Source organism: Nomascus leucogenys, unplaced genomic scaffold (assembly GCF_006542625.1).
Source record: "Nomascus leucogenys isolate Asia unplaced genomic scaffold, Asia_NLE_v1 Super-Scaffold_3068, whole genome shotgun sequence".
NCBI classification, from domain to species: Eukaryota; Metazoa; Chordata; class Mammalia; order Primates; family Hylobatidae; genus Nomascus; species Nomascus leucogenys.
In genome coordinates, this window is record NW_022095790.1 from 391,851 (window position 1) to 463,421 (window position 71,571).

The 71,571-nt window shown below is 47.1% G+C and overlaps 1 long non-coding RNA gene, 3 other non-coding genes and 1 pseudogene across 5 annotated transcripts; all 5 read right to left on the minus strand.

The window, feature by feature from the left end:
* Nucleotides 1-19,864: 19,864 nt before the first annotated feature.
* LOC105737554 lies at nucleotides 19,865-21,096 on the minus strand. Its single transcript, XR_001115125.2, has 2 exons — nucleotides 20,519-21,096; nucleotides 19,865-20,256 (listed from the first exon to the last, which is right to left on the minus strand). It is a non-coding gene; the product is annotated as an uncharacterized LOC105737554 (long non-coding RNA).
* Nucleotides 21,097-23,296: 2,200 nt separating this feature from the next.
* LOC100594589 lies at nucleotides 23,297-33,007 on the minus strand (annotated as a pseudogene). The gene is made up of 10 exons (XR_004029048.1): nucleotides 32,870-33,007; nucleotides 31,939-31,984; nucleotides 28,951-29,084; nucleotides 27,940-28,120; nucleotides 27,665-27,838; nucleotides 27,053-27,158; nucleotides 25,515-25,671; nucleotides 25,334-25,416; nucleotides 24,367-24,463; nucleotides 23,297-23,779 (listed from the first exon to the last, which is right to left on the minus strand). The product of XR_004029048.1 is annotated as a T-complex protein 1 subunit zeta-like (transcript).
* Nucleotides 23,453-23,587, minus strand: LOC115833712. The gene has a single exon (XR_004029052.1). It is a non-coding gene; the product is annotated as a small nucleolar RNA SNORA15 (small nucleolar RNA).
* Nucleotides 27,959-28,092, minus strand: LOC115833713. The gene has a single exon (XR_004029053.1). It is a non-coding gene; the product is annotated as a small nucleolar RNA SNORA22 (small nucleolar RNA).
* Nucleotides 33,008-40,885: 7,878 nt separating the features above from the next.
* Nucleotides 40,886-40,992, minus strand: LOC115833709. Its single transcript, XR_004029049.1, has one exon. It is a non-coding gene; the product is annotated as a U6 spliceosomal RNA (small nuclear RNA).
* Between the last annotated feature and the right edge of the window lie 30,579 nt (nucleotides 40,993-71,571).

Genomic DNA, 71,571 nt, shown 5'->3' on the forward strand with positions numbered 1-71,571 from the left:
TCACAAGGTCAAGAGATCAAGACCATCTTGGCTAACATGGTGAAACCCCGTCTCTACTAAAAATACAAAAAAAAATTAGCTGGGCATGGTGGTGGGCACCTGTAGTCCCAGCTACTTGGGAGGCTGAGGCAGGAGAATGGCATGAACCTGGGAGGCGGAACTTGCAGTGAGCCGAGATCACACCACTGCACTCCAGCCTGGGTGACAGAGCGAGACTCCATCTCAAAAACAAAACAAACAAACAAACAAAATCCAAAATGGTATCTATTGCCAGATCTTTCTCATTACTTCCAGACTTATTTATCCAACTGTCTCCTTCACCTCCACACCTCAACTTAAATGTCAACTTGAAATTTATTAATAATTTAATTATTTATTAATAATTAATGTCTTTGTTCTTAGATTGCCTTTCCTCTAACATCTCTCAAGCTTTGTCTTAAATTCTTACTTCATGATATTAGCACCAAATCTGAAGGGCTCTAGTATAGGAACTCTCTGAGATCAGAAACATATGTATTTTTGAGAAACCACACAAAATGAAATAATTATCATAGCTGTAAAAAGAAATATGCCCATAAACAAATAACAGTAAAGGATTAGAGGCTTTCAGTCACACTAGAGAGTGATGTTAAATAAAATTATTCTGTTAATTCAACAAGGAAATATATAAACCTAATTCTAACAAAGTTTTTATAAAATAAAAAAGAACCAATTGGAGTTGAGAGTGAAAAGTGGAAGTTTAGAAAGAGGCAAGGCCAACAACAGAACGTGCTCATCACATACCATCAAGGCTGCCCCAATCACACCCCCTGCCTCCCCATTCCCCTTATTCCACTTAATTCTTTCCCAGACCTCATACCTTCTTACAGAGTAAATATCTCCTACTTACTACATGTTTCCTCACCAGATTGAATGCTCCAGAATGCACGGGGCAGGGCACTGTCTTCTGCACTGCCCAGTTCCTGGTACCTGACTCACAGGTGCCAAATGACTGCAGGATTATGAGGTTGGAAGTAGTGAATATTTCCTGAATACTTGCAATGGTTCCCAGCAATGACAAATCTAAGATTTCCTCTCTCCCTTTCAGGAACCTTAAAGAAAGCAGCAATACTGTCAGAGGTGTTTGAACGAGAGCAACTCGATCTTAAATAGAAGCTGGGTAAAATGAGGCTGAGACCTACTGAGCTACATTCCTAAATGGTTAAGGCATTCTAAGTCACAGGGTGAGAGAGGAGATCAGCACAAGATACAGGTCATAAAGACCTTGTTGATAAAATGGGTTGCAGTAAAGAATCCAGCCAAAACCCACCGAAACCAAGATGGTGATGAGAGTGACCTCTGGTCATCCTCAATGCTACACTCCCACCAACACCGTGACAGTTTACAAATGCCATGGCAACATCAGGAAGTTACCCTATATGGTCTAAAAAGGGGAACCATAAAAATAATTCACTCCTGGCCAGGTGCGGTGGCTACCTGTAATCTCAGCATTCTGGGATGCCAAGGTAGGTGGATCACCTGAGGTCAGGAGTTTGAGACCAGCCTGGCGACATGGTAAAACCCTGTCTCTGCTAAAAATACAAAAACAAATTAGTTGGGTGTGGTGGTACGCACCTGTGATCCCAGCTACTAGGGAGGCTGAGGCAGGAGAATTGCTTGAACCCAGGAGGCAGAGGTTGCAGTGAGCCAAGATCACACCACTGCACTCCAGCCTGGACTCCATCTCAAAAAAAAAAAAAAAAAAAATAGTAAGAGAGGCTGGGCGTGGTGGCTCACAACTGTAATCCCAGCATGTTGGGAGGCTGAGGTGGGTGGATCACCTGAGGTCAGCAATTCGAGACCAGCCTGGCCCACAAGGTGAAACTACTAAAAATACAAAAATTAGCTGGGCATGGTGGCAGGTGCCAGTAATCCCAGCTACTTGGGAGACTGAGGCAGGAGAATCGCTTCAATCTGGGAGGCGGAGGTTGCAGGGACCCGAGACTGCGCCACTGCACTCCAGCCTGGGTAACATGAGCGAAACTCTGTCTCAAAAACAAAACAGTAAGAAAAAACTGGAGCTGAGTCCTGCTCATTATATTTACTTTCCTAAAATAAAACAACATTATAAAAAACATTACTCAGGAATATACTTTAGTTGAAAGGGGAAAAAAGAGACTTACCAAATTTTTTTGCAGAAAAGCTGATCCACCGTCTTTCTTCATTTAGTGATTCTGGCATACCATTCTTCCTTTACTGTTGAAATCACAGGAATACAAGTTTTCTCAATTTAATGAGTTTAATAGCTTGGGTTATTAAATATTATTATTATAAAATAGGCAGTATTATTTTTTCTTTTCCTGTGACTAAAATTATTTCTAAGATCCAGAATGTATTTATTACTGAAACAATGCTGACACACACTGCACAAAAAAGGAAGAACCAGACATTCACTAAAGCTGGGAAAAAGCAGAACTCAGTGTGCTCAAGAACCACTAGCAGGCCGGGTGCAGTGGCTCACACCTGTAATCCCAGCACTTTGGGAGGCTGAGGCGGGCAGATCACCTGAGGTTGGGAGTTCAAGAACAGCTTGGCCAACATGGTGACACCCCAGCTCTACTACGAATACAAAAATTAGGCAGGCGTGGTGGCAGGTGCCTGTAATCCCAGCTACTTGGGAGCCTGAGGTAGGGAGAATTGCTTGAACCTGGGAGGTGGAGGGTGCAATGAGTTGAGATCACACCACTGCACTCCAGCGTGGGCGACAAAGCAAAACTCCATCGCAAACAAACAAACAAACAAAAAAAAAACAAAACAGCTAGCAGGTGCCATTTGCTATGGGGAGACTAGGGATATAATCTCGCTGCAATCCTTCCATTTTAGTAAATCTAAACAGTGTGATTCCATTCTGTTTTGTCCCCACTCTACTCCAGAGCCAAAACAAATAAGAAAATCAGTTATATTTCTATTTCTTTCAAAACACATCTAACAATTAAGAGATGATATGCGTGGCTCCATACTCTAAAAGGAAGCCTCTTATGTCCTGGGTATCATGGACATTTGATGAATGTTTGTTCAGTTGTCTGGTGCAAGCTTCAATAATAATCTGTCAATGCATTATGCCAGATAAATTTTGCATCTCAAAAGTAGGAAAAATATTGTTCTTTTAGTTCTGTCTACCCATAAATGCAACATTTACATGTATTTATAATGGGTTAATAAAAATGAGTTTACTGTTCTAGAGAGTATTAGAATTTTGACAACATGAATTCTCCTGTCCTGGCATGTAATTAAATGTTGGAGGAATATTATTTCATGTGGAAGATACCATTAAAAAGTCAATGTTAAGCATTAAATAATTATTTCACATAACCTTCTAATCTGACTTAAGACTGAAGACCTACCTCCTGAAGCTGGTTTATCAAGTTGTAAATCTTCACATGTTGAATTCACAAGTTCATGTCTGCAAGGTGAGAATAAATACTTAATATTCACTAGGCAATATTCAGCAAAGTAATATCCACTAGTACATATTTAACATTTAATCACCAAGGTGGCTTCGGAAAGAAAAGACAGGCTGGGCACGGTGGCTCACAACTGTAATCCCAACACTTTGAAAGGCTGAGACAGGCAGATCACGAGGTCAGGAGTTCAAGACCAGCCTGGCCAACACGGTGAAACCCATCTCTACTAAAAATACAAAAATTAGCCAGGCATTGTGGCAGGTGCTTGTAATCCCAGCTACTCAAGAGGCTAAGCTAGGAGAATCACTTGAACTTGGGAGGCAGGGCTTACAGTGAGCCGAGATCACACCATTGCACTCCAGCATGGGCGACAAGAGTGAAACTCTAGCTGAAGAAAAAAAGAAAAAAAGAAAAAAAGAAATATCCCATTACTTTAAGGCAATGTAGATACAGCCAGAATTTCTATAGAAATCTGAACCACATTATAAAGCCAAAAAAAATACCAGCTAATATCATTTAAAACATATAGTACTAAATGGAATAGGTAATATTTTCTTTTTTTTTTTTTTGAGACAGAGTATTAGAGTGCAATGGCACGATCTTGGCTCACTGCAACCTCTGCCTCCTGGGTTCAAGCAATTCTCCTGTTTCAGCCTCCCGAGTAGCTGGGACTACAGGCGCCCACCACCATGCCCGACTAGTTTCTTTTATTTTTAGTAGAGATGGGGTTTCACCATATTGGTCAGGCTGGTCTTGAACTCCTGACCTCAGGTGATCCACCCACCTCAGCTTCCCAAAGTGCTGGGATTACAGGTGTGGGCTACCGCACCCGGCTGGAAAAGGTAATATTTTCCACACATAAACATTAGTGTAACTTTATTGGACTTAAAAAAATATTTTTTTTTAGTAAGAGAAGCAGAAGATTCTCCTGAACTGCATCATTTCAACTGCATTTATTTACTCACGATTAAAATAATACAACAGCTATAAAAAGTCAAGAGGTGGCCAGGTGTGGTGACTCATGCCTGTAACCCCAACACTTTGGGAGGCCAAGGCAGGTGGAGCACCTGAGGTCAGGAGTTTGAGACCAGCCTGGCCAACATGGCGAAACCCCGTCTCTACTAAAAATACAAAAATTAGCTGGGCATGGTGACTCTCACCTGTAGTCCCAGCTACTAGGGAGGCTGAGGTGGGAGGATAGCTTGAACCTGAGAGGTGGAGGTTGCAGTGAGCCGTGATCATGCTGCTGCACTCCAGCCTGGGTGACAGAGCAAGACTCTGTCTCAAAGGAAAAAAAGAAAAAGTCAAGAGCATAGGGAGTATTAAAATCAGACATAACCAGTGGTCTCTCATCTGAACAGCTCCATTTTTTTGCTATCATTATATGTTAAGGTCTATTTGCTAAACATTAATATATGTACTAAAGTTTCAAGTGTATCATATAACACATTAGTGCTGACTTAGGTTTAATGTCCTTTGCTGTACACTATACTTGAATATCATACTTATATATCACAACAAAAGTATCTTTCTCTAAGGCAATTACCATTAATACTGCTTTAAAGTTATAAAATGTGGGCCAGGCGCGGTGGCCTGCGCCTGTAATCCCAGCACTTTGGGAGGTTGAGGCAGGTAGATCACGAGGTCAAGAGATCAAGACCATCCTGGCCAACATGGTGAAACCCTGTCTCTACTAAAAGTACAAAAATTACCCGCACGTGGTGGTGCACACCTGTAGTCCCAGCTACTCTGGAGGTTGAGGCAGGAGAATCGCTTGAACCTGGGAGGCAGAGGTTGCCGTGAGCCGAGATTGCGCCATTGCACTCCAGCCAGAACAACAAAAGAAAAACTCTCTCTCAAAAAAAAAAAAAAAATATATATATATATATATACACATATAAAATGTGAAGATTGTTTTTATAATTTCACAACTGAATATTACTGTCTTTAAATAATAAATCACCATCACAACAAAAGCCCCACAACATAATCTGTTTCACTTTATAAAAAGCACTGACATTTATAAAATTGTCATAGTGAATTTATAAAACTGTAATTACAGCAAATTATTTTTACTCAGAATAGTACTAAATTAACAATATAATAAAAATATAGGCCGGGTGTGGTGGCTTACGCCTGTAATCCCAGCACTTTGGGAGGCCGAGGAGAGTGGATCACTTGAGGTCAGGAGTTCAAGACCAGCCTGGCCAACATGGTGAAACCCTGTCTCTACAAAAATACAAAAATTCGCTGGGCGTGTTGACACATCCCTGTAATCCCAGCTACTTGGGAGGATGAGGCAGCAGAATTGCCTGTAATCCCAACTATTCAGGAGGCTGAGGCAGGAGAATCGCTTGAACTCGGGAGGTGGAGGTTTTAGTGAGCTGAGATTGCACCTTACACTGCAGTCTGGGCAACAGTGTGAGACTCTATCTCAAAAAAAAAAAAAAGATAAAAGTAGAGACAATAGGGGCATTTTGGTGAATACCGAATTTAACAAAGCAGATTAAGAGAAACAATTAGTTTCAAAAAATAATATTCAATTAAATCTCTAAGATCCAGGGCTTTGCAATAAATATGTAAATAAATCCCCAATATCCATGCTGAAAGTTTAAAAGAAATGCTAAAGAAATAAAACTTTTCCTTAGTTTTGCAGTAATCTAGAAACAAAGAATGTTTCTAATATTTAGACAGAAACTACAAAGCACCTTAAAAGGAGAGACGTGTAAGGATGGCATGACTCACCAGCAGCCCTGGGCTTGTCCACAGTACCCCCACGATGAACAATAACCCCATTGTGTAAATGCTTATGAACAAAGTATTACAGGACTTTTCCAATTTAAACATACTGTATTTTCTGTCAGGCAATTCTTCAATTTGTTTACACACATTAGTGATATGATTATTCCATTTCTCTGAAAACTGAGCAAAAGCTGATTCTCAATAATATGTCCCTATGTCAGAGCAGCACTAATATATAATGACTTATTTCCTATATTTTACATACTAACAGTCCATATCATTTTACTGCTTTCGAAAACATTTTTCCCTTTTTCGGTGGTTCTTAGAATTAGTTTAATGGGAGACTATAAGAGGAGTTTTAAAGTTTAATACCTCTTTTTAGCCTTTTAATTTCTGAAAAGCAGGAGGGCAGAAGATCAATCAAATTAAACACGACAACAGGGAGGCCACAATGAGGAGGTCTCCAGAGGTCTTTTGGCAAACTTCCTAAAACATGTCTCAGCTGTGTGGGAATAAGGCTTTACAGTGGCTGGGTGCAGTCCTGCAGGCCTGTTATCCTAGCACTTTGGGAGCAGAGGTGGGCGGATCACTTTGAGCTCCGGGCAACAAAGCAAAATCCCCCCTCCCCTCCCCAACCCCCTGCCTCCGCCCCCGTCTCTACCAAAAATACAAAACTTAGCCAGACATGGTGGCAGGTGCCTGTAGTCCCAGCTACTCAGGAGGCTGAGGCAGGAGAATCACTTGAACCCAGGAGGCGGACGTTGCAGTGAGCCAAGGCTGCGCCACTGCCAGCCTGGGTGACAGAGCAAGACTCCATCTCAAAAAAAGAAAAAAAAAAAAAAAGATTAAGTAAGAGGGACCCTAGACCTTAAAAATACAAGTTTAAGAGGGACCCTGACTTAGCATGGTGGCTCATGCCTGGGACTTTGGGAGGCCGAGGCGGGCGGATCACGAAGTCAAGAGATCTAGACCATCCTGGCCAACATGGTGAAACCCCATCTCTACTAAAAATACAAAAAATTAGCTAAGAGTGGTAGGCGCACACCTGTAGTCCCACCTACTCAGGAGGCTGAGGCAGGAGAATTGCATGAACCTGGCAGGCGAAGGTTGCAGTGAGCTGAGGTTGTGCCACTGCACTCCAGCCTGGGCAACACAGAAAGACTCTATTGAGGCAAAGTTTCTCATTCTCAGGTCCGAGGGGTTCAATAACTGGGCACTTAGGGAGGTGTGAGCCCCCTGAAACAATGCAAGGTTTTGTGTGGAGAGCAGGCACATGCGTTTCTGGGAAAACAGCCCACAGCTCTCATTCTCAGCAGGCTCCACACTCAAAAAAGGTTAGACTCTTGCTACAGAGCTGTGGGAGCAGCTAGGTGAGGGGCCTGCCAAGGGCACTCTGGGGACTACCTGGGCAGTCTTGAGTCCACCTGGGCAGTCCTGAGCCCACTGTCCCCTAGGCAGGCTGCGCTGCTTGGTATTTGCAGAGCTGAGGGGGTGGGGCATGCGGTGACTGTGAAATCGCCCTGAGATGGCCCACAGTCCTCAGCTGGGAAGTGAGGGGTGTGTATCCTGCAGCATCCTGCATCCCTAGGGCCATGGGGCCAGGAGAACTGGCCCTTGCAGCAAGTGAAAAGCCTATCGTTGACTCCCTCCCTGGCCATGTAGACAATGAACTAAAGGCACTCATATCAAGTAAATGCCTTGGTCTCTGTGACCGAGGTGACCAGTAGGCATTCCCAGGTGCAGGGAAGGTCCTGACACCAAGATATGCACCTGGTCGCCTGAGGAAAGAGAAAGGACTATCCAAGGGGATGGGGCTGAGCTGGGTGTGGAGTGGTCCTTGTGGGTCATGGTGAGTGGGAGGGGGAGCAGCATGAGCCAGGACTCGGGGCAGGAGGACAACCAGGAGACGGCCTGGAAAAAGTGCTGGACCCACGAGGATTCAAGGCTGGCCAGAGAGGGAGGTGGGATAGGCTGGGAAGTCCCGAAGTCTGAAGATTGGCCCTGGCAGGCAGAAACCAGGTAAGGTGGGCAGTTACCTGCACCCTGGGGGCCAGATGCATCCTTAGCCCAGAGAAGGTGTCAAGATTTCTGGCTCTGGGTGTGACCTAAGTCTGGGGAAAAGCCCCAACCCCCACCAGGACCACCTGCCCCCCAAACTACTTCAGATGCTGAGCCCAAGCCAGGAGCAGGAAGCTGGACTGATGCCTAGGGTAATCCCGACAAAGTCCCTGACTCCCCCCAGCTATGGGGCTGAAGGGGAATTACAGCCCAAACCCCAGATGCTGGCTCTCAAACTAACACTGAGACCTCAGTGCCCAAAGGGAGACTCAATCAGCACATTTTCTAGATGGGGAAACGGGCTCAGAGAAGTGCAAGAGCCTTGCCCAGTGCCCCAGACCAGGGCTCTAGGCCCAGAGTGTTCTTTCGTCACTGTGTCCAGAGGGTAGCAGCTGCTCTGATATAGCCACCTGAGCCTGGCAACTTTTTCCAACTTTGGAAGCCCAGGAGCATGGCCCGTGTCCACAGATGCACCTGGCATGAGGCGCACCCAGAGGGACAGAGGCAGATGAGTTTCGCCTCCTCCACTGGATTGTGAAGGCCTCCGAGGAGACAAGGATCTGCTTGAGAAGGCAGCAGATAGTGAGCAACCTGGGGTGGTTTAACTCTGGAGGGATCCACAGTGCCTGGATGGAACCTGGCTCAGACAGAGCTCAGTTCTGCAGGTCACCGAGGCATGGAAAGGTCACAGCTACCAAGTGTAGGAGTCTGGATTCAAAGCCAACAGCGTGACTCCAAAGTCCCTGCCCTAGCCCCTGGACCACCCACCTCTCGGAGTCACTCTTGCAAGCTCATCAGATGCTCAGGGCAGCAGCACAACCAGCCAGGGCCAGGGAAACTTGGGGAGCCTCATTCCAACCTAATCCTGGCACCCTTGCCCCTCACCATCCTTCTTCCTGCGTTAACCTCACCCCCCTACACAGAGCCTGGGCCACTTAACTTGGCATCAAATAGATGCCTCAATAAATCAGAGTCTGATCTTCTTGGAAAAAAAAAAAAAGACTTAACAGATATACAGTTGCAAGTTAGAATGCTAAAGAACATAAACATACAACAACTTAATGTACATATAAATTCAATATGTAGCCAATCATTGTGACTATGACACAATAGAATATTAACATACTATTTTCAAAATGTGTACAAGCTTAATGATCTATTTATATTCAAAATATGAATCATCAACATAATTTGCCATTAATATCTCATTCAGTCCCTTCACAGGACACATGATCCACTGGGAGTTAACACATTAGCAGCTGGCAGGCAGTGACACACAGCAAAAACGAAAACCAAGAGGTGAAATAGTTCTGAAATAAAGAAGGTTTTAAAGCTAAGAGAAACCATTGAATTACTAAGTCATTAACACTAATTTTGAGCCAACTAATTAATATGAGATGAAACAATGTCCTATGCTTTGGTGAATTCAAACCACGTTTAAACAATGTCTATAATGTGACTTTCAAAAAGCTCCTGGCTTTACAAAGGTGAGAGTATAACATAGTAATACATGCTAAAGCATTTCCCCCTGTAGATGAGCATGTTGTAACTTTCATCAGCCACCTTGAGAGTCCAGAAGATGAAGGAAAAGGTTGTGGATTTCACTGAGAACTTACCAGAGTTGAACTCCCTCACTTTCCGTTGCCCATCATTGGCAGGTTCCGGAACTGGTGGCTGTGGTGGTTGGTTGGTCTTTGGTCTCTTAGAAGGTGGAGAATCATCATCATGTTGAAAAAGAGAATGGTCATTACTGAAGGAACCATCTTAGGTTACAGCCACCTCCTGGTCAATTCCCAACATTCAAAAGGTGAGCGGCTTTAAAGCTATTTTGAATATTAATAATTATTCCTGTATTACGATCTTCAGCATACCTTTTTCTAGTTACATTTGAAATTTTATTTTTTTGGGATGTGCTCAAGTGAATACTGCTTTATCCTCTGTCTTGCTTCATTACTTTTTAGTTTGCTTCATTTGAATCATCATTATAAATCTCCACTTGCCCTCAAATAACTCTGAAATTGCTGCCAATAACTATATTCTGTTTTAAGGCTTTTCAGAAAAAACTTTCAACAAAGACAGCCACCTAAAATTATATAAATATAGAAGAAAGGGGATATAATAAAGCTTAGATTGGAAAAAATATTTAAGCTTATACAAAATTCAAACATACATAAACAAGGGAAGCTGGATAATTGTATGTTCAAATACTTTTAACAAGTGCAAAACGTATATGCTTAAAGAAATAGGGCTGGCCAGGCATGTTGGCTTATGCCTGTAATTCCAACACTTTGGGAGGCCAAGGCAGGCCGATCACTTGAGGTCAGGAATTCAAGACCATCCTGGCCAACATGGTGAAACCCCATCTCTACTAAAAATACAAAAATTAGGCCGGGCGCAGTGGCTCACACCTGTCACTTTGGGAAGCTGAGGTAAGCGGATCACCTGAGGTTGGGAGTTCAAGACCAGCCTGACCAACATGGAGAAACCCTGTCTCTACTAAAAATACAAAATTAGCCAGGCATGGTGGCGCATGCCTGCAATCCCAGCTACTTGGGAGGCTGAGGCAGGAGAATCGCTTGAACCCGGGAGGTGGAGGTTGCAGTAAGCCGAGATGGCGACATTGCACTTTAGCCTGGGCAACAAGAGCGAACTCCGTCTCAAAAATAAAAACAAAAAGATACTAGCCAGATGTGATGGCACCTGTAATCCCAGTTATTCAGGAAGCTGAGGCAGGAGAATCGCTTGAACCCAGGAGGCGGTAGTTAACAGTGAGCAGAGATCACACCACTGCACTCCAGCCCGGGTAACAGAGCAAGACCCTGTCTCAAAAAAAAATAGGGCTACATTATTTATGAAACAGATACTGTTGACTCAGTCATCAGAAAGCAAAGGTCGCCAACATCAGACAAATTCACTGGAGGACCTATGTGCTTTGAAAGACAAAACTGCTTTTGTAAAGAATACTGTATTTCAGAAAAACATAATCATATTAACAACTAATAACACTGTAAAATGCTGATGTGTTGAATGCTACTTTAGAAAAACATGTTCAAGTCTAGGAAAAAAATTTCCGATAGAAAACTACGTACCAATTACCTAGCTAGCTAGCTATGTAGAGACATGGCTTCATTCTATTGCTCAGGATGGAGAGCTGTGGGATGATCATAGCTCACTGCAGGCTTCAGCTCCTGGCCTCAAGTTATCCTCCTGCCTCAGCCTCTTAAGTAGCGGGGCCACAGGTGGACACAGGTACACTTGGCTTTTTTTGTTTGTTTTGTATAAACAGGGTTTCACTACATGGCCCAGGCTGGTCTCAAGCTCTGGAGTCTCGCTGTGTCACCCAGACTGGGGTGTAGTGATGCTTCTTGGCTCACTGCAACCTCTGCCTCCTGTGTTCAAGAGCTTCTCCTGTCTTAGCCTCCTGAGTAGCTGGGACTACAGGCATGCGCCACCACGCCTGGCTAATTTTGTATTTTTAGTAGAGATGGGGTTTCTCCATGTTGGTCAGGCTGGTCTTGAATTCCCAACCTCAGATGATCGGCCCGCCTCAGCTTCCCAAAGTGCTGAGATTACAGGTGTGAACCACCGCGCCCAGCCTAATTTTTGTATTTTTTGTAGAGACTGGGTTTCATCATATTGGCAAGGATAGTCTCAAACTCCTGACCTCAGGTGATCCACCCGCCTTGGCCTCCCAAAGTGTTGGGATTACAGGCGTGAGCCACCGCACTTTCTTATCTTATTAAATAGCCTAGCCCAGGAGGGTGCGGTGGCTCATGCCTGTAATCCCAACAACTCTAAAGGCCAAGGTGAGATCACTTGAACCCAGGAGTTCGAGACCAGCCCGGGCAACATAGCAAGACACCCCGTCTCTACGAAAGATACAAAAATTAGGCCAAGCGTGCACCGTGCCTGGCTAATCTTTGTGTCTTTCGTAGAGGCGAGGTTGCGTCATGTTGCCCAGGCGCGTCTCGAACTCCTGAACCCAAGCCATCCTCCTGCCTCGGCCTCCCAAAGTGCTGGGATAGCAGGGTCCAGGCAGCCTCATGTTTTCCTTAAGCAGTCCCTCCCGGTTGTACACTTGGATAGTTTTCCTTTTTATTTTTTTATACAGGGTTTACCTCAGTCTCGCAGGCAGGAGTGCTGTGGTAAGATCATAGCTCATTGGAGCCTTGAATCTTGGGGTTCAAGTAGCTGGGAGACTGAGGTTGGACTACAGAGATGGGGTTGCACCATATTGCTAGGCTGCTCTTGGCCTGAAGGGATCCTCCCACCTCGGCCGCGCCCGGACATAGTTTTCCATTTTTGACCGACATAAATACTGTGCTGGGTGGGAGTTTGTTAACTATCCCTTTCCAGCCAGCAACACACAGGAGCTGGCGGGGAGGTCGCGGTTACCAGGCTCCACTCTGAGGAGACTGCCCAGCTCCAGGCTCTGTACAGCCCCTGTGACGTGGCAGAAGACCCCCCTGTGACGTCACCGAAGGCGCCCCCCCCAAGATGTCGCAAAGGCCCGCCCCTCACGCAGAGCCAATCGGAACTCGAGGTTCTGGTCTTCCAGGAGCGCGCCTGCGCGGGAGGGTGACCACAGGCGGCCCGGCGAGACGTCCTGTCCGCAGTCTTCAGCCCAGCCGCCGCCACCCATAAGCTATGAGGAGGAGCTTTACGACCACCTGGACTACTACTACCTGCGTGACTTCCTGGCCTGCGGGGTCCGCGCAGCAAAGGCCTGACGCTGCTCGAGCAGGCGCTGCGCACCTACCGGCTGGCGCCTGGTAGGCATGAGCCCAGGGTCGCCCAGAAGCTCCTCAGTGGCCAGCGCAAGTGCCAGCCAGCGCCAGCTGCAGCCCTGGCCGCGCACTCGCCTCAGTTGAGCCTGGGTGTGTGCACCCCCCAGTACTTCCCCCAGCCATGTTCCGGGGACCTCGGGAGCGTCCCCCACCGCCCGGTGCCATTCGTGCTGGGCTGGGTCGGCCCCCTTTGAGGCTGCCCCGCATTAGGGTTCTGCACCGCACCCCCGCCAGCTTGACCTCTGACTGCCGTTGCAATAGCATTAAAGCTTTTGGAACTTTGTAAGTGGGTAGAAGGGGCTAGGAAACGAAGAAAACATCTTTTTAAAAATTTATATAAGAGATTGGCCGGGCGCGGTGGCTCACACCTGTAATCCCAGCACTTTGGGAGGCCGAGGTGGGTGGATCACCAGGTCAGGAATTGAAGACCAGCCTGGCCAGCATGGTGAAACCCCGTCTCTACTAAAAATACAAAAATTAGCTGGGCTTGGTGGCGGGCGCCTGTAATCCCAGCTACTCGGGAGGCTGAGGCAGAGAATTGCTTGAACCCGGGAGGTGGAGGTTGCAGTGAGCCGACATCGCGCCATTGCACTCCAGCCTGGGCAACAAGAGCAAAACTCTGTCTCTAAATAAATAAATAAGATTTTCAAGGCGAGGCATGGTGGGTCACACCTAAATAAGTAAATAAATAAAATGGATTTTCGGCTGGGCACGGTGGCTCACGCCTGTAATGCCAGCACTTTGGGAGGCCGAGGCGGGCGGATCACGAGGTCAGGAGATTGAGACCATCCTGGCTAACACAGTGAAACCCCGTCTCTACTAAAAATACAAAAAAAAAAAAAAGCCGGGCGTGGTGGCGCGCGCCTGTAGTCCCAGCTACTGGGAAGGCTGAGGCAGGAGAATGGCGTGAACCCGGGAGGCAGAGTTTGCAGTGAGCCGAGACCGTGCCACTGCACTCCAGCCTGGGTGACAGTGAGACTCCGTCTCAAAAAAAATAAAAAATAAAATAAAATGGATTTTCAAGGCCAGGCATAGTGGGTCACACCTATAATCCCAGCACTTTGGGAAGCCAAGGCAGAAGGATTGCTTGAGCCCACGAGTTCGAGATCAGCCTGGGCAACAGGGCAAAACCCTGTCTCTATCAAAAGCACAAAATAAGCTGGGCATTGTAGTGCGCACCTGTAGTCTGAGCTACTCAGGAGGCTGAGATGGGAGGATGGTTTGAGCCCGGGAGGCAGAGGCTGTATTGAGCTGAGATCATACCACTGAACTTCAGCCTGGGTGACAAGCCAGACCCTGTCTCAAATAATAACAATAATAATAAAAATAAATTCATATAGTTTGGTATGGTTTAGTAAGTTTCAGCAGGCAGATTGTCAGGGTAAGATGGATTGTTATATATACATTTATATATATAATATGCATATTTATATACTTATTTATTTTAGCAGAGATAGGGTCTCCCTATGTTGCCAGGCTGGTCTTAGACTCCTGAGCTCAAGCAATCCTGCTGCCTTGGCTTCCTAAAGTGCTCACGTTGCAGGTGTGAGCCACCACACCTGTCCTATAAGGGGAATTTAAGGGACTCTCTACTATGATGTCCCTTCTCCCAATCCCTTTCCGCATGTAGAATAGGGTTCTGTTGAGTGACTGGCATTTGCTTATATTTCTCAGTGCTATGCCCAGTGTAATGGAAAATGCACAGACTGACTCAAGAGCCCAGGGATTTCAGTTCCAGGCCAAGCTCATCCACTGCCTGACAGACCCAGTCAAACTTGTTTGGATTTCAGATTCTTCATCTGAATAACATAGATAACACTTATCCCATAGTACACTGCAAAGATGACATGTGACAGTGAACAAGTTAGTTTCCCTTTAAATATTAAGAATTAGGCCAGGCGCAGTGGCTCACACCTGTAACCCCAACACTTTGGGAGGCCGAGGCGAGTGGATCACAAGGTTGGGAGTTCGAGACCAGCCTGGCCAATATGGTGAAACCCTGTCTCTACTAAAAATACAAAAATTAGGTGGGTCCGGTGGTGGGCACCTGTAATCCCAGCTATTTGGGAGGCTGAGGCAAGAGAGTCGCTTGAACCCGGGAGGTGGAGGTTGCAGTGAGCGAAATTGCGCCACTGCACTCCAGCGCCCAGGTGACAGAGTGAGACTCAGTCTAAAAAAAAGAAAGAAAAAAGAATGAGATTAGAGAGGGCCTTCATTCCTCCTGAAAGAACACCTGATGTACCTGAAATCTTTGTTGGTGACAGGAAATATGTCGATAGCATAGGGTTTCACTGTCGCCTCCCACACAGGGCCTTCACCATCTCTGTCATCTGGAGAATTTGTTCCCATCAGGAATCTCCCACCTGGCAGTTGGACCATGCTAGTAGCCTGTCCATTTCCTGCAGATAAAAAAGAGAGTTATCGCTAATACATGCATATATATAAAACAAGTGGTCATATTTGGATCATATGCAATACTCATGATGGTATAACAAAACGAAAAATGTGGAAGTTTAAAAATCTGGCTTTAAATTCCTTTTGCGTTTTGTTTGCCTTCACATTCTTGTTCTGCCACTTAGTTTGATGGGAAACCTTAGGCAAATTTCTTAATCTGATATTCCATTTCTTTTCTTTTTTCTTTTTTTTTTTTTTTTGTGACAGGATCTCACTGTGTCACCCAGGCTGGAGTGCAGTCATGCAGTCTTGGCTCACTGCAGCCTCTGCCCCCATGGGCTCAAGCAATCCTCCCACCTCAGCCTCCTGAGTAGCTGGGACCACAAGTGTGCACCACCATGCCTGGCTAATTTTTGTATTTTTTGTAGAGATGGAGTTTTGTTATGTTGCTCAGGCTGGTCTCAAACTCCTGAGATCAAGTGATCCTTCCACCTCAGCCTCCCAAAGTGCTGGGATTACAGGTGTGAGCCAACACGCCCGGCTGAGATTCAATTTCTTCATCTGAAAAATGGGGATACCTATGGACAACTGTAGCTTGTTCATAAAAGAAAAAAAAATAAGTATGAAAAATGGGGATAGTATCTCACTATCTCTTAGGTAGTAGCTGTATCAATTAAAGTAACACGGAACTGGGTGCAATGGCTCAGAGACAGGGTGCAGAGGCTAAGGCAGGAGGATTGCTTGAGCCCAGGAGTTCAAGGTTGCAGTAAGCTATGATCATGTCACTGCACTCCAGCCTGGGTGACAGAGTGAGACCCTGTCTCAAAAAATAAAAAATAAAAAGATAGTAATAAAATAGCATGGGTGAAATGTTGAGCACATGATAGATTTGCACTTACCTCTTTCTTCCTCTACACAAACCCTTGCCCCACCTAGGCAAATTGAGACACTCTACCCTAAAATACATCTAGCATTTTCTACCCATCCTTCTGCTCATGCTGTTTCTCTGCCTCTTCCTCTCCACTTACTGAACTCTTATCAGTTCTTAGTGATTCTCACCATTACATGCTCCAGAAGGGAAGTATATAATACATATATATTTTTGACAGTGTATCCCTGGCTCCTGCCATAAATGCGCAATGGTTATCGCCAAATAGTTAAATGAGCACCTTTAGACTTGTTTGAATGCCTCAGAAAAATCATAGAATTAAAAAGGACCGGCCAGGCGTGGTGGCTCACGTCTGGAATCCCAGCACTTTGGGAGGCAGAGGCGGGCAGATCACCTGAGGTCAAGAGTTAGAGACCAGCCTGGCCAACATGGCAAAACCCTGTCTCTATTAAAAATACAAAAATTAGGCTGGGTGTGGTGGCTCATGCCTGTAATCCCAGCACTTTGGGAGGCCAAGGCGGGCGGATCACAAGGTCAGGAGATTGAGACTATACTGGCTAACAAGGTGAAACCCCGTCTCTACTAAAACTACAAAAAAATTAGCCGGGCGTGGTAGCGGGCACCCGTAGTCCCAGCTACTCGGGAGGCTGAGGCAGGAGAATGGCGTGAACCTGGGAGGCGAAGCTTGCAATGAGCCAAGATTATGCCACTGCACTCCAGCCTGGGCAACAGAGTGAGACTCCATCTCAAAAAAAAAAAAAAAAATTAGCCAGGCATGTTGGTGCACACCAGTACTCCCAGCTACTTGGGAGGCTGAGGCAGGAGAATCACTTGAATCTGGGAGGCAGAGGTTGTAGTGAGCCAAGATCTTGCCACTGCACTCCAGCTTGGGCGACAGAGTGAGACTCTGTCTCAAAATAAATAAAAAAGGGTCTTTGCTTCAAACTCCTTATTCCACAGGAGGAAACCAAGACCCAAAAAAGAAATATGACTTAAAGAGCTGGTTAGCAGGTGACAGGACTAGATTTGGGTCTCTTTGCGGTGCTGTTTCCAATAGGCCACACTTCTTCAGCTTCATGCACCACTTTAGTGTCTTTCCAAGAAAGGATGTCTAAGCACTGTAACTTCTTTCAAGGCAGAGTCCTGGTCTTTTGATGTTCCTCAAGATCCTATCTTTGGTTCTCTTATTCTGACACATTCACACTGATTTCATCCATTTTCTTTTTCTTTTTCTTTTTTGAGGCAGAGCCTTGCCCTGTTGCCCAGGCTGGAGTGCAGTGGTGCGACCTCGGCTCACTGCAACCTCTGCCTCCCGGGTTCAAGCGATTCTCCTGCCTCAGCCTCCTGAGTAGCTAAGACTACAGGTGCGTGCCACCATGCTCAGCTAATTTTTTGTATTTTTAGTAGAGACGGGGTTTCATCATATTGGCCAGGCTGGTCTTGAACTCCTGACCTTGTGATCCACCTGCCTTGGCCTCTCAAAGTGCTGGGATGACAGGCGTGAGCCACCGCGCCCGGACTATTTTCAGTTTCTTCAACAAATATATCGCCAAGGGGAAAAAACGGATCATCCTGGCGTGGTGTCTCAGGCCTGTAATCCCAGCACTTTGGGAAGCTGAGGCAGGGATTGCTTGAGGCCACAGTGAGCTATGATGGCACCACTGCACTCCAGCCTGGGCAACACGGTGAGACCTTGCCCCCCGGCCCCACCAAAAAAACAAAAGGAGTAAGTAGGGAAATAATCAGATTGAGTCGGAGTTAAGAAATAGCATACAATTGCAATGTATGAGCTTTATTTTGTCCCTAATTCAGCCAGCAAACGTTAAAAACCCTTTATGAGATAATAGATGAATTTGAACAGACTGGATGTATTATTAAGCAGCACTGTCAGTTTTTTAGGTGAGAGAGGGTAATTATTTTTTCGTGACTTCTTTTGACTATTCCAGCTGAAGGTTTAGAATAAAATGGGATATGTCTGGACCCACTTCAAAATGGTTCCAGGAGACGGGGAGAGTGCGATTCCACAGGAGCAGGACTGGCCACAAACTGGCAGCTCTTTAAGCTGGCCCACGAGTACGTGGGGGCAGGGGTCGTTCCTCGTTACATTCTCCTCTTTCCCTTTTTTTTTTTTTTTTTTTTTGAGATGAAGTCTCGCTCTATCGCCCAGGCTGGAGTGCAATGGCACAATCTTGGCTCACTGCAACCTCCGCCCCCTGGCTTCAAGCGATTCTCCTGCCTCAGCCTCCTGAGTAGCTGGGATTACAGGACTACGCCACCACGTCCGGCTAATTTTTTGTATTTTTGTGGAGACGGGGTTTCACCATGTTGGCCAGGCTGGTCTCCAACTCCTAACCTCAAGTGATCCACCCGCCTCGGCCTCCCAAAGTGCTGGGATTACGGGTGTGAGCCACCGCGCCGGGCCTCTTTCCCTTTTATAAGTTTGAAAGATTCCAGACCAAAAAGTTGAAAGCACAAGGCGGTGAGGCACCATGCGCACGGAGAGCGACCTCCCCAGCCGGCGGCTGCAGGCGCATCACGGAAGCGGGCAGAGGGGTCTCAGGCTCTCTCCCGCCAGGGCAGAGGGCCCCATCCCCTTTCCCAGTGCCCCCGGGGTGGCCGGCGGTTCAGTGACCTAGCTTGAGCCATGCACCAACCAGGAGCGACAGCAGGGACAGCAGCGGTGAACAACCCATGCTGGCATCAGGACTGGCACGCCACGCCGCGCACAACCACGGCCCCGCTGCTCATCCGCCCTCACGCACCACGGTGGCAGTCGCCTCCTCCACACATGCGCATGCTGCTCCACCACCGCCCCTCACCCAACAGTTCGGCGGGGGAAACCGACGGACGCGAGGGGTAGGACTGGCCATACCACCTGCAGGGCCGCCCAGAGAAGTAAGGAAAAGCACGTGGAGGGTCCCTAGAGGCCCCTTCACTACTTTTTGAACCGTTGGACAGTTTTCATTCCCTTTAAGATTGCTTCTGTGTGTCAAACCATTGCAAGACCACAAAGGTGGTTTCAACTTAACATTTATTTGCACACTCCAGGTCACTGCTGAGCCCCCAAAACACACGGCCTAGTAACACCAATTTCACCTTCAAGGACCACAGAGATAGACCAACTATATAAATCTTGTGGAAACAGTAATTTGGGTGAGAAAACTATGATGCTAGAGGCTTTGGGATATTTTGCATAAGCAAAAGTTCAGAAGCTTGAAAATATAGTCAGCCTACAAATCTCAAATTTCTCCTGATAACCGTAGCCCTTAGCCACCATGCCTTCCAGCTCTCTCAACTCCCTTGCCTCTAGTTTACTCCTCTTCCCATTTCCTACAACTTTGTAGGGGGAGCATTTTAGCAAAGCTATTTCTAAAGTGTGAAAAGTCCAACTGATCAATAAATTTACTCAGAAATTTAACAGGGGATGCTTCCAAAATTTTAAATTACTTAAGCGTTATTTATATTAGCATAAAAATTTTAAAACCAAATGCTTAACAATAGGGTACTGTTGAATAACACATGTCCACATAAAATTAAACCATTAAAATCTACTTTTTCAAGGAATATTTAATAAGGTAGGTAATATATGCTTATCTAACATGGAATTCTATGTCACTGCTGCTAAGCAAAACATCCTGTTCACTGGGTGGAAGACCTGCTTTACGTGTTTACATTTCAGTGCAATTTTTAAAAACATACTGTAATTATAATTTCAGAACTTCTGAATTTCAACAGATGCCAGTGTTCTCTCTTTTTTCATATGGGAAAATTCCCTTGAAACTCATTTGAAGCTTGGACAAAAATTCCACAGCTGTATTCTTCAGGATCACTTTGCACAGTCTTCAAGACTCAGATACAGAGGAAGCTTCAATTCAACCTTTTAGAGAAGACATTCCAGCTTACATGATCTCATCAACCAAGAGAATGTTGGTGGCAATCAGTGCTGAAAGGGGGACAAAAATTAGACGGCTCAGATGATTAGGAGCCCTAATTCGACTCAACTTCCCACTTCCAACTAAGCTGCACACGTTAACATCCAATTAAATTTCCCCCTTCCCCTCTACACATCAGAGGGCTAGTTCAGTTTCCATACTTTCAGCTGATTACATTATTCATGGGGGAAAATGAGCAACTAAACAGAAAACACCAAATGAAAAGAGTATGATGATTCTCTAACAGTTTAGTTTTCATTTTCCCAAACTTACCAGGAGTGAAGAAGCTGTTTCTTACACAATGGTTATCCCATAATGCCTGCTTCTGCTACCATGGGCTCACCTAAAAGGCAACCAAAGTAAGTTCAGTCAATGAGAACCAACAATATTGTGTGTGGCTTTATCACTGATGACTCATTTCCGCCAGTATTAACTATGAGAATTCAAAGCTTCCCTGTTAGCCCAATTTTCTACTCTAAACCATGACCCCTGTCCACAATATTTGAGGAGTGTCTGACTTCTACTTAGAAGACCTGAACACCCCTCTCTTCTTCTGGATACATTTCTGTTTACCCATACTAAAGTACACACTGCAACTATAATCTGGCTAAAATGGACTGATCATTTCCCTCATTCCAGAAACCTTTTTTATTAAATAATAATGTTGACAACAATAGGTCTTACACATACTGCATGGATGTACCTGTTATCTGTCTCCTACTTTGTACTTAATTTGTGTTGTTTTGTTACAGGGGCCTAAGATCAGGGCTGTCACCATTTCATTAGATTTCTAGATCCCCTTTTCTGGCATTATTTGCTATCTTTAGCTGTTTTTCACCCATGAATATAATCACCCAATTTATTTTCTTATCATAGTACTCGATTAAAAACTGAGTAAGGTGGCTGGGTGCGGTGCCTCACACCTGTAATCCTGGCACTTTGGGAGGCTGAGGCGGGTGGATCACGAGGTCAGGAGATCGAGACCATCCTGGCTAAGACGGTGAAACCCCATCTCAACTAAAAATACAAAAAATTAGCCAGGCGTGGTGGCGGATGCCTGTAGTCCCACCTACTCGGGAGGCTGAGGCAGGAGAATGGCGTGAACCTGGGAGGCGGCGCTTGCAGTGAGCCAAGATCTTGCCACTGCACTCCAGCCTGGGCAACACAGCAAGACTCTGTCTCAAAAAAAGAAAAAAAAGAAAGAACCGAGTAAGGCAAATGCAATATGAAAATCCTTCAACATTAATTTGAACCATCTACCACCACTCAGCATCTCCAACGAAACTATACCAAAATTACTCAGTCTACTCTACTCCCTTAATTATTATACCTAGTCATTCCATTTTTATTAATATCCTATTTTATCCCATTTTAGAATCCAGAGTTCCCTAATAGTACTGGTGTCAAATTGCAAAGCAAAAGATTTTTTTTTTGGTCCCCGTTTTGAATCTTTCCTGGCTTCAACTCACATGTACTACATCTAGTTTTCCCTCTACAAACAGTTGCATTCTCTTACCTGTGTTCAGGTCCACACCCACGAGCTGACCTGATTCTGAATGTTCTGCTTAAATTTTAACTAATGTTTCCTGAAGGTCAAAACCAGAATTCTGAGCAAGAACCTAAAGTAAACAAATTTAATTCTTGAGAAAACAGGAAGAGTTGATATTAAAAATATATATATAAAAAAAACAAAGGCCAGGCACAGTGGCTCACACCTGTAATCCCAGCACTCTGGGAGACCGAGGCAGGTGGATCACGAGGTCAAGAGATCAAGACTATCCTGGCCAACATGGTGAAACCCTGTTTCTACTACAAATACAAAAAATTAACTGGGCATTGTGGCACATGCCTGTAGTCCCAGCTACTCAGGAGGCTCAGGCAGGAGAATTGCTTGAACCTGGGAGGTGGAGGTTGCCATGAGCCAAGATCACGCCACTGCACTCCAGCCTGGGCGACAGAGACTCTATCTCAAAACAAAACAAAACAAAAAGCAAAAGAAAATCTCGGCCGGATGCAGTGGCTCACGCCTATAATCCCAGCACTTTGGGAGGCCAAGGCAGGTGGATCACCTGAGGCCAGGAGTACAAGACCAGTCTGGCCAACATGGTGAAACCCCATCTCTACTAAAAATACAAAAGAAACCTAGCCGGGTGTAGTGGCAGGCACCTGTAATCCCAGCTACTGGGGAGGCTGAGGTTGCAGTGGGCCAAGATCACACCACTGCACTCCAGCCTGGACAACAAGAGCAAAACTCTCAAAATTCTTAAAAACAAAACAAAAAAAAGAAAAAAAAAAAAAAAGAAAATCTCATTGCATGAAGACAGAACATTTATGTTCCCTTCAGAGAATAACCAGACACAAGTTAGTGATCAACTTTCTCATCTACCCCAAACCCAGCAGCAATACACCAGTCATAAACTATACTTCAAAATTAGTATATAATCAAAAACAATGATATCAGTTTAACTAAAACCAAAACAAAAAGCAAGTGTGTACTCAAGTATAACCCCTAATACTGCAAATATTAAGCTACAGGTTCTCTCTTGCCTTTTTTTATAATGTAGGCTTTATTCATAATACGGATTTTGGATAAACAGGTTTGATCAGTTTTCTTCCTGACTGTAGAACATCCAAATGTATTTGGTTTCTCTGGGAGGCCTGAAACATCAGCTATTCAGGCCTCCCAGAGAAACCAAATACATTTGGATGTTCTACAGTCAGGAAGAAAACTGATCAAACCTGTTTATCCAAAATCCGTATTATGAATAAAGCCTACATTATCAAAAAAGTTTGATCAGCTGAATCTTTTGGAAGATTGACTGTTTAAGGCATACACACCTTGGGAATAATGAGCAACGCATCAGCAAATGCCTGGACTCCAAGCTGTGCCTTGTCCTTTACACTGAGCTTATATTTAATCAGGGCTTCTGCCATTGCCACTTCCACGGCACCAGCACCTGGAACAACACAGCCTGTTGGATGGGGGAAAAAGCAAAATGCTAAGAAAACTGTAGAACTAATTATGAATAACAAAATATACATATGAAAGCCATTAATTCCTTACAAATTCACTATGACCACATCAATTTAAGTACTGCATTTGAAAGCCACAATACAAGCGACTAACATCAAATAGGAGAATGGTCCAACCAGAATGGCTTCACTGGCCACTGGCAGCTCTTTCAACAGATCAGTATTAGTTCATTTATTTGTATTCACCTTTAATAATGATATGCTATGAAAAACCTTAGCATACCATCAGTCATTCTAAAGGGAAGACTGCTTTTGCATGGTGTCTGGCTGTGTAAACTACTGATAAAAGAACACAGTATTCAGCCATGCTTTTCAGACCAGCAAAACAATTTAATAGAATTGAAATATGGTGAGGATCTTACCATCATCAATAGCATTTTTGACAGCCCTCAAGCCATCCCCTACTGCATCTTTGATCTAAGTGTGGGCTTATTTGGTCCTTTGATCAATAATGTGACAGAACGAGGGTTGTTACACTTCTCAATAAAGGTGAACTTCTCCCTTTGTGTAGAAGAAACATGATTTTCAAAAACAGGATTTGTGCAAAGAGAGAAGAGGGACTTACAGAGAATGACAAGCAGCATATTAATAAGGAACAAACTCGATCACATCAAATTATCTTTTTGAAAAATCACATATAAATGGCTTCCCATTACTACACATAAACCTTCAAAATGTATATAAACAAAAATCTGATCCTGAATTTCAACTAATTTTTCTGCTAAAGACTTCATGAACCAGGCACAGTGACTCATGCCTATAATCTCAGCACTTTGGGAGGCTGAGGGTGAAGGACAGCCTGAGCCCAAGAGTTTAAGACCAGCCTGGGCAACACAATATGACCCTGTTTCTATAAAAATTACAAAAAAAAATTAGCCAGGCATGGTAGCACATGTCTGTGGCCCCATTTGCTCAGGAGCCTGAAGCAGGAGGATCACTTGAGCCCAGGAAGATGAGGCTGCAGTGAGCTGTGATCACACCACTGCACTCCAGCCCGGGCAGGAGTGAGAACCCATCTCAAACAAACAAAACAAAAATAATTCATGAGCTAAAAAGTTCTATTACCCTCAAGAAGAAAATACACTTACCAATGTATACTCATATACAAGTCCTGCATGTCCCAAGCAATCAGGACTTAGGTCCTCAAAAGAATTCAGGGCCACCCCACCACAAGCAAGAGTCAGCCTGAAATAGCATTTTAAGGGAAATGAATAAGCAATGTTACCAGTGAAGTTCAAAGAGAAGACCGGTAATTTCTAGAAAGGAATTTTTCAGAATTACACACAAAATTACATTTTAAAATGTACTTTAACCTAAGCCTTTTCATTTGCCATCAGCCAGCTGAAAACCAGTCTTTTAACCCTCCATTTAAACCACTCTCCCCAAGTCAGCAAATGAAATCTAAAGATGGACAAGAGCTGTTTATTGGCCAGGCATGGTGGCTCACGCCTGTAATCCCAACACTTTGGGGAGGCTGAGGTGGGTGGATCACTTGAGGCCAGAAGTTTGAGACCAGCCTAGCCAACATGGCAAAACCCCATCTCTACCAAAAAAGCAAAACGAAAACGAAACAATTCAACGGGCATGGTGGCAGACACCCATAATCCTAGCTACTTGGGAGGCTGAGGCACGAGAATCCTAAGAACCCAGGAAGTGGAAGTTGCAATGAACCACGATCATGCCACTGTACAACAGAGCAAGACTGTCTCAAAAAAATAATAAAGTATTTTTAAAAAAACTTTTATTGTGGTGACCTCTTTGGGAGAAAGTATACTGAATTCAGAGACAAAAAGTTAAATAATGTTTACAAGGGCATAGGGGGAATGAGAAACGGGGAGTAACTATTTCATGGGTATACAGTTTCAGTTTGTGATGATAAAAAAAATCCTAGAGATGGACAGTGCTGACGGGTGCAAAATAATGTGAATATAGTTAATGCCAATTAATTGTACAGTTGAAAAACCCAAAGATAAAGTATAAGGAAAAACAAGTAATCCCAATTCATTTGCAAAATAAGTAAAAGTCAAATTACTCGGATAAATCTGCTACTCATACCTCTCCATATTCCTCCTTTTAGCTCTGTGAAGAGCGACTATGCCTTCTTTTGAAAGAGCATCTAAGGAAAAGGGGTCAATTCCCTATAATAAAAATAAAAATTAGTTTCAACATCTTTCACCTTAAAAGTAAAAAGGATGATACATACTATTTAGTTTATACACTGGATTTTCATTCTCACCTTTTGATTAATAAATCCTTTATCTGAATCACCACAGACTTTCCTTTTCAGTTCTATTATTTGTTTTAACTCTATCTTCAATGAATTTTCTTTCAGCTTTTATGAGTTTTTCTCTCTTCTGCACTCTTGTAAAAAAAAAAAGCCAGAATTCACTTCTCTATTAAGAAGAAAAAAAAAAAAAGTTACAGAAAGCAGGGAAACATTTATTTTTTGAGAAAATAGCTTCTGAAACTGGATTAGTCCTAAGATTTAACAAACAGCTCACTGAGCTCCAATCCTGCCCCTTGCACATCTTTAGAGGCTGTTTCCTATAACTCTCCCAAACCAATTTGAGGATTATTGTCCTTACAGTGGGGAACGAAGTTTCACAAAAAAGTAATTCACCTAAAACACGAAGCTCCTCCATTTCACCGTTAAGGGGCTATAAACTTAAGTTTTTTCATATTCTAATGACACGTTACAAGTGAGGATGTATGCATCCTCCACCCTTTCCTTCCTGTCAAGATGCTATGCTCTGTGGTCCAAAACAAGCCCGTTGATTAAGCTGTTGAAACACACACAAAATTATGGTTATTGATTTCCCGATGGGTATATGTTAAACACTGAACTGAGAAGGCATTGATAATTTTCATGCAGTCAGCGTTGTTCCTTGAATTACTTGAAGATCCTATGCTGTACAGAAAAGTCTGCAGAGATAATCTCCCTGGTAGGCTGTCAAACTATGATGACATCTTTTAAAAACATGTTTTCTGCCAAGTGCCTGTAATGCCAGCACTTGGGGAGGCAGAGGTGAGAGGACACCTTAATCCCAGGAATTCAAAACCAGGCTAGGCAACGTAAGGAGACTCCATTCTCCACAAAAAGAAAGGAAAAATGAACATATACATGTTTTCTAACTAAGTCTTTGGAAAAAAAAATTTTTTTAATTCCTCTACTGCTTCTCATTATGCTTTGTACCTAGCAATTCAATAAACGCCAAATGACTGATGTTGTTCACTTTTCAGAATAATTCTACCCATAAATACAACATAACATTCACCTTATTTCAGGAAAAAATATTACTAAAAGTAAAAACAATCTTCACCTAGCAATTTATCCAACTTATATCTTCAGGTAAATATACAATATTCTATATCCAAATATATTAAAAATTTTGCCAACAATATATATTGTACAAAGCACCCCTAAATTTCAAAACACACTTTATTAGTATTTTTGGTTTTTTGAGATGGAGTTTTGCTCTTATCACCCAGGCTGGAGTGCAATGGTGTGGTCTTGGCTCACTGCAACCTCCACCTCCCAGTTCCAAGCGATTCTCCTGCCTCAGCCTCCCAAGTAGCTGGGATTACATGTACCCGCCACCATGCCTGGCTAATTTTTGTAATTTTAGTAGAGACGGGGTTTCCCCATGTTGGCCAGGCTGGTCTCGAACTCCTAACCTCAGGTGATCTACCCACCTTGGCTTCCCCAAGTGCTGGGATTACATGCCTGAGCCACCATGCCCAACCATTAGTATTTCATAGTCTTCTACCACCTACCTTGTATCAGTTTCAAATTTATGTTTCTTGTCAATGATCACAAAATCATGAAGAGATCAGTAGGTTCATCTTTTCTTTTAATGGCCAAAATGGAGCCCACTACAGCCTGCAACAGGAGAAGGATAACCATTAAGTAAATTCAATTTGCAGTAGCAGAAACATGTTGCTTTTCAGAAGGCTAAAGTGAACAGTTTCTTCATTTTACAATTTCTACACTGATTTAAGTCTTTTTCTATAAGCAGATAGAATACATTATATATGAACAGCTGTTACATTTCTGAAATCTCAATCTGTAATTCCCAAACATTAACATTCCTTAACATTAACATTCCTCCTGGTGTTTCATTAACTGGAAGCTTTCTAATAACAAAATCTTCACTTTATAAACCTTTTAATGAAAGCTCCAATTTTACTTTCAAAACCTGGTTAGGTATACTATTATTTAAATTTCCTCATTTTACTTTTTAGAGACACAGATTGGGTATCACTACTACAAAAATGAACCTACATAGCACCTTGTGATTGAACTTGGTAATTATATTCATGTTTCTACTATCAGAGATTTTCTATATAGGTGTACCATACCAGACACAGACAAAATTTAATACATACCTCTGTTAAGACATCTGCAAGTTCAGCATGAACTTTACTACAAAGAGATGCCCTGGCCACATCTTTAAGTGTTTCCTTGTCCATCTCTCTGCTTACTTTGACTTCTTCCAAAAAATGAAGGGCCTTTTCCTTCACAGCTTCAAATCCTTCAGTGATTATTCTGGGATGAAGGCCCTACAATAAACACACAATAACACTTGCATCTTCAGTTAGGTGCAACGATAGTTCATGATAAAGTTCAGATAATTCTTGGAGAGATATTCTGATCATCATACCTTTGAACACGAGGTAATATAATGTGCTGGCTTTCTGAATACATTTAAAAGGATAAATATTCCTTTCAATGCAGAGGAGAAGAGCAGGCAATGCTCTAGCACAGGGTCAAAGCCAAGGGAACTATAAAGCACACTTGGGTGTTCACTGCGCAAACCACTCTGAATCATGTCAAAACCGACACTGTGTCCCAACAACTCACAGATGGTAGCATTATTCTATCTTTTCTATAGGTAATCTCAAACTAATTCACATCATTTACTAATAAAAATAAATAAAGACTGTCTGCTCTCTTTTACCAGAAAATTCTGACAATAGATTCGTACTCACTGAGGTTTGTTTTAAACCTTGGAACTAGTCAGGGCTAATAAAGTGGAATTTATCCAAATGTAAGCTTTTGGTTGTCTTTTTCCTAAGAAATAAATATGCCTAGTCCTAAACATCCCATTTTAAAATCTCAATTATTAATCTAAAAACAGATACAAATCACATAGGCAATTCAACTTGATTACAAAATTATTTTCAGGCCAAAAAAGGTTCCATAACCTGTCCAAGGTCACAATTATTTGTTTTAGACCAGGACAAAGACCCAGATTTAAGCCCCCTAATTCTACTGTATGGCCTCCGCTAGTATTAACACATCAATTTGTATAAATAAGTATCTGACACGTCCTATATACAATAAAATATTACAGAAACAAAAGTGTGCCGGGCGTGGTGGCTCACGCCTTTAATCACAGCACTTTGGGAGGCCAAAACGGATGGATCACCTGAGGTCAGGAATTTGAGACCAGCCTGACCAACGTGGAGAAACCCCGTCTCTACGAAAAATACAAAATTAGCCGGGCGTGGTGGCGCATGCCTGTAATCCCAGCTACTCAGGAGGCTGAGGCTGGGAATTGCTTGAACCCAGGAGACGGACGTTGCAGTGAGCCAAGATGCCATTGCACTCTAGCCTGGACAAGAGTGAAACCCCATCTCAAAAAAACAAAACAAAAAAAAGTTGTGCATACTTCAGAAATGTAGAGATCCACCTGTTTCGCAGCTCTCCAATGATTAGGACATTGGAAGTCGTACCATCATCAATTATATCATCCTGGGCTGTTGCTACCTTTGCTATTAAGGAAGCTGTTAGGTGTTGAATTTGCTGAAAGTAGAAAAAGAATGAATCACTTAAAACAATATGAAGCAGTCTAAATATACCACAAACAGAATGCATGAAGGGCCTCTTTAAGTGCTATCTACTTGAAAAAGCTACCCAAGTGTTTGGCTACAAATTATTAAGATTAAAAAGTCGTGGCGGTGGCTCAGCTGTAATCCAGCACTTAGGCGAGGCGGGGATAGGGTCAGGATGAGACATCTGGCTAACAGTGAAACGTCTTACTAAAATACAAAAATTAGCCGGGTGTTGGGGTGCTGTAGTCAGCTATCGGGAGGTGGGCGGGATGGGTGAAGGGGGGGTGCAGTGGCGGACGGCATGATCCAGTGGGACAGAGCAAATGTCTCAAAAAAAAAAAAAAAAAAAAAAAAAAAAAAAAAAAAAAAAAATAAATAATTAAAAAGTCACAATTAGCTGTCATGCGCATGCAATTATAATGATCGAAACATTTTCATGTGTAATTTATTTCCCAGGTTATCTCTACTTTACAGATGAGGAAGCTTGAGGCTCAGTAAAAGTTTACTCAAGATGACAGCTAACAGTTAACAGTAACAGATAATTTTACACCCTTGCCTCTTTAGGCAAGTGTAGGGCTCTAGTGAGAATAAGCCAGGTATCTCCTAAAATGAAAGCTCAGCAGCCTCCACTGTTACTCTGCAATGGCCAAATAATTTAAAAGGAAAGGTCAGGTGCGTTAGCTCATGCCTGTAATCCCAGCACTTTGGGAGGCCACAGCAGATGGATCCCTTGAACTCAGGAATTTGAAACCAGCCTGGGCTACATGGCAAAATCCTGTCTCTTAAAAAAAAAAAGGCAGAAAAAAATTGTATTTTAGAGGTAAAATGACATGTCTGCAGCTTACCTTCAAATGATTCAGAGGAAAAATAGAAAAGAAATGGAGCAACATGTAAACAATTGGTGAATCTAGGTAAAGGGCACATCCAATATAATTATTATTTTCATAGGTTTGTAAATTTTTCAAAGAAAACTGAAAAACAGACTTCTGGAGACTGGAAAGAGGTTCCAGTGGGAGGGGACTTCTGAGGTGGTAGCAACAATTTATTTCTTAACTACAATGGTGGTTGTGTGTGTCCACTTTATAATTATTTCCTAAATTGTAAATGTTCTATGTGCTTCTCTCTACTTATGCTGTATTTCTCACACACTAAAACCCAAATAATTTTTTTTTTTTTTTGGTGACAGTCTCACTCTGTTGCCTAGGCTGGAGAGTGCAGTAGCACAATCTTGGCTCACTGAAACCTCAGCCTCCCAGGTTCAAGTGATCGATTCTCCTGCCTCAGCCTCAGGAGTAGCTAGGACTACAGGTGTACAGAACCATGCCTGGCTAATTTTTGTATTTTCAGTAGAGACGGAGTTTCACCATGTTGGCCAGGGCTGATCGTGAACTCCTGGCCTCAAGTGATCCACCTACCTCGGCCTTCCAAAGTGCTGAGATTACAAGAATGAGCCACCGCACTCGGCTCCCAAACAATTCTGACGTCAAGTTTAACTATGGCTCCACTTTTCTGCTAACGCGGGCCACCACTGAACCCACTAAAAACAAAAACAACACCTCCTAGATTAGCAAGTCTTTACTAAAGATATTTCATCTGGATGTTGATAGCATGGTATACTACTAGCAAAATCCTGATTATTCTGAACTCAAATCAGCAGGAAATCATTTCCTTTTCTTGGATTTGAACTGCTAAGTTTTGGGAATTTAGGGATGAGTAAAACGCACACTCCCTTCAATAATTTCACATTCTCCATCCCTAAGACTTTAAAAATGTTAAAGCAAAGAGATTTCTCTCCCCTCCAGTTGGAGATGGAGATGAGACATAACAGAGAAATTGCTGTTTTAAAAAGAGAAAAACTGGCCGGATGCGGTGGCTCACACCTGGTAATCCCAGAACTTTAGGAGGCTGACTCAGGCGGATCACCTGAAGTCATGAGTTCAAGACCAGCCTGGCCAACATGGTGAAATACCATCTCTACACAAAACACAAAAATTAGCTGGGCATGGTGGAGCAAGTCTGTAATCCCAGCTACTTGGGAGGCTGAGACAGGAGAATCACCTGAACCCAGGAGGCAGAGGTTGCAGTGAACCACTGGACTCCAGGCTAGGCAACAGAGTGAGACTCTTGACTTTAAAAAAAAAAAAAAAAAAAAAACCATAAAGAGAAAAACCATCTTCATGCATTTTGCCCATGTGATTGTGTCAACCACCCTTAATTTTTCAAATTTTATTATAATTAATGTACAATTACAGTCCTTTAGCCCAGACTGTGAATGGCAAAAAAGCAGGGATTCAAAGACAGGGTTGTCAGACTCCAGGCACAGTCAGTAGTATTACTGTCACTTTACATTTTTTTTTTTTTTTTTTTTTTTTGACAGTCTCGCTGTCTCCAGGCTGGAGTGCAGTGGCGGTCTCGGTCACTGCAGCTCGCCCGGGGTTCCGCATTCCTGCTCAGCTCAGTAGCTGGACTACAGGCTCGCCGTCGCCCGGCTAATTTTTTTTTTTTAGTAGAGGGGTTTCACTGTGTTGCAGGATGGTTCGATCTCCTACCTCGTGATCCGCCCGCCTCGCCTCCAGAGTGCTGGATACAGGTGAGCCACCGCCCGGCCTTACATGTCACTTCTGAATGTTCTCCTACCTTGAGAATGGACATTGCAAATCTTTCTACAAAGCAAAAGTTCTACAGAAAATCAAGACATTTCTGACCTAGCAGAGCACCTCTCACCATTTCGTGAAGCAGCACACTGTGCAGGACCATGCCCGGCTAATTTTTTTATTTTTAGTAGAGATCGAGTTTCACCATGTTGGCCAGGGCTGATCGTCAACTCCTGTGTCTTTAGTAAGCTTGATGTCTTCAGCGCCAGAAACAAGGCTGTTTAAGAGACAGAAATGAATCAGATTGTGACAAAAACGAAATTAAATTAAAACGAAAACTAAATTAAAAAGTCCCATTAGAAAATGGGCTTTTCCAGCTGGGTGCGGTGGCTCACGCCTGTAATCCCAGCACTTTGGGAGGCCGAGGCGGGTGGATCACGAGGTCAGGATATCGAGACCATCCTGGCTAACATGGTGAAACCCCGTCTCTACTAAAAATAAATAAGTAAATAAATAAATAAAGCAAGCAAGCAAGCTGGGCGTGGTGGCGGGCGCCTGTAGTCCCAGCTACTCGGGAGACTGAGGCAGGAGAAAGACATGAACCCCGGAGGCGGAGTCTGCAGTGAGCCGAGATCGCGCCACTGCACTCCAGCCTGCGTGACAGAGCGAGACTCCGTCTCAAAAAAAAAAAAAAAAAAAAAAGCAAAACAAAAAAAGGACTTTTCCCAGATCTTAGGGAGCCGGGGATATGGCGCTAGTTATCAACGACAACTAAATTAAAAAGTCCCATTAGAAAACGGGCTTTTCCCCGATCTTAGGGAGCCGAGAATATGGAGCTAGTTATCTCCTGCAGGCTGGAGGACAGGTGTAGTGCCCACCCCGTCCCCGCAGAGATTGTGCAGAGCCCTCAGGGTGTCTGGAAGCCCAAGAAGGCGGGGAACGCCGCACACTAGAGCCGCTTTTTTCTCCATGGAGACGGCACGACGCAGGAAAAAATGGCCGCGACGGCGGGGCTTAGCAGGGAACAGGACCGGCCCGGGAGGACGCGAGGAAGGGTGGCTGCGGAGCCCCGAGGCAGCGGGCTCCCGTCCGCGGTCCTGGGCCCGCCAGGTGCGCAGCGGCGCGCGGTGCCAGCCCAGCCCTCCCGCCAGCCCCGCCTTACATCTTTATGGTCCCTTTGGGCCCCAGGTTGGTCCTCAGCACGTCCTGCAGACCCCGCGCCGCGCTGATGTTGAACGCCAGCGCCGCCTGCGCTCGGGCCACCTTGGCCTTGGGGTTCACGGTCTTCGCCGCCGCCATAGCTGCTCCAGAGGAGAAAGAGCGATGCAGCGTGCGGAGAGCCCAGAGCCGGCGCGCCACGGCCGGGAGGCACTATCCGGATCTTCTGGAAAAGTCGGCGCGCCCGGCCCCCCCCCAGCGTGCCCGCGCCGCAGCCATTGGGCCACGGGCTGTTCGGCGCCCGCTTACTGGGCCGCGGCTGCACGGTGCCTGCGGTTCCACTCCTCGCGCCGCGGCCGCGACGTTATCGCGCACGGGAGTTGCCTGTTCCTGGCAGCAAGTGCTTCTGGGTTCTGGCGTTGGAGCTCGGTGGGGCCCAACTTTGCGGACCCGGGAGCTCAGGATGTGGGCAGGGCTTATGCTCCGCGCGGGACAGGGCGTAGGGTGGGCCTCCTACCGCCCCTACTCGCGCGATTTGCTCCTCAGTCTCGTTCCCTTGCTGCTTTCATGCCTTTCATTGGAGCTTTCTGGACCCTGTGCTTGACGGTGCTGTAGGTGCCGTGGGGACACACAAGCTAGTCTGATAAGCACTCTCCGCCGGGATCATGCGGTGCTGTAAGGACTAGCGAAGATGAAGATAGAATGCAAGGTAGAAAGTGCTGGATGCCTTTAGAAAGCTGCAGGACTGGTGCGATGGGAGTTGAGTCATAAGAACCTGTCCGTCAGTGGGACTCAGGATGCTGCTGAGGCCCTGGGCTTCCATGGTAGATTTGAAAACTCACCCTTGTAGAGTCATGGTGTCCAGCCTTTGAGAGGACTCCCTTTTAAGGTAAATTTCCAAAGAGCTCCACAATTGTTTACAGTATGCAGTGCCCGCCAAATACCAGGGATTCAGTAACACGTGATATTTTACTTTATTTTTTCTTTTTGTAGACACACGGCCTCACCATGTTGCCCAGGGTGGTCTCAAATTCCTGAGCTCAAGTGATACTGCTGAGCTCAAGTGATCCTCCCGTCTCTGCCTCCCAAAGTGCTGGGATTACAGGCGTGAGCCACCGTGCCCGGCCGGTATTTTATTTTTAATAGATAACGGAAATTGTTCTGAATTCAAAAGGCACCAAAGGGCATGTGGTGGAAATTAAATCTTCCTCCCGCCACTAGTTAAACACTAGAGACAAGCACAGTTACCCCTGGATACTCGATGAATTTTCGGCATGCTTTCTGAATTTATAAACTTATATATGAATATAATCATTTCCCCACACAAATGGCAATTCCTAATACACACTGTAGGGTATGTTATACTTTAAATATCTTGGAGAGTGTGCCATATCAAGACTAATGGGAAGTCCTCGTTAACAGCTGCGTAATGTTCTTTGTAAGAATTACACAACTAGGAGCCGGGGTGCAGTGGCTCACGACTGTAATCCCGAAACTTTGGGAGGCTGAGGCGGGCAGATCACTTGTGTCTGGGAGTTCAAGACCAGCCTGGGCAATGTAGTGAGACCCCATCTATACAAAAAGTACAAAAATTAGCCGGGCGTGGTGGTGCACGCCCATGGTCCCAGCTACTCGAGAGGCTGAGGTAGGAGGATAGCTGGAATCTAGGAGGCGGAGGTTGCAGTCAGCTATGTCAGCTATGATATTGCCGCTGCACTGCAGCCTGTCTCAAAAAGAATGATACAACTAACCAGTCACCTACTGAGCCAACATGCCCGGCCAGGGATTTTATTTCTAAACATTTTAAAATCAATGCAGGAAGCAAATGCTATATAGCAAGTGTCGTAAATACGAAATGTGTCCATTTCACGTAGCGCTTAGCCTTTATCATGTCATTCTAACATAAGAAAAACTACACCAAAAATATAGTGTGGCCAGGTGTGGTGGCTCACACCTGTAATCGCAGTACTTTGGGAGGCCGAGGTGGTCGGATCACCTGAGGCCAGGAGTTTGAGACCTGCCTTGGCAACATGGTGAAACCCGTCTCTACAAAAAATACAAAAAAATTAGCTGGATAGGCGGGTGCCTATCATTGCAGCTACTCAGGAGGCTGAGGCACGAGAATCACTTGAACCTAGGAGGTGCAGGTTCCAGTGAGCTGAGATCGTGCCACTGCACTCCAGCCTGGGTGACAGAGCAAGACTCTGTCTCAAAAAAATATATATATAGTGCTGAAGTTTTTTTTTTTTTTTTTTTTTTTTTGAGACGGAGTCTTGCCCTGTCACCCAGGCTGGAGTGCAGTGGCGCAATCTCAGCTCACTGCAAGCTCCGCCTCCTGGGGTCACGCCATTCTCCTGCCTCAGCCTCTCCGAGTAGCTGGGACTACAGGCGCCTGCAACCACGCCCAGCTAATTTTTTGTATTTTTAATAGAGACGGGGTTTCACCGTGGTCTCGATCTCCTGACCTCGTGATCCACCCGCCTCGGCCTCCCAAAGTGCTGGGATTACAAGCGTGAGCCACTGCGCCCGGCCGTGCTGAAGTTTTTACCACCTAGTTTCCTGAGATCTAGAAATAGAGATTGTCAAAAAAAAGATAGTCTTTGTGAATGATGAATGAAAAAGGATTAAAAGGAACCTTTTTGGCTGGGCAGGAAGGTGACTCATGCCTGTAATCCCAGCACTTTGGGAGACAGAGACAGGTGGATCACCTAAGGTCAGGAGTTTGAGAGCAGCCTGGCCAACATGGCGAAACCCCGTCTCTACTAAAAATACAAAAATTAGCTGGGTGTGGTGGTGGGTGCCTATAATCGCATCTACTCTGGAGGCTGAGGCAGGAGAATTGCTTGAACCCAAGAGGAGGGAGGTTGCAGTGAGCTGAGATCGCACCACTGCGCGTACAGGTACCCACCACCATGCCCAGCTAACTTCTGTATTTTTGGTAGAGATGGGGTTTCGCCATGTTGGACAGGCTGGTCTCGAACTCCTGACCTCATGTGATCCACCCGCCTTGGCCTCCCAAAGTGCTGGGATTACAGGCTTGAGCCACCGCGCCCAGCTGCCTTTGAATTGTTAGCTTAGATAATTTATCGTTAGCTTAGATAATTTATAAGCAATGTTGGGGTTGGCTAAGCAGTGAACATTGGGCTAGTTTAATGAGGAAAATGAAGAGTTTTCTCAGGGAGCTACCAATCTCATTTTCAAGAAATGACAAAATCAGCCAGGAGCGGTGGCTCACTCCTGTGATCCCAGCACTTTGGGAGGCTGAGTCGGGAAGATTGCTTAAGCACAGAGGTTCAAGACCAGCTGAGTAAAATGGCAAAACTCCAGGCAACCCACTCGGGTCCCCTTCCATGCTGTGGAAGCTTTGTTCTTTTGCTCTTCATAATAAATCTTGCTGCTGCTCACAAAAAAAAAAAAAAAAAAAAAAAAAAAGGCAAAACTCCGCCTCTACAAAAATTAGCCAGGGATTGTGGTGTGCACCTGTCATCCCAGCTACTCAGGAGGCTGAGGAAGGAGGATCACTTAAGCCCAGAAGTTCAAGGCTGCAGTGAGCCATGACTGTGCCACTGCACCCCAGCCTGGGTGACAGGGTGAGACCCTGTCTCAAAAAACAAAAAAGGAACGACAAAATTGGTTGGGTGCAGTGGCACATACCTGTAATCCCAGCACTTTGGAAGGCTGAGGCAGGAGGAGTTTGAGAGCAGCCTGGCAACATAGCAAGACCCTACAAAAAATTTAAAAAGTAGCCCGACGAGGTGGGGCACACCTGGATTCTCAGCTACTTGGGTGGCTGAGGCACGAGAATCACTTGGACCCAGGAGGCAGAGCTTGCAGTGAGCTGAGATTGTGCGACTGTACTCCAGCCTGGGGGACAGAGCCAGACTGTTTAAAAAAAAAAAGTGAAGAGAAAAGGCAAGTAACAGAATTTTATACCTTCAAATGAGTATATGCAGTATTGTGTCTATATCCTGGCAGAAAAAAAGGAAATACCATTTTGAAAAATTGTTCACAAAAAGAGGGTATTGGTTAGTATGACTAATGAAATAATAATAACTATAAATAATTTTTATTTGTTTATTGTTTTTTCTTGAGACAGGGTCTTGCTCTGTCACCCGGGCTGGAGGGCAGTGGTGCAATCACAGCTCACTGCAACCTCGAACTCCCAGGCTCAAGTGATCCTTCTGCCTCACCCTCCTCAGTAGCTAGGACTGCAGGCATGAATCACTACCCCCAGATAATTTTTAAATTTTTTTTATAGAGATGAGGTCTCACTATATTGCCCATGCTGGTCTCAAACTCTGGTCTCAAGCCATCCTCCCTCCTCAGCCTCCCAAAGTGCTGGGATTAGAGGAGTGAGCTACTGCATATGGCTTATAAACAATTTTAACTATGAAAAAGTAGAGTGTTTCAATCGATCAGTCAATCAAAAAAAAAAAAAAAAAAAGGCAGCGTGTAGCTTGGGGGCAGTGGCTCACGCCTGTAATCCCAGCACTTTGGGAGGCCGAGGTGGGCAGATCACCTAAACTCAGGAGTTCAGACCAGTCTGGGCAACATAGTGAAACCCCATCTCTACAAAAAACTACAAGAATTAGCTGGGCATAGTGACATAGGCTTGTAGTTTTAGCTACCTGGGAGGCTGAGGTGGGTGGATGGCTTGAACCCAGGAGGTAGAGGCTGCAGTGAGCTGAGATCACAACACTGCACTCCAGCCTGGGTGACAGAGCCAGACCCCTTCTCAAAAACAAAAACAAAAACAAAAAACGTAGAGCACTGCCAACGGTTCCCCCTCATCCCAGAACAGAAACTCCCCCACCATTTCCTGTGCACACACTGCGGTTCTTGGCCTCCCTGGCAGGGCGGTGCCTGGTCTGGACCAGATCCCAGGTCCAAGGGGATTTCCTCTACACCGCAGACTTCTCTTTGATCTTCCCTTCTTCGAAATTACAGGGCCTGGATGTGATTTCCATCCAGTGTTAATTTATTTATTTATTTATTTATTTATTTATTTATTTTTGAGATGGGGTCCCACTCTGTCGCCCAGGCTGGAGTGCAGTGGTGCGATCTCCACTCACTGCAACCTCCGTCTCCTGGGTTCAAGCGATTCTCATGCCTCAGCTTCCCAAGTAGCTGGGACCAAAGGCATACACCACCATGCCCAGCTAATTTTTATATATTTTTTTGTAGAGATGGGGTCTCTTCCTGTTTCCCAGGCTGGTCTCCAACTCCTGGCCTCAAACAATCCTCCTGCCTCAGCCTCCCAAAGTGCTAGGATTACAGTCGTGAGCCACCATGCCTGGCCTAATTTTTTTTTTTTTTAAAGACGAGGTCTCACTATGTTGTCCAGGCTAGTCTCAGACTCCTGGACTCCAGCAATCCTCCCGTCTTGGCCTCCCAAAGTGCTGGGATAACAGGGGTGAGCCACTGCGCCTGGCCTAACCACACAAATTTTGACTGCATAACTCAAGTTGGATTTCCTGGGCAAGGACATCTTATACAAGTCCTTGTAGTTTGCTCCTGGAAAAATATGTCTGGGCTGTCCCTGCAGAGAGAGGATAAAAAAGTGTGCATTTGACCTTCCAGCCTTCATCTATTAATATCCTTTTCCCTGTTGTTCTTGTACTGTATCCTCTGCTGTAATAAATCTTCACCTAGAGTAGAACTTTATCTGGAGTCACATGGGTCCTTCCAGGGAATCACCAAACTAGTTGTATGCGACCATGAAGAAAAGAAATTGTTTTACTAAAACTATGAATTCAAGGCCAGGCATGGTGGCTCATGCCTATAATCCTAACACTTTAAGAGGTTGAGGCGGGTGGATCACCTGAGGTCTGGAGTTCGAGACCAGCCTGGCCAACATGGTGAAACCTTGTCTCTACTAGAAGTACAAAAAATTAGCCAGGCGTGGTGGTGGGTGCCTGCAGTCCCAGCTACTTGGGAGGCTGAGGCAGGAGAATCCCTTGAACCCAGTAGGTGAAGGTTGCAGTGAGCCGAGATTGCGGACTGCACTCCAGCCTGGGTGACAGACCATCTCAAAAAAAAAAAAAAAAAAAAAGGAATTCAACCAGGCCTGGTGGCTCAAGCCTGTAATCTTAACACTTTGGGAGGCTGAGGCAGGTGGATTGCCTGAGCCCCAGGAGTTGGAGACCAGCCTGGGCAACTTGGCAAAACCCTGTCTCTACAAAAAATAAAAAAATAGCTGGGTGTGGTGGTGGGTGCCTGTAGTCCTAGCTACTCAGGAGGCTGAGGTGGGAGGATCACCTGAGCCCAGGAAGTCAAGGCTGCGGTGAGCCATGACTGTGTCACTGCACTCCAGCGTGGGTGACAGAGTGAGATGCAGTCTCACAATAAAATAAAATAAAAAAAAAAAACCATGAATTCAATTTTTTTTTTTTTTTTTTGAGACGGAGTCTCGCTCTGTCGCCCAGGCTAGAGTGCAGTGGCGCAATCTCGGCTCACTGCAAGCTCTGCCTCCCGGGTTCACGCCATTCTCCTGCCTCAGCCTCTCTGAGTAGCTGGGACTACAGGCGCCCGCCACCACGCCCGGCTAATTTTTTGTATTTTTAGTAGAGACGGGGTTTCACCGTGGTCTCGATCTCCTGACCTCGTGATCCGCCCGCCTCAGCCTCCCAAAGTGCTGGGATTACAAGAGTGAGCCACCACACCCAGCCATGAATTCAATTTTTAAAATTGTTACAAGATTTAAAAAATTATGTTTCATATTGAATGTTTTTGGTAGTTTATAGATTTCAAGGAATTGGCCCATTTCATCCAACTTGTTGGATTTATGTGGGTAGAGTTGCTTAGTATTCCCTTACTATTCTTTTATTAGTTTTTTGTGTTTTGTTTTGTTTTGTTTTGTTTTTGAGATGGAGTCTCACTCTCACCCAGGCTAGAATGCAATGGCATAATCTTAGCTCACTGCAAACTCTGCCTCCCTGGTTGAAGTGATACTAGTGCCTTGGCCTCCCGAGTACCTGGGATTACAGGCACCTGCCACCATGCCCGGCTAATTTTTGTTTTTGTTTTTGTTTTTGTTTTTTTTTGAGACAGAGTCTTGCTCTGTCACCCAGGCTAGAGTGCAGTGACCTGATCTCGGCTCACCACAGCCTCCACCTCCTGGGTTCAAGTGATTCTTCTGCCTCAGCCTCCCGAGTAGCTGGGACTACAGGTGCCCACCACCAGGCCCGGCTATTTTTTTAATATTTTTAGTAGAAATGGAGTTTCACCGTGTTAGCCAGGATGGTCTTGATCCCCTGACCTCGTGATCTGCCTGCCTTGGCCTCCCAAAGTGCTGAGATTACAGGCGTGAGCTACTGTGCCCAACCTAATTTTTGCACTTTTAATAGAGATGGGGTTTCACCGTGTTGCCCAGGCTGGTCTTGAACCCCTGACCTCAGGTGATCCACCCACCTCGGCCTCCTAAAGTGCCAGGATTACCAGAATGAGCCACCACACTTGGTCTTGTTTTGTTGTTTTGTTTTGTTTTGAGGATTTGAGACAGAGTTTCACTCTTGTCGCCTAGGCTGGAGTGCCCTGGCACAATCTCGGCTCACTGCAACCTCCCCCGCCCAGGTTCAAGTGATTCTTCTGCCTCAGCCTCCTGTGTAGCTGGGATTACAAGCATGAGCCACCGCATCTGGCCATCTTTTTTTAAGACAAGAATCTCTGTTGTCCAGGCTGGTGTGCAGTGACACGATCTCAGCTCACTGCAGCCTCTGCCTCCCGGACTCAAGTGATCCTCCCACCTCAGCCTCCCTAGTAGCTGGGACTAAAGGCATGTACCACCATGCCTGGCTAATTTTTGTATTTTTATTTATTTATTTATTGTTGCATAAGGGCTGTAGCAGTAGGCGGCAAGGCGCCACGCCTGAGCGGGGATGGCCAGATTGTTCTCCAATTGCCAACCCCCGTGGTGCAATGGGAGATGGACGTGGGAAGGCTATGGCATCACAGGCCTGTGACGTCATGGCAGGATCTGGGGAAGGGAAGCAAAGTGAGGTGATGGGCAGCAGACGGTGGCAAGAATATGGAATGCATCACGAATTTGCATGTCATCCTTGCGCAGGCTCCATACTAATCTTCTCTGTATTGTTCCAATTTTAGTATATGTGCTGCCGAAGTAAGCACAATTTTTTTAATTATTGTAGAGACAGGGTCTTGTCATGTCACCCAGGCTGGTCGCAAACTCCTAAATTGAAGTCATTTGACCACCTCGGCCTCCCAGAGTGCTGGGATTACAGGCATGAGCCACAACACCTAGCCTCAAATGGAAATTTTAAAACAAAAATATAGTAACAAAAATTTAAAACTCACTAGATGGACTCAGTAACAATATGAAGGTGAGGAAGAGTCAGTGTACAAAGGTGGATTGATAGAAAACTCAAACTGGCCAGTCGTGGTGGCTCACGCCTGCAATCCCAGCACTTTCGGAGGCTGAGTCGGGTGGATCATTTGAGGTCAGGAGTTCGAGACCAGCCTGGCCAACATGGCGAAACCTTGTGTCTACTAAAAATACAAAATTAGGTGGGTGTGGTGGCACATGCCTGGTAATCCCAGCTACTCAGGAGGCTGAGGCAGGAGAATTCCTTCAACCTGGGAGGTGGAGGTTGTGGTGAGTTGAGATCATGCCATTGCACTCCAGCCTGGGCAACAAGAGCAAAACTCCGTCTCAAAAAAAAAATAAAGTACCAAAATTGAGGCCGGGCGCAGTGGCTCATGTCTGTAATCCCAGCACTTTGGGAGGTGGAGGTGGGTGGATCACCTGAGGTCATGAGTTTGAGACCAGCCTGGCCAACATGGTGAAACCCTGTCTCTGCTAAAAATACAAAAATTAGCCAGGCTTGGTGGTTAGTGCCTGTAATTCTAGCTACTCGGGAGGCTAAGACAGGAGAATCACTTGAACCTGGAAGGTGGAGGTTGCAGTGAGCTGAGATCATGCCACTGCATTCCAGCTGAAATGACAGAGCAAGACTGTGTCTCAAAAAAAAAAAAAAAATCAATGGGATTACTTGGCATGTTTCTGTTTTGACTGGAGTGCAGTGGTGTGATCTTGGCTCACTGCAACTTCCGCCTTCCAGTTTCAAACGATTTTCCTGCCTCAGCTTCCTGAGTAGCTGGGATTACAGGCACGTGCCACCACATCCAGGTAATTTTTTTATTTTTAGTAGAGATGAGGTTTCACCATGTTGGCCAGGCTGGTCTTGAACTCCTGACCTCAGGAGAGCCGCCTGCCTCGGCCTCCCAAAATGCTGGGAGTGAGCCATTGCACCTGGCCATGTTTTTTTTTTTTTTGAGACTGAGTCTTGCTCTGTCGCCCAGGCTGGAGTGCAGTGGCGCGATCTCGGCTCACTGCAAGCTCCGCATCCCGGGTTCACGCCATTCTCCTGCCTCAGCCTCTCCGAGTAGCTGGGACTACAGGCGCCCGCCACCACGCCTGGCTTTTTTTTTTTTTTGTATTTTTAGTAGAGACGGGGTTTCACCGTGGTCTCGATCTCCTGACCTCGTGATCCGCCCGCCTCGGCCTTCCAAAGTGCTGGGATTACAGGCTTGAGCCACCTTGCCCGGCCCATGTTTTTGTTTTTATGATGTATTTATTAGAATTAGAATTTGTTTGACGCTGCTTCAGGATATGAGTAATTATTAAAAGAAAATAATGAGTTTTTAACAAAGCAGTTCCAGGAATACATTGTAGAGAAAAAAGATGACTGCTTAAAATATGGCTATTGTTAAAATGTTGTCTATATTAAGGAACCTTCGTGAGATCCCCGACATCATGGTGAACACAACCTTTGTGATTACATTACATGATTTTCCTTTCATCCTTTTTCATTTTATCTAAGTTCTTGGCCATTCAGACACAACTGACAACACTTAACCCCTCTTGAAGACATTTTTCAGTTTCTAAGTGACTACTAACTTCAACATATCTATCTTGTTTTTACCATAAGCATTTTAAAAAATCAGAGTAGGCTGGGCACGGTGGCTCATGCGTGTAATCCCAGCACTTTGCGGGACCAAGGCGGGCAGATCACCTGAGGTCAGGAGTTTGAGACCAGCCTGGCCAACATGGTGAAACCCTGTCTCTATTAAAAATGCAAAAATTAGCCGGGCATAGTGGCAGGTGCCTATAATCCCAGCTACTTGGGAGGCTGAGGCAGGAGAATCACTTGAACCCGGGAGGTGGATGTTGTGGTGAGCCGAGATCATACCACTGTACTCCAGCCTGGGCAACAAGAGCAAAACTGTGTCTCAACAAAAAAGAAAAAATGCTTTTCAAAGTTTTGCATTTCTGACAAATGGATGTCCCCACCTGCCAACCAGTCCTGTGGCCGCCACCCAGGAACTGACTCAGCCCAATAGGACAGCATTAATTCCCTATGATTTCATCTCCTTGACCCAACCAATCAGCAGACCCCCTACCTTAGCCCCTTGCCTACCAATCTATCTTGGAGAAATCCCTAATCTCCAAGCCATTAGCGAGATTGATTTGAGTAATAACTCCACCTCCCACGTGGCGTAGCTGGCTTTGCATCAATGCAACTCTTTAATGCCATGGTCTTCAGTGGATTTTGTTTGTGTGGTGGTCAGGAAGAATCCCTTGGGCCATTACAAATATGGGGACATCGTAGAGAAACATTTTAGGGACTCCATCCTATTGAGTGCCATGAATACAGAAAAAAATCTGCGATTCCATTTATGTGTTTTCGAAGTGAGAGAAACTCCAAATAAGATATGGCCAAGTTGTACAACAGAATTCAGAATTTATTCAATATTACAGTGTTTCTATCACAGAGAACATCTTTTTCATTTATACAGGCAATTTTCCCTGGGGCTCCCTTGCTATTGAACACTGTAACATTGATTTTGGAGAGAATCCCTGGGGATGGAGGAGGCATCGTCAACATTCCAATGCAGCATCAGCTAATTCACATGCAACAGAGACTCTTATCAATGCAGAAACATGCAAGAGCTTTCGGGAAAGTACAGCTCATTCAACATCAGATAATTCACAATGGAGGAAAACTGTATGTGCGTAATGGATGTAAAAATGCTTTGAGATGGTGCCCAGAGTTAATTCAACATCTCGGATTTTGTAGCAGAGAGGGGCCTTGTGAGTATAATGGATGAGGAAGAACCTTCAATCAGAGTTCCATACTTAGACAGTATAAGCTAATTCATGTGGGACTTAAATGGTCATATGTAATGAAGACGGAAAACTCGGGGAAGCGTGGAGAACACAGAATGTGAGATCATCTACACTGGAGGGAAGTCTTAGGAGTATAATTAGTGTGGAAAATCACTTGGGGGCAAGCTTAGCTTTCTCATCATTGGAGAATTCACACAAAAAAGGAATGAGCTTGGACAGATTGTGGGAGAACTTTCAGGCACTAATCAGGCTAATTCATCCCGGAGAAAAACCTTGATGACGAAGAAGGGGAAAAAGTCTTCCAGTTTTTTTTTTGTTTTTTTTTTTTCAGACGGAGTCTTGCTCTCACCCAGGCTGGAGTGCAGTGGCGCGATCTCGGCTCACTGCAAGCTCCGCCTCCCGGGTTCATGCCATTCTCCTGCCTCAGCCTCCTGAGCAGCTGGGACTACAGGCGCCCGCCACCACGCCCAGCTAATTTTTTGTATTTTTAGTAGAGACGGGGTTTCATCATGTTAGCCAGGATGGTCTCGATCTCCTGACCTTGTGATCCGCCCGCCTCGGCCTCCCAAAGTGCTGGGATTACAGGCTTGAGCCACCGTGCCCAGCCCCAGTTTTATTCCTTATTGGATTTCAGAGAATCCTCAGTGATATAGACGGAAAATTGCGGGAGGAATTCAGGGTTTATTGAAGTTCACATTAAAGGCCTGGTGCCGTGGCTTACATCTGTCATCCCAGCACTTTGGGAGGTTGAGGCGGGTGGATCACAAGGTCAGGAGTTCGATACCAGCCTGGTCAATATGGTGAAATCCCATCTCTACGAAAAATACAAAAATTAGCCGGGTGGCTAATTTTTGGTGGCGGGCACCTGTAGTCCCAGCTATGCAGGAGGCTGATGCAGGAGAATCACTTGAACCCGGGAGGCAGAGGTTGCAGTTAGCCGAGATCACACCGCTGCACTCCAGCCTGGGCCACAGAGTGAGACTGCGTCTCTAAAAAAAAAAAAAAAAAAAAAAAAAATCACATTAAAGCATTAATTCCATTAAAGTAGGGATTTAAGCTTTTTTGCTTCTTTCACCTCAATCAAAGCTTTCATTCCTTACGTGTCTGTTGAGGGAACAAAGCAACAGGCAAAAATCAATGGTGCACTGGCTTTGCCCTTCAAAACATCATACAATATGTGGGGTGCAGAAGGACAGCATTGAGAGGTGCTGGGTTTGGTGCCAGAATCTGACAGTTGCAAATTCTAATATCATCACAACACAGCTGTGGGTGGGCCCCATATATCTGATGGACTTCCAGGGGCCACATCTCTACAAATGCTGAAGATTATTTGGAGATGGCAAAATGGGGCCGGGGGTGCTTTTTCTCCAGGTACGAGTAAAATGAAATAATGTGTATTTCTAAGATGCATTAGGAGGATGCCAATTTCTCTTTGTTTCATATTTTCAAAAATGGAGATTTAAAGAGGACGGGCTAGAGCTCTTGGGTTCAGCTTCTCATTCCATAAGGGAAGGATCAGGCATATTTCTTGTGTTGAAGCAACACACACACACACTCTTGTGTTGAAGCAACACACACACACACGCACACACACACACACACACACACACTTACACTTGAGGAAAGACCAGAAGAAAGCTTTCTCTAGTCCTCAACTGATTGCTTCTTTCCTACCAACTTCAACCTTGGCCTTCAACCAGCATTCTACGTCTTCCAAAATACATCCTTGTCTCTCCCTACAGTAACTCTCTCATTGAGTTTTTTTTTTTTCCCCCGAGATGGAGTCTCACTCTGTTGCCCAGGCTGGAGTGCAGTGGCACAATCTTGGCTCACCACAACCTCTGCCTACCACGTTCAAGCAATTCTCCTGCCTTGGCCTCCTGAGTAGCTAGGACTACAGGCACGTGCCACCATGCCAGGCTAATTTTTGTATTTTTAGTAGAGACAGGGTTTCAGTATGTTGGCCAGGCTGGTTTCGAACTCCTGACCTCATGATCTACCTGCCTTGGGCTCCCAAAGTGCTGGGATTACAGGCGTGAGCCATCGCGCCTGGCCCATTGAGTTCTTAATAGAAGTGAGTTAGGTATTGTAGATTTCTGGCTCCTAACTTTGCTTAGAGAAGCCAGAAAGAGGCGCAGTGGCTCACGCCTGTAATCCCAGCACTTTGGGAGGCTGAGGTGGGTAGATCATAAGGTTAGGAGTTCAAGGCCAGCCTGACCAACATGGTGAAACCAAGTCTCTACTAAAAATACAAAAATTAGCTGGGCATGGTGGTGCACACCTGTAATCCCAGCTACTTGGGAGGCTGAGGCAGGAGAATTGCTTGAACCTGGGAGGCAGAGGTTGCAGTGAGCCAAGACAGCACCACTGCACTCCAGCCTGGGTGACAGAGCGAGACTCCATCTCAAGGGAAAAAAACAAAGAGAAGCCAGAAAGAAAATGTAGGAAAAAAGAGAAGAGGTGAAGGAGATAAGGAATGAACAAAGTTGCAGAGGGGGTGGGTGGGGGAGCGGTGGCTATGCACACAGAATGGCAGCTGAGGACACCTTATTCCTGAGAATCTAAAACAGCACTAAAGTTGATGGCTGGAGAGTAACCAAAAGGCCTAGTTTCCCACTAGGCCAGTTTAGTTCTGGCGGCCATCAACTTCTTCCAGTTAGTTCCCTCGCTCACGCTCCAAATCTCAGGCATTAAAGCCCCGCTGAATTGCTACAATTCATCATTGAGCCCTGTTTTAGAAGATGTCTAAGGCTGGGCAGGGTAGCCCACGTGTGTAATCCCAGCACTTTGGGAGGCCCAGGCCGGTGGATCACGAGGTCAGGAGATTGAGACCATCTTGGCTAACATGGTGAAACTCCGTCTCTACTAAAAAAAAAAAAAAAAAAAAAAAAATTAGCTGGGTGTGGTGGTGCTTCCCTGTAATCCCAGCTACTCAGGAGGCTGAGGAAGGAGAATTGCTTGAACTAGGGAGTTGGAGGTTGCAGTGAGCCGAGATTGCGCCACTGTACTCCAGCCTGGTGATAGAGTGAGACTCTGTCTCAAAGAAAAAGATGCCTGGAACTTTTTGTGAATATCTCTTTCCTTGTCCATGTCCCCTAGGCCTTGGGGTCAGCACTCAGAGCTGGGATTCCTCTATAGGCTAGGACCGATCCTGATTCTTATTCCCTCCATATGAGCAACAATTCAATTTCTAATGTCTAAACTTAGGTTGATTTTCCATTGGGAGTTATAGCAAGAGTCACGGGGTTCTGAGAAGGGGTGAGGAATGCTTTAGGCTGCAGGTATCAGAAATCTGCCTATAAAATAAAGACATGTGACTTACAGATCAGTAAGACTGGAGGAAGTGGGGGTTCCAGGATAGGTATGGTGGCTCAATGCTGTCAGGGAGGACATAGGCTCTGCCATCCTCAGTATGTGGGCTTTTCCCTTCGGTCTTGTTGCCTCATGGTCTCAAGATGGTCCCAGCCATCTCCCCATACTTTTTTTTTTTTGATTGAGACAGAGTCTCACTCTATCGCCCAGGCTGGAGTGCAGTGGCATGATCTCGGCTCACTGAAACCTCTGCCGCCCAGGTTCAAGTGATTCTCCTGCCACAGCCTCCCAAGTAGCTGGAATTACAGGCACCTGCCACTGTGCCCAGGTAATTTTTTTTGTTTTGTTTTGTTTTGGAGATGAAGTCTTACGCTGTTGCCCAGGCTGGAGTACAGTGGTGCAATCCCAGCTCACTGCAACCTCTGACTCCCAGATTTAAATGATTTTCTTGCCTCATCCTCCTGAGTAGCTGGGATTACAGGCGTGTACCACCATGCCCAGATAATTTTGTATATTTAGTAGAGATGGGGTTTCACCATGTTAGCCAGGCTGATCTCGAACTCCTGACCCCAGGTGATCCACCAACCTCGGCCTCCCAAAGTGCTGGGATTACAGGTGTGAGCCACCGCGTGCGGCCCCCAATTTTTATATTTTTAGTAGAGATGGGGGTTTCACCATCTTGGCCAGGCTGGTCTTGAACTCCTGACCTCGTGATCCACCTGCCTCATCCTCTGAAAGTGCTGGAATTAAAGGTGTGAGCCGCATCTGGCAAATGGGACGGCGTGCTGCATGGGCTGGGAATCCCCATACATTTTACCAGCACAGCTAAGTCACCTGCCCGCTTCTAAGCCAACTGACAGCCAAGGGAACGAGTGGCAAACTGGCTGCAACGACACCCACAGGCAGGAGGTCCCCCGGGATGGCTTCTCCCAGCCCTTTGTGGAGTCCCAGCTCTGTTCTCACCATCTCCTCTATCCTCTTGCCAAAACCAAGCTCATTTTCCCTCCACAACGAGGGGATTTTCCCCATGGCATAGCTCATTTTGGTTTTGCTTCAATTGCCAAGTTTCTTCTCCAGTGTAATTCTGGCCAGCACACTAGTCCAGCCAGGCCCTACTTGCCCTCAGGACATCTTGTTGCTCACTGATTCTACTGTCTGGTTTCTCTGCTCCAATTTCCAAAAAAGACCATCTGACTGGCCTGGCTGGCTTTCCCTACATTTTTGAGCCAGATGACTTCAAAAATCATTGGCCGGCCTATATGGGATCCTGGTCCAGTGAACTGTATATTTGGGGGCTTGGGGGTGGCTGAGAGGCAGGGTCACATGGTGTGACACAGCTGCCTAGGCAGTGGTTTCCATGGAGGGGCCGGGGGTAGCACAGGTGATGGTGCAATGGCATAAACCATCCATAGAGGGTTGCCATAGAGGTAATGGCGCAATGGTGTAGAGCATCCATAGAGGGTTCTCAGAGCCCAACAACTGTACAAGACGACAAGGCTGCTCTGTCGGGGAGAGAGACCACATGGAAGAACATGAGGCACCAGTCACGTGACTGCAAAAGCCACTTTGGATGTTTTAGCCCCAGTAGCTGCTGGGAAGAGAGGAGGCCTCAGACATAGTGGAGCAGAAATAAACCAGAATACAAGACTCACGGAACTGAGGGCATCATCACAGATTCTTGAGTCCCAGCAGCCTCAAGGCTTCCATGGCTCAAGAATGTCCCCCAATTCCTACAGCAGAAGTTCCAGTGGCTGTGGGTAGAAAGCTTGAGTTCTCTCATGAACATGGCTTTAATAGGGATTGGAAGCTCTTCTTGCCTACTGGTCTTAGGATCTTGGGAAAGCTTTTGTGGCTTTGACAGGCTGAAGAAGGGGCTGTGGAGGCAGGACTATTTCAAGATGGCCCTGTGACAGACAGAAAACGGGCTGGTTCTTCCAACAAATGGAATTCTTAAATTACTCAACGGAAAAATTAGAACTTTTAGAACCATGGGTGATGGGCAGAGCTGGATTTGAGCCCTTGCTCTTCTACTTACTAACTGCATGACCTTGGGCAAGTTATTTGGCCTTTTTAAGTCTTTTTTTTTTTTCATTTTTTCATTTGTAACAAGAGGACAGAAACACACCTCTTTCACAGGGTTGCTAGGAGGACTAAATGAGATACTGCATGGGAAACAATTGGCACCACTGGCCCTGGACACATGACGGTGACTGCGATTGTGAGTCACTTATGTACTTGGCAAGTGAGGGCCAAAGGCCCAGTGAGAGACACAGCTAGAGCTTCAGGGCGCTGGTTTGGCTGTTCTGGACAGGCATCTGTACCCTCCATGGTGGGGAGTGTGGGTGGGGTAGGGGTGTCTTTACAGCTCTCCATCTAGATCCAGTTTCTTGAACAATTTCATAGAAGCCTCTCATTCTCTTTATTTTGAGACAGAGTCTACCACTTGTCACCGAGGCTGGAGTGCAATGGCTTGATCATGGCTCAGTGCAACCTCCTCCTTCTGGGTTCAAGCAATTCTCCTGCCCTAGCCTCCTGAGTAACTAGAATTACAGGCCTGTGCCACCACACCCAGCTAATTTTTGTATGTTTAGTAGAGACGGGGTTTCACCGTGTAGGCCAGACTGGTCTCGAACTCCTGACCCTGCCCACCTTGACCTCCCAAAGTGCTGGGATTACAGGTGTGAGCCACTGTGCCTGGCCCTCTCATTCACTTTAGAACAGTCTTTGCCACCCCCATAGAGGGTGCCTAGTTTAGGGTGACCTTTCCCTCCAGCCCTTTGCTTCTCCAATAGCCTTCACCTGGTCTTTCTTCCTCCTCTTTTTCTTTTTTCTTTTCTTTTCTTTTTTTTTTCTCTCTCTCCTTTTCTTTTCTTACAGGGTCTTGCTGTGTCACCCAGGCTGGAGTGCGGTGATATCACAGCTCACTGCCACCTCGACCTCCTGGGCTCAAGCAATCCTCCTGCCTCAGCTTCCTGAGTAGCTGGGATTACAGGCATGCTCCACTACACCTGGCTAATTTTTTAAAAATATCATTTACAGAGACAGGGTCTCGCTATGTTGCCCAGGCTGGTCTGGAACTCCTGGACTCAAGTGATCCTCCTGCCTTTGCCTCCCAAAGTGCTGGGATTACAGGTATGAGCCACCATGCCCAGCCTGGTTGTTAATTTCAGTCTCCTGCACCTTCACCTGTTTTTGTAATTTCTTATCCAATTTGGCCTGGGGATCATCATCAGAGGAGGGATTTGAAGGGTACTTTTTTTTTTTTTTTTTTGAGACCAAGTCTCACTGTTGCTCAGGCTGGAGTGCAGTGGTTGATCTCGGCTCAGTGCAACCTCTGCCTTCTGGGCTCAAGCAATTCTCCTGCCTCAGCCTCCCAAGTAGCTGGAATTACAGGCTCACACCATCACGCCTGGCTAATTTTTGTGTTTTCAGAGAGAGAGAGAGAAAGGAAAAGAGAGAGAGAGAAAAGAAAAGAAAAGAAAAGAAAAAAGAAAAAGAGGAGGAAGAAAGACCAGGTGAAGGCTATTGGAGAAGCAAAGGGCTGGAGGGAAAGGTCACCCTAAACTAGGCACCCCCAAGGGGTGGCAAAGACTGTTCTAAAGAGAATGAGAGGGCAAGGTATGGTGGTTCACACCTGTAATCCCAGCACTTGGGAGGTCGAGGCAGGCAGATCACTTGAGGTCAGGAGTTCGAGACCAGTCTGGCCAACATGGTGGCTTCACGGTTTCACCATGTTGCCAGACGCGGTTTCACCATGTTTCCCAGTCTGGTCTCAAACTCCTGGGCTCAAGCAATCTGCCCACCTTGGCCTCCCAAAGTGCTGGGATTACAGGTGTGAGCCACTGCGCCCGGCCAAGGATATTCTGGGGGCTCACTGTAAATGGCATTCCAGCTATACAATTCCAGGACTGGAGCAATGAAGCCAGCAACCGGCTGTCTCCCCTGGCCTTGAGAGAACTGGGTAAATAGAGGGGCCTCTGGTAAGCAGATGCAGAGGCAGCTGGCCAGGGAACTCCCTTTCCTTCTCTCCTGAATGCTCGATGGCCTGCTGACATGTTCACCAAGTCAAAGTTCAGCAGTGTGGAAGACTTGGCTTTCTAGGAAATGCAGTTCTCACAGGCAGTGCCAACACTAAGAACTACTTCTTACTATCTCTACCAAGATACCAAGAACATATTGAACTTATTAGGTTTTTTTTGTTTTGTTTTGTTTTTTGAGATGGAGTCTTGCTCTGTTGCCCAGGCTGGAATGCAGTGGCGTGGTCTGGGCTCATTGCAACCTCCACCTCCTGGGTTCAAGTGATTCTCTTGCCTCAGCCTCCTAAGTAGCTGGGATTACAGGTGCCCACCACCATACCCAGCTAATTTTTGTATTTTTAATGGAGACAGGGGTTCACCGTGTTGGCCAGGCTGGTCTCGAACTGCTGACCTTGTGATCCACCCGCCTTGGCTTCCCAAAGTGCTGGAATTACAGGCGTGAGCCACTGCGCCCAGCCGTTTTTTATTTTTTTTTTGAGACGGAGTCTTGCTCCGTCACCCAAGGCTGGAGTGCAGTGGCATGATCTTGACTCACTGCAACCTCCACCTCCCAGGTTCAAGCAATTCTCCTGCCTCAGCCTCCCGAGTAGCTAGGATTACAGGCACGTACTGCCACATCCAGCTAAGTTTTGTATTTTGGGGTTTCACCATGTTGGCTAGGATGGTGTCCAACTCCTGACCTCAGGTTATCCACCCACCTCAGCCTCCTAAAGTGCTGGGATTACAGGCATGAGCCACCGTGCCCAGCTTATAGCTTTTAAAGTTAGAAGAGAGCTCCAAGGCTATATAAAACTTTGGACTTGGCCGGGCGCGGTGGCTCACACCTGTAATCCCAGCACTTTGGGCGGCCGAGGTGGGCAGGGTCAGGAGTTTGAGACCAGCCTGGCCAACCTGGTGAAACCCCGTCTCTACTAAACATACAGAAATTAGCCGGGTGTGGCGGCACTTGCCTGTAATCCCAGCTTACTCGGGAGGCTGAGTCAGGAGAAATGCTTGAACCCGGGAGGCAGAGGTTGCGGTGAGCTGAGATTGCGCCACTGCACTCCAGCCTGGACAACAGAGCAAGACTCCATCTCGCAAAAAAACAAAACAAAACAAAAAAGCAACTCTGGACTTTGTACACAAAACTGGTTCCCTTTTTTTCAGGGGAGGCTGACATTTCACCACCACCAAAAGGCAAGGCGCCTTTTCTGTTCTGTGTCCTTGAGACCCAGAACTTAGCCATATACCAATGGGATGATGTCCTCCCCAGGGGCAGAAGCAGACCCAGGTGGGACATTTCAGTACAGTCCTTAAGGTCCGTTCTCCTCACTACCTCCATGAACTCCTTGGCTGCCTGGATACCAGAGTGCAATGTTCATTCAGCAGATACTGAATGCATACCTACTATGAGCCAGATGCTAAGCTGGGCACTGTGGACACAGAGACAGGCCTAAGGCGTAGCCTTGCCTTCAAGGAGCCCCAAGTTCACATCGAGGGTGGTCCCTGAGCTGATCATTCTTAACTAGGACTGTGAAGGCACAGCTCCGCAGCAATGGTGACTTCTGTTTTTTTTTTGTTTGTTTGTTTTTTTGAGACAGTCTTTCTCTGTCCCCCAGGCTGCAGTGCAGTAGAATGCCCTCGGCTCACTGTAACCTCCACCTCCTGGGTTCAAGTGATTCTAGTGCTTCAGTCTCCTGAGTAGCTGGGACTACAGGTGTGCGCCACCATGCCTGGCTATTTTTTGTATTTTTAGTGGAGATGGGGTTTCACCATGTTGGCCAGGCTGGTCTTGAACTCCTGACCTCAGGTGATCTGCCCAACTTGGCCTCCCAAAGTGCTGGGATTACAGGTGTGAGCTACCACTGCACCTGGCCGGCAACACTGACTTCTTTCTTGTTCCTTGCCTGCCCATCCCCAGAGTCACTCCCAAGGCTTAGTGCAATGCAGGGCAACTAGCAACACCTCTCAGGCAGAGCTGAGGCTGCAGAGACGAAGCATCGGCCACCTTGGCTAATGCCACTGGCATGAAAGTTGGGAAGGGAGGAAGAGGTGGCAGTAAGCGTAAGATCACCTTCCTCCCTGTGTGACCTTCAAGGGGCAACCACCCTGAAGAAGACCGGTTATGTCTTCAGTGGAAGTTTAATGCCCTGAACCACAAACCCGTCTGCCTAGACGACATCGTCACAGTTATAAGCAGTCCACCCGTCCACACAGTCCACCAAGCCACCCTGAGTGTCTCAGGGTTCAAAGGATTCTTGGAGCATCCAGAGGACAAGAGGCGGCCCCTCTTCAAAGACCTTTCAGTCTGCTTGGGAAGAAAAAGGCATCAAAGGTTAATGAAGAGCTAAGTGTGGCATGAGTGTTAAATGGATTTCACAGGCAGTGAATTGTCATGAAGGGAAGCAGGGGAGCAGGGCTCCAGGCTCACAGCCTCCCAGGAAGGCTTCAGGGAACAGGTGGGCTTTGGGCTAGGCTTAAAGGATGGGCAGAATGTGGAGTGGCGGGGGTGGGCACCCCACTGCATTCCAGGGGGCACTGACCATCAGCAATGACCATGGCACTCAGAATAGAGTTTGGGCTGAGCACGGTGGCTCATGCCTGTAATCCCAGTGCTTTGGGAGGCTGAGATAGAAGGATCGCTTGAGCCCAGGAGTTCAAGACCAGCCGGGGCAACACAGTGAGACCTCATCTCTATAAAAAATTTAACAACTAGCCAGTTATGGTGGTGTGTGCCTGTAGTCCCAGCTACTCAGAAAGCTGAGGTGGGAGGATCACTTGAGCCCAGGAAGTCAAGGCTGCAGTGAGCTATAATCATGCCACTGCATTCCAGCCTGGGCAACAGAGCAAGACCCCATCTCTTAAAAAAAAAAAAAAAGGTACCACTTTGGGGAAATTGCAGACTCTGAGCTTAAACTCTACTGGCCTGATACACATGGCAAAACACCTGGTCAGGATTTCTGGTAGAATATCAAAGAACTCACAGGGCAGAGGAAAGCTTTGAATATTATGAATGAGGGAAAATTTCCATTCATCTCATAATTCATACTAGAGAGACTCCTGATGAGTGGCACCAGTGAGGAAAATCCTCAGACGGAGACAAGCTGTTATCAGAGATGCGAAAATCAAAGGGAAGGACATAGCACAGAAGCGCGTGGAACCCACATCACAGCTTGTGCCTGAGAGCATCACACGGGAGAGAACTTGTGTCCTGAATGAACGGTGTTCCAAAAAAGCACAACTGCACCAAGCATCAGATAAGCCATTCTGAGCTTAGTCTTTGCAATGTAATGAATTGGGGGTGGTGATCATTTGAGAAGAAATCAGCCCTTATTCATCAGTCGATGGTTCTGACTGGAGAGAGGGCGGGTGTTCGTCACAGATGATGAAGCTCTGGGGGTGCTCCGATCACATATAACACAGGAGGCTGCAGAGGGGACCCGAGGAGGGCTGTCAGGGGGGCCTCAGGATACACGTGATATAAAATGTTCCCAAGAGGAAACATGATGAAAGGGGCAAATTTAGAAAGTGATTTCGGGCCGAGCACAGTGGCTCACACCTGTAATCCGAGCACTGGGAGGCTGAGGTGGGGTTGAAGAGGGCAATCACTTGAGGCCAGGAGTTCAAGACAAACCTGGGCAACATAATGAGACCCCATCTCTACCAAAAATAAAAAATAAATCAATAAAAAAATTTTAAAAGCTTTTTATTGGAACTTGTTCTCTTAGAACCAGCAATGGCTATGGGGAATGCAGATACCCTTCAGAGGAGTTTGCTCAGATGACACAGTCGCGCATGTGTTATCCTTGGGGTGACTTGCAGGGGTGCCCTAATGCCATGCACAAGAATCCAGGCCCAGCAGTTCTCGAAGTTTCCTTTTCCCACAGGGCTATACATTTTCTTCATCTTCCCTCCCCCTTCCTCTTTGTTTGGTAAAGAACAAAGTGTCAATTTTTCTGTTCCTTGTCCTTGCCTTGAAAGGGTGTCCTGGCACCTGTGTGTTCACATGTGCTCTGTCTGGCCTGCCTATTAAGAGGCTGGTGGTGGGCCAGACACAGTGGCTCATGCCTGTAATCCCAGCACTTTGGGAGGCCAAGGTGGGTGGATCGCCTGAGGTCATGAGGTCGAGACCAGCCTGGCCAACATGGTGAAACCCTGTCTCTACTAAAAATACAAAAATTCAGGCCAGGCGCGGTGGCTCATGCCTGTAATCCCAGCACTTTGGGAGGCCAAGGCAGGCAGATCACAAAGTCAGGAGATCGAGACCATCCTGGCCAACATGGTGAAACTCTGTCTCTACTAAAAATACAAAAATTAGCTAGGCGTGGTGGCATGTGCCTGTAATCCCAGCTACTCGGGAGGCTGAGGCAGGAGAATCGCTTGAACCAGGGAGTCGGAGGTTGCAGTGAGCCGGGATCGCACCACTGCACTCCAGGCTGGTGACAGAGTGAGACTCTGTCTCAAAAAAAATAAATAAACAAAAAATAAAAATAAAAAAAGCCGGACATGGTGGTTGGTGACTGTAATCCCAGATACTTGGGAGGCTGAGGCAGCAGAATCACTTGAATCCAGAAGGCAGAGGTGGAGATTGCAGTGAGCTGAGATCACACCACTGCACTCTGGCCCGGGTGACAGAGTGATACTCTGTCTCAAAAAAAAAAAAAAAAAAAAAAAAAGGAGGCTGGTGGCTACTGGGGAAACACACCCCAGGGGATACCGTGGTGGCTGCTTCATTCATTCCTTCATTCTTTTCATATCTTTGGAGCATCTATTCTGTGTCTGGCACTACTCCTTGTGGGGGGATAGAGAACATGGTAACCTTGCGGAGGACAGAGGTGGGTCAGGCAAGTAGCAGCTGCTACTTGAGATTACAGGAGTGTGTGTGTGTGCCAAGGTTCCAGAGGGGAGGGAGCTTAGGTGGGGACACCGGGAAAGAGGGAGGAAGACCCTGATCTAATGACTGCCTACTACGTGTCAGTCTGGCAAGTGCTGTCTCAGCATCCCTGCAAGTTTGGTCCTGTTTTCCTCACTTTGCAAACGGAGAAAATAAGGTACATGGCTGAGCGTGGTGGCTCACACCTGTGCTCCCAGCACTTTGGGAGGCCGAGGTGGCTGGATCATGAGGTCAGGAGATCGAGACCATCCTGGCTAACACGGTGAAACCCCGTCTCTACTAAAAATACAAAAAATTAGCCAGGCGTGGTGGCGGGCGCCTGTAGTCCCAGCTACTCAGGAGGCTGAGGCAGAAGAATGGCGTGAACCCGGGAGGTGGAGCTTGCAGTGAGCTGAGATGGCACCACTGCACTCTAGCCTGGGCGACAGAGCAAGGCTCCGTTTAAAAAACATAAATGAATAAAAAAATAAGGTATGTGCACAGCTGGTAAGTGGTAGAGCCAGTTCTGAGGCTGGGTCAGCCTCACTCCAAATCCCATTTCTTTTATTTTTTTAATTTTAATTTTAATTTTTGAGATGGAGTCTTGCTCTGTCACCCAGGCTGGAGTGCAGCGGCACCATCTCGGCTCACTGTAACCTCCGCCTCCTGGGTTCACACAATTCTCCTGCCTCAGCCTCCCAAGTAGCTGGGATTACAGGTGCGTGCCACCGCGCCCAGCTAATTTTTGTATTTTTAGTAGAGATGAGGTTTCACCATGTTGGCCAGGCTGGTCTCAAACTCCTGACCTCAGGTGATCCACCCGCCTTGGCCTCCCAAAGTGCTGGAATTACAGGTGTGAGCCACCATACCTGGCCTTTTTTTTTTTTTCTTTTTTTCTAGAGACAGGGTCTCACTCTGTCACCCAGGCTGTAGTGCACTGGCATGATCATGGCTCACTGCAGCCTCAACCTTCTGGGCTCAAGCTATCCTCCTGCCTCAGCCTCCTGAGCATCTGGGATTACAGGCATGCACCACCACACCTGGCTAATCTTTTCTTTTGAGATGGAATCTCGCTCTGTAGCCCAGGCTGGAGTGCAGTGGCATGATCTTTGTTCACTGCAAGCTCTGCCTCCCAGGTTCACACCATTCTCCTGCCTCAGCATCCTGAATAGCTGGGACGACAGGCGCCTGCCACCACGCCTGGCTAATTTTTTTTTTTTTTTTTGTATTTTTAGTACAGATGGGATTTCACCATATTAGCCAGGATGGTTTTGATCTCCTGACCTTGTGATCTGCCCGCTTTGGCCTCCCAAAGTGCTGGGATTACAGGTGTGAGCCACTGTGCCCAGCCTTGTGTTTTGTAGAGATGGGGGTCTTACTATGTTGCCCAGGCTGGCCTCAAACTCCTGGCCTCAAACAATCCTCCCACCTCAGCCTCCCAAAGTGCTGGGATTACAGACATGAGCCACCACACCCGGCCCGAATCCCATTTCTTTCCACCATCACAAGGAACAGAACTAGTCCTTCAGCAGCATCGTTCCTTGGGATGTGTCTGCAGAAGCTTGGGAGACAATGAGAGGCACCCGGTGAACAGGGAGGGAAGGGGATGGAAGGCAGTGCACTGGCTTTTGCAGACCCTTCTCAGGGAACAGGGAAGAACACACTCATTCATTCCTTCATCCACACATTTAGTCAACCTTTTTTAGAGACAGGATCTCATTCTGCCAGCCTGGCTGGAGTGCAGTGGCACAATCATAGTTCACTGCACCCTTGAGCTCCTGGGTTCAAGCGACTATCTCACCTTGGCCTCCTGAGTAGCTGGTAGCTGGGACTACAGGTACATGCCACCACACCTGGCTAAGTGTTTAATATACTGAAGAGACGGGGTCTCACTATGTTGCCCAGGCTGGTCTCAAATTTCTGGCTTCAAGCGATCCTCCCACCTTGGCCTCCCAAAGTGCTGAGATTACAGGTGCAAGCCACTGTACCTGGCCATATTTATTAAAATCCTTGCTGAGCACTATGGGGTGCCAAGCACGGAGTCGAGGTGCTGGGGATATGCATGCGTGAGGCTGACGTGCTCACCCTCATGGAGCTTCCATCTGAGAAGGCAGGCAGACACTCCCGCGTGCTAAGTGGTGTGACGGGGGCTCATTGTGACCCACAGAAGCTCAGAGAATTATGCAACACAGAATTGCAGGGTGGAGGGAGACTTCTGGGAAGAGGTAACTGCTTATGAAATACGGGAAGGCCGGGCACGGTGGCTGACACTGTAATCCCAACACTTTGGGAGGCCGAGGTGGGCACATCACGAGGCCAAGAGATCGAGACCATCCCGGCCAATATGGCTAAACCCCGTCTCTACTAAAAACAGAGAAATTAGCTGCATGTGGTGGTACGTGCCTGTAATCCCAGCTACTTGGGAGGCTGAGGCAGGAGAATCGTTTGAACCTGGGAGGTGGAGGTTGCAGTGGGCCACAGAATGAGACTCTGTCTCAAAAAAAAAAAAAGAAAAAAAAGAAATGCTGGGAAGAGACTTCTGGAAAGTTACATACAGGAGGGTCTGCTGGTAGCAGAGCTGAGTGATCGCAATCACAGCCGACATGAGCCCAGTGCTGTCCAGTAACAATATGTGGGGTGGTGGGCAGCAGGGAAAAAGGCTGGAAGTGGGGCCAGGGCACTGGGGCCTGACAGGCCTTATAAGAAGTTCAGACTGGGTCCAGGGCAATGAGGGGAAACCAGTAAAGTGTGTGAAGTTGGGGGTTGGGGGTGATGACCTGCGAAGCCCGAGGCTGCAACACAGGGGAGAGCTGTCCAAAGGTTTGCCCAGTTCAGGCTGGGCATGGTGGCTCACGCCTGTAATCCCAGCACTTTGGGAAGTCGAGGTGGGTGGATCACCTGAGGTCAGGAGTTTGAGACCAGCCTGGCCAACATGGTGAAACCTCGTCTCTACTAAAAACACAAAAAATTAGCTAGGCATGGTGGTGGGTGCCTGTAGTCCCAGCTACTTGGGAGGCTGAGGCACGAGAATTGCTAGAACGCGGGAGGCATAGGTTTCAGGGAGTCAAGATCACACCATTGCACTCCAGCATGGGCAACAGGGCAAGACTCTGTCTCAAAAAAAAAAAAAAAAAAAAAAGCATGCCAGAAGGTCTGCCGGTGGCAGAGGTGAGTGATCGCTATCGCAGCTGACCTAAGCCCACTGCTGTTTGAAAACAGTGTGTGTGGGGTGGCAGGTGACAAGGAAGGAGGCCAGAAGCTGGACCAGGGGATCCGGGCCCGACAGGCCTATGGGTCCTGGGCAGTGATGGGAAATTGGTGAAGGGTGTGAGGCTGGGGGCGATGACCTGTGAAGCCCCAGGCTGCAACACGAGGAGAGAGCTGTCCAAAGATTTGCCAAATTCGGGCAGAACGGTGCAAGAGTGAGCATGTGAGTTCTGTCTTTTTTCCCTCATGACCCAAGGTTTCCAAGAAGCGCACTGAGCAGTGAGCAATAAAGCTAGGAGTGACTAAGGGTAATCCAAGTGGGAGCTACCAGCGCCAGGTGCCAGGGCTAGGGTTTCCAGCTTTGGGGCCGACATACCTGAGCACACATCCCCCTCTTGTGGCCAAGAGCGGTATTGCCTCTGAAGAGAGAGGGACGGGACCCCTCCAGGCTCTCATTCTGAAAACCCCAAGATATAGGCCAGGGGCAGAATCCACCTTGTGGACCCCAGGAGATTTCCCACTTCGCTTTTAGAAAAATCTGATTAAGGCCGGGCGCAGTGGCTCAGGCCTGTAATCCCAGCACTTTGGGAGGCCAAAGCGGGAGGATCATTTGATGTCAGGAGTTTGAGACCAGCCTGGCCAACATGGTGAAACCCCGCCTCTACTAAAAATACAAAAATTAGCCGGGCGTAGTGGCGAGCACCTGTAATCTCAGCTACTTGGGAGGCTGAGGCAGGATAATTGCTCAAACCTGGGAGGCAGGGGTTGCAGTGATCTGAGATCGCGCCACTGCACTCCAGCCTGGAAAACAGAGCGAGACTCCCTCTCAAAAAAAAAAAAAAAAAAAAAAAAAAAAAAAAAAAAAAAAAAAAGAAACTCCCTCAAAAAAAAAAAAAAAAAAACTGATTAATGGGGAAAATCTATATGTGTACTTAGAAAAAAGTGCTAAAAGGACACTGAAATATTACCAGTAATTCTTTCTTTTTTCTTGAGAAGGAGTCTCTCTCTGTCGCCGAGGCTGGAGTGCAGTGGCGCGATCTCGGCTCACTGCAACTTCTGCCTCCTGGGTTCACGCCATTCTCCTGCCTCAGCCTCCCAAGTAGCTGGGACTACAGGTGCCCCCCACCATGCCCCGCTAATTTTTTTTATTTTTAATAGAGATGGGGCTCCACCATGTTAGCCAGGATGGTCTCGATCTCCTGACCTCGTGATCCACCTGCCTCGACCTCCCAAAGTGCTGGGATTAAAGGCGTGGGCCACCGTGCCCGGCCTTTTTATATGTATTTCAAAATGTCCTATTTCATGCCTGACTTTCGTTGATAAGACAAAAAATGTATTATGATTGGGGAAAAAAAAAAAAGAGAGGCCAGGCGCGGTGGCTCACACCTGTAATCTCAGCACTTTGGGAGGCCGAGGAGGGTGGATGACAAGGTCAGGAGTTCGAGACCAGCCTGACCAGCATGGTGAAACCGTCTCTACTAAAAATACAAAAGTTAGCCAGGCTTGTTGGCGCGTGCCTGTATTTCCAGCTACTTGAGAGCTGAGGCAGGAGAATCGCCTGAATCTGGGAGGCAGAGGTTGCAATGACCCGGGATCCCTCCACTGCTGACTCCATATCAAAAAAAAAAAAAAAAAAAAAAGGCCGGCATGGTGGCTCACGCCTGCAATCCCAGCACTTTGGGAGGCCGAGGTGGGCAGATCACCTGAGGTCGGGAGTTCGAGACCAGCCTGACCAACATGGAGAAACCCCGTCTCTACTAAAAATACAAAAATTAGCCAGGTGTGGTGGCACACGCCTGTAATCACAGCTACTCGGGAGCCTGAGGCAGGAGAATCACTTGAACCCGCGAGGCGGAGGTTGCAGTGAGCCAAGATTGTGCCACTGCACTCCAGCCTGGGCGACAGAATAACACTATGTCTCAAAAACAAAAACTAACAAACAAAAAACCCTGTTCCTTGAGTGGTGGGAGAGACTGATTTGAGTAATAATATAACTCAGGTCTCCAGCATAGCCGACTCCGTGTGAATTATTCTCGATGGCAATTCCCCTGTCTTGGTAAATCAGCTCTGTCTAGGCAGCAGGCAAGGTGAACCTGTTGGGCGGTTCCACTCTTCCTTGGGCCCCTCAGCTTCCTTGGACTTTGGGGGTAGGTTTGCATACCTGCCCACCTCGGAACATCCTTCCTCCTATTGTAACTGCCCAAGGGGTTGAGCTTGCCTGCAGCCTAGACAGAGTTAGTTTGTCAAGACGTGGAAATGCAACAAAGAGCAATTCACAGGGCCAGGTGTGGCGGCTCACGCCTGTAATCCCAGCACTTTGGGAGGCCGAGGCGGGAGGATCACCTGAGGTCGGGAGTTCGAGACCACCTTGACCAACATGGAGAAAACCCCGTCTCTACTAAAAATACAAAATTAGCCAGGTTTGGTGGCCGGCGCCTATAATCCCAGCTACTCGGGAGGCTGAGGCAGGAGGTTGCAGTGAGCCGAGATCGTGCCATGGCACTCCAGCCGGGGCAAAAAGAGTGAGACTTCGTCTCAAAAACAAAAACAAAAGGTGAAAAATGAACCCTTTTGTGGAAAAGTGTGAACAGTCTGCTCCCATTTCTATTAGCAAACACACCTGTGTGCACACGGAGCTTTTGGTCCAGTCTGGAGGGGGAGGGCGGGCCTTCCCGGGAGTGAAGGGGGCGGGGCCGATCGGGATTCTCCAGTGAAAGCCGTTGCCTAACTCGCGCACCTGGGACCGGTTCCCACCTGGGACCACAGGCTCAAGATGGCCAGGTAGATGCAGCTGGCGCGCGCCTCTCCGACGGGAACCGAAGGAGCCGGTAGGTTTTCACAATTGCAGCAGATAGGCTAAAAGAAGGCGGGATTGAGCCCAGAAGTCACGGCGAGCCCGAGGAGAGAAGAAGAGGCAGCCGGGCAGCCGGAGCGGAGCAATCAGATCGGTGGGGACGGCCTGCAGCTCCCGCGCGCAGGGAAAGGGTGAGTGAGAGACCCCTGGCGTCCGCAGTCCCCCTACAGACTTTCACAGCCCCCCGACCCTCGCGGGCCTCCAGACTAGCGGGCAGCGGCCGAGAGATTCCCCACCGGCGTTGCAGGTTGCAGGAGCCCATGTGGAGTCCACGGGCTTCCCTGCCCTGTGCAGCGGCAGCTGCAGCCGCCGCCGCCAGCTGAGGGCCAGGGAGGAAGCAGGGAGGCCGGACGCTTTCCTAAGTCCGAAAGGACAAATAACCCCACCGCCACCGCGGGACCCAGACGTGAGCCAGCTGCGCGCCCGCCCTGCCCTGACTGAGCTTTCCTGTGGACCAGCCCTTCCCTATCCGTCCTAGCCAGCGCCTGAATCCCGAGGCCCTTAGGACAGTCCGCTGGCGATTCTGACGCCTAAGTACTGGAGCACGCGGGCCAGGGGCCTGGGGATTGGTGGCTGTTCTGCCCCTTTCACCACCGTTGGCGCCTGAACACTCCTCCTTGGGGTTTGAGGTCAAGGGCCCAGCCTGCCGATACCACCTCAGGCCACCTGCAGGCCAGGGGACTCTCCTGCCCGCCCAACCTGGGCAGCCACCTCCAACACCAGCAGGGACCGCCTAGGTTCCAGAGGGTTGCCCCCACAACTGCAACTACCCTGCCCACATCATTCCCACTGCTGCGGCGCCTGAGATCAACCACACCCCCAGCCAGTGGCTGCCACTACCAGCATTTGAGCAGGACACCTAGAGGCCCACAAATCACTCCCCACAACCCGCTAATAACAGAGCCAGCATATACTGCTCTGGGGCTAAAGAATAGGTAAGCTCAGGCCACCACTGGGTCCCAAAGACTGGCCCACCTGACCTCCTAGTCCCCAGCAACCACAGCCTCCACTAATAACTACACCCTAAGCCACCCAAGAAATCATACAGAGCCTACAGTACTACCCCAAATCAAAGCAAAAGTGTCCACCTAACCAACACCATGTCTACATTTTCAGGAAGAAGTCCCCCCACTACGAAGTGAATTCACAAACTTGGAAGAAGCCACTTTCACAGGATGCACAGATCTCAATGGGAGGACACAGAAAACATGAAAAAGCAAGAAAATGAGACGCCTCCAAAGGAACCCAGTAATTCTCCAGCAGCAGATCCCAATCCAAAAGAAACAGAAGATACTTTGGATACAGAATTGAACATATGGATTATACAGTCCATGGGCAAGATGCAAGCATCATTTGAAAAAGAACAGAGAAAAAAGATGGAAGCAGTTACAGGTCTGCAGGAACAAATTATCAACTCCAGTGATATTCTTAAAAGCAACCTAACAACACTTCTGAAACTGAAGAAATCACTGGATGAAATACAAAGTAAACTCAAAAGCTTCAATGACAGACTAGAACAAGTAGAAGAAAAACTCAAAACTTTAAATCTGAAGCATGTTTCCTAAAGATTTAAAGGGTTATACTCTGGCCATTAATATGAAGGAAATCTGCTAGGTTAATTTTTATACTGGGGTCTTGGATAATCATTAAAGTGTAATGAGAATAATTTCTTTTCGAGATGATCAATTTTGCGAGATTGATTTTTGTTTTTGTTTTGGAGACGGAGTCTTGCTCTGTCACCCAGGCTGAAGTGCAGTAGAACGATTTTGGCTCACTGCAACCTCTGTCTCCCAGAATCAAGAGATTCTCCTGCCTCAGCCTCCCAAATATCTGGGACTATAGGCGTGCACCACCACACCTGGCTAATTTTTGTATTTTTAGTAGAGATGAGGTTTCACCCTGTTAGCCAGGCTGGTCTCAAACTCCTGACCTCAGGCAATCCGCCTGCCTTGGCCTCCCAAAGTGCTGGGATTACAGGTGTGAGCCACCGAGCCCCTGAGAGATGGATTCATGTTAGGCAGCCATCAAGGAAAGATGATTTGATTCAGTTGACATTAACAGTACACACAGTAATCCTAAAAGGTGAATGTAGTTCAAGCTAAATTGCCAGGGAATTGTCATGGTCTAGAAAAGCCACTCTCGGCCAGGCGAGGTGGCTCATGCCTGTAATCCCAGCACTTTGGGAGGCTGAGGGTGGATCACCAGAGGTCAGGAGTTCAAGACCAGCCTGACCAACGTAGTGAAACCCTGTCTCTACTAAAAATACAAAAAAATTAGACAGGTGTAGTGGTGCATGCCTGTAGTCCTAGCTCCTCAGGAGGCTGAGGCAGGAGAATCACTTGAACCCAGGAGGCAGAGGTTGCAGTGAGCTATCACGCCACTGCACTCCAGGCTGGGCAACAGAGCAAGACTCTGTCCCAATTAAAAAAAAAGCCACTCTCTCCAACAGATGCTCACACAGCTACATGTCAGTCCTCCTCACTGTGAAGGTGACACTCTAGCACTTTTATTCATCTCCCTTAGGTGCCTTGACTTTTTCTCCCACTCTCAGCTGAAAAGAGATACATCTTCCATTTGATGTATTTTCCCATTTTCCCATTTGCTATGTTGAAAAATTACAGATATAAAAATTGTAGGCCTGGTGCAGTGGTTCACCCCTGTAATCCCAGCACTTTGGGAGGCCAAGGCGGGTGGATCACAAGGTCAGGAGTTTGAGACCAGCCTGGCCAACATGGTGAAACCCCATCTCTACTACAAATACACAGCCGTGTATGGTGGCATGCACCTGTAGTCCCAGCTATTTGGGAGGCTGAGGCGGAGAGAGCAGTGAGCCGAGATCATGCCACTGCACTCCAGCATGGGTGACAGGGCAAGACTCTCAAAAGAAAAAAAATTGTGCAGGCACAGCAGCTGATGCCTATAATCCCAACACTTTGGGGGTTGAGGTGGGAGGGTTGCTTAAGGCCAGGAGTTCAAGACCAGCCTCGGCAACTAAGTGAGAGATTCCAACTCTACCAAAAAAAGGATAAAAATTAGGTAGGTATGGTGGGCATGAGCCTCTAGTCCTAGCTACTCAGACACAGGTGGGAAGATCGCTTGAGCCTGGGAGGTTGGGGCTGTAGTGAGCCATGATCCTGCTACTGCACTGAGCTTGAATGACAGATAACTCCTAAGATGATTAAAACAAACGCACGTACAATAAACCATAAACTCACCGTGTCTGGTTATTAAGTCTTGAACATTTTTACCAGTTTGATGTGTATGAAATTTTTTAGGCTAGGCACGGTGGCTCCCGCCTTTAATCCCAGCACTTTGGGAGGCTGAGGCGGGCAGATCACTTGACATCAGGAGTTTGAGACCAGCCTGGCCAACATGGTGAAACCCTGTCTCTACTGAAAATACGGAAATGAACTGGGCATGGTGGCACACACCAGTAATCTCAGCTACTTGGGAGGCTGAGGCAGGAGAATCGCTTGAACCTGGGAGATGAAGGCTGCAGTGAGCTGAGATCAAGCCACTGCACTCCAGCCTGGGCAATGACACTTTGTCTTAAAAAAAAAAAAATCTTTTTTTTTGGCTGGATGCGGTGGCTCACACCTGTAATCCCAGCACTTTGGGAGGCCAAGGCGGGCAGATCACGAAGTCAGGAGATCGAGACCATCCTGGCTAACACGGTGAAACCCCATCTCTACTAAAAAATACAAAAAAATTAGCTGGGCATGGTGGCGGGCGCCTGTAGTCCCAGCTACTCAGGAGGTTGAGGCAGGAGAATGGCATGAACCCAGGAGGCAGAGCTTGCAGTGAGCCGAGGTTGAGCCGCTGCACTCCAGCCTGAGCGACAGAGCAAGACTCCATCTCAAAAACAAAAAAAAAAAAAGAGAAAAAGGAAAAAAATTTTTTAAAAGCTGTATATGTACTCTACCTTCTAACTGAATATGTTGTCCGTATCAAGATCATCTAAATATAAACTTTTAGATATGATCAATGCTAACAATCTTCCAAAATATCCTGGGTGAGCTGTACACCCATGCTGCTAACAGTATACTCACAAAAGCCAAAAGTTGGAAGCACCCAAATATCCAACAGATGAATGGATAAACAAAATGTGGTCTGGCCATATGATGGAATATTATCCTACCTTCTTAAGGAAGAAAATTTTTTTTTTCTTTTTTTGAGACAGAGTCTTGCTTTGTCACTCAGGCTGGACTGCAGTGGCGAGATCTTGGCTCACTGCAACCTCCACCTTTCAGGTTCAACTGATTCTTGTGCCTCAGCTTCCTGAGTAGCTGGGATTACAGGTTTGCCCCACCATACCTGGCTAATTTTTGTATTTTTATTATTTTTTATTTATTTTTTTGAGACGGAGTTTCATTCTTTTTGCCCAGGCTGGAGTGCAATGGCATGATCTCAGCACACCTCTGCCTCCTGGGTTTAAGCGATTCTCCTGCCTCAGCCCCCCGGGTTCAAGCGATTCTCCTGCCTCAGCCTCCCGAGTAGCTGGGAATACAGACATGTGCCACCACGCCTGGCTAATTTGGTATTTTTAGTAGAGATGGGGTTTCCCCATGTTGGCCAGGCTGATCTCGAATTCCTGACCTCAGGTGATCTGCCCGCCTCAGCCTCCCAAAGTGCTGGGACTACAGGCATGAGCCACCATGCCCAGGTGTATTCCACCTTAAAAAGGAAGGAAATTCTGACGCATGCTGCAACACAGGTGAACCTTGAGATCATTAAGTTATGGGAAATAAGCCAGTAACAAAAAGACAAATACTATATGTTTCCCCTTGTATAAGGGACTTAGAGGAGGCAAAATCAGAGACAAAAAATAGAATGGTGGTTGCCAGGGGCTGGGGGGAAGGAGGAAAGGGGAGTTGTTCAGTGGTTACAGAGTTTAAGTTAGGGATCATAGAAAGTTCTGGAGAGGGATGGTGGTGATGGTTGCACAACAATTTGAGTGTATTTAATGCTACTGAACCATATACTTCCAAATGGTTAGAATGGGCTGGTTCCAGTGGCTCATGCCTGTAATCCCAGTACTTTGGAAGGCAGAGGTGGGTGGACAGATTCAGCTTGCAAGTTTGAGACCAGGATGGGGAGCATGTGAAACCCTGTCTCTACAATAAAACTATGACCAGCCATGGTGGTGCGATCTTGTAGTCTCAGCCACTTGGGAGGCTAAGGTGGGAGGATGGCTTGAGCCAAGGAGGTGGAGGTTGAAGTGAGCCCAGATGGCACCACTCCAGCCTGGGCAAAAGAGGCAGACCTTGTCTCAAATAAAAAAAGTTAGATTGGTAAATTTTATGTTATGGATAGTTTATCACAAGACAGCAGTATTGTTAAATTTGAAAAAATCCTGAGTGACTAAAACTTTTAGGTTCATATTATAAAAACAACACATCTTTCTTTCTTTCCTTCTTTTTTTTTTTTTTTTTTTCTTTTTTAATGGAGTTTCACTCTTGTTGCCCAGGCTGGAGTGGAATGGAGATCTTGGCTCACCGCAACTTCCACCTCCCGGGTTAAAGTGATTCCCCTGCCTCAGCCTCCTGAGCAGCTGGGATTATAGGCATGTGCCACCACACCCAGCTAATCTTTTGTATTTTTAGTAGAGACGGGGGTTTCTCCATGTTGGTTGTCAGGCTGGTCTCGAACTCCCGGCCTGAGGTGATCCACCTGCCTCGGCCTCCCAAAGTGCTGGGTTTACAGGTGTGAGCCACCAAGCCCCTCCCTCCCTTCTTTCTTTCCTCCCTCCCTCCCTTCCTTCCTCTCACTCTATTGCCCCTCCCTCCCTCCCTCCCTCCCTTCCTTCCTTTCCTTCCTCTCACTCTATTGCCCCTCCCTCCCTCCCTTTCCTTCCTTCTTTCCTTCATCTCTATTGCCCCTCCGTCCCTCCCTTCTTTCCTCTCACTCTACTGCCCTCCCTCCCTCCCTTCCTTCTTTCCTCTCTCTCACTCTAACGCCCAGGCTAGACAGCAGTGGAAAGAACATGGGTACTGTACAGCCTCTACATCCTGGGCTCAAGCAGTTGTCCCACATGAGCCTCCAGAGTGGCTGGGATAACAGGTGGGTGCCACCATCCCCAGATAATTAATTTTTTTTTTTTTTTTTTTTAGCGTTAAGGTCTCACTATGTTGCCCAGCCTGGTCTCAAAGTCCTAGGCTCAAGCAACCCTTCTGCCTCAGATACCCAAAGTGCCGGGATCACTGGCATGAGCCGCTGCACCTGGACCACACAATCTCAAGAAAGTAGCTTCATCTTAACCGCATGCTAGCACAGGCATGGCAAACACTGGTCTGCAGTATGGAATACAAACTGGTTGTGTGCAGTGACAACAACTAGAATGCCATGACCAGTCATCTCATTCCATTCTTTTTTTTTTGAGATGGAGTCTCGCTGTTGTTGCCCAGGCTGGAGTGCAACACGCGATCTCAGCTCACCTCCACCTCCACCTCCTGGGTTCAAGCGATTCTCCTGTCTCAGCTTCCCGACTAGTTGGGATTACAGGCATGCACCACCACGCCTGGCTAATTATGTGTTTTTAGTACAGATGGAGTTTCACCATGTTGGTCAGGCTGGTCTCGAACTCCCAACCTCAGGTGATCTGCCCGCCTCAGCCTCCCAAAGTGCTGGGATTATAGACGTGAGCCCCTGCACCTGGCCAAGGAGTTCTTTTAGGTCACACAGAAGCCTGGGGACTCGCGGCTAGTTGTCTCACAATGTCACATGGAGCTGTTTCTCCATTCAATTATATGAGTAACACACACTGCTTTTTTTTTTTTTTTTTTTTTTTTTTTGAGATAGGGTCTTACTTTGTTGCCCAGGCTGGAGTGCAGCAACGCTATCATAGCTCACTGCAGCCTCGATCTGTAGGGCTCAAGTGATCCTCCCACCTCAGCCTCCTGAGTAGCTGGGACTACAGGTGTGCGCCACCACTCCCTGCTAATTTTTGTATTGTACAGATGGGGTTTTCCTATGTTGCCCAGGCTGGTCTTGAATGCCTGAGCTCAAGTGATCTCCTCACCTCGGCCTCCCAAAGTGCCGGCAGGCGTTAGCCACTGTGCCTGGCCTAAGACTTCTACAGGTTTTTGCGGGGTTTTTTGTTTGTTTTTGAGACGGAATCTCACTCTGTCGCCCAGGCTGGAGTGCAGTGGTGCGATCTCGGCTCACTGCAAGCTCTGCCTCCAAGGTTCACGCCATTCTCCTGCCTCAGCCTCCTGAGTAGCTGGGACTACAGGTGCCCACCACCACGCCCGGCTAATTTATTTTTATTTTTAGTAGAGACGGGGTTTCACCATGTTAGCCAGGATGGTCTCGATCTCCTGACCTTGTGATCCACCCGCCTCAGCCTCCCAAAGTTCTGGGATTACAGGTGTGAGCCACCATGCCCAGCTTATTTTTGTATTTTTAGTAGAGATGGGGTTTCACCATGTTAGTCCAGCTGGTCTCGAACTCCTGACCTCAGGCGATCCAGCAGCCTCGGTCTCCAAAGTGCTGGGATTGCAGGCATGAGCCGCTGCACCTGGGCTTTTTTTTTTTTTTTTTTTTTTTAACGCATTTAGCTTTAGCCCATCTGAGCTTTATTTCTGTGGATGATGTGAAGTATACATGTAGATGTGATCACCACTACCATTCCCCCAACATACACATTAATAGCCAATGGTTCCAGGACCATATAGTAAAAAGCCCAGGCCTTGAGCAATGGCTTACGCCTGTAATCCCAGAACTCTGGGAGGCTGAGGCGGGAGGACTGTCTGATCCCAGGAGTTGGAGACCAGCCTTGGTACTAGGCAATATACTGAGATCCTGTCTCTAATTGACAAATTTAGGCCAGGCGCGGTGGCTTATCTGTGTAATCCCAGCAATTTGAGAGGCTGAGGCGGGCGGATCACTTGAGGTCAGGAGTCAGAGACCAGCCTAGCCAATATGGTGAAAACCCATCTCTACAAAAAATACAAAAAGTAGCCAGGGCTGGTGGTGTGGGCCCGTAATCCCAGCTACTCAGGAGGCTGAGGCAGGAGAATCGCTTGAACCCGGGAGGCGGAGGCTGCAGTGGGCCAAGACCATGCCACTGCACTCCAGCCTGGGTGACAGAGTGAGACTGTCTCAAAAACAAAAACAAAAAAATTTAGTCGGGCATGGTGGTGCACGCCTGTAGTACCAGGTACTCAGGAGGCTGAGGCAGGAGGACTGCTTGAGCCCAGGGAAGTCGAGCCTACAGTGAGCTGTGACCACTGCACTCCAGCCTGGACGACAGGGCGAGACCCTGTCTCAAACAAACAAAAGTCCAGACCCACAGACGCATTCATTAGGGGGATCCCGCGGGGCAAAGGAAAGAGTCACGAGACCTAGGCTGTGGTTCCAACGATGCCACTCAGTACCTTGGGCCTTCGGGGCTCATTAACACCTGGCTCGCCTCCACTACCTCCTCCGGGCAGTGGTTGGAATCAAGGTCTGAAAACACGGAGTTCACGGAAAGGCCAGGGGCGCTAGCCGGGATGGGCGCGGTGGGCCCGGCTTCCCGCCTCCGGGAGCAAGGCACAGACCAGAGGGGTGGGGACCTGCGCTCGCCCAGGCCCCGAAGCCCGCTCCCCGCTCCCTCTGCCGCTCCTGGCCGGGCCTCACCTTGGAAGGCCCCACGAAGAGGATCTTGGCCTTCAGCATCGTTGTCCGCTGCGCGTGTCTGACCAGGGCCCACTGGAGCCGGCGCGTCAGGACACAGCGCTACTTGGCCTCTTTCGTTTCCATGGCGACGGCGAGAGGCCCGCAGGGGCCGACTGGACTCGGCCACTTCCGGCGCGCGGGGCGGAAAGTGGGCGAGTCTGCGATTGAGAGGGAGTCGGAGAGAAGCCACAAAGCCCGGGCTGCAGACGCGGTTCTGCAGGGTTGGCCTCTATTTCTTTTAGAGACAAGGTCTCACTCTGTCGCCCAGGCTGGAGTGCAGTGGCGCGATCTCGGCTCACTACAGCCCCAACTTCTGGGCTCAAATGATCCTTCTGCCTCAGCCTCCCTAGTAGCTGGCACTACAGGCACGTGCCATCACACCCGACTAATTTTTAAAAATATTTTATTTGTAAGACTGGGTTTTGCTATGTTGCCCAGGCAGTTTTCGAACTCCTGGGATGAAACGATCTTCCCACCTCCACCTCCCAAAATTCTGGGACTGCAGGCGTGCTCCACCAGTCTAGGTAGAGACCCAGAAAGCAAGACTCCAGGAGGGAGCAAAATAGCCGTTTCCAAATCTTTGTTCCTCCCAATAATCCCGAGAGTTCAGACAGGCCATACAGGTGGCAGGCTGGACTTG